Here is a 72,089-nt window from a genome sequence, read left to right on the forward strand (position 1 = left end):
TATTTATTTCCATTAACATTTTCCACGCTTATTCCTTAGGCAAATCCTTAATAAATTCAAATTTCTAAATGGTTTAAACTGAACATACTTCCTTTAATTGTCAATACACTTCCATCTTTTCTGACCTCAGGTAAAACTGCCTAAACACGACTAACAAGTCCTCGACAAAAATAGGAGAAAAGGGGCTGACGTAAAATGATACCATAATATTTTTTTTCAACTGTTATAAAACGGTTTTCATGTGGATATAAGGAATATATGTGTGTCTTTACTTTGATTAGCTGATGTCTCAAGCTTAATAACGTCTTCTTTAACAGCCATAGTAAAGATGTCTGTTAGTGAATATTGGATATACTTTGAATTACAGATTACATTCATTTATGATTTAGACTCATCTTGACATACAGAATAAAAACCAAAAAACGATTCACTTCCTATTTCTTTTTTCAGTTTTGCAGGAGGAAGATGCTTTCCCGCCCCAGTCCCATGACAAAGTATAGATATCTACTGTATTACAGCAAAAAGCACAGAATATCTAGCTGGCTTCCCACTTCCTAACATGGCGAGGTCAAAGGTACTGCTACCTCTTGCTCTGCTAGTCTGGTGTGAAATTAGCTCAAGTGTGTGCTATTTGTGCCCCTTCGCTCCCTGAGTTTTAAAATTTTTAATTAAAGTGCTGTCTGACAGCAAGATTAAGCAATGAAAATATTCTAAATATAGCGTACACTTAAACAGGTGATGATTTCTTTAGGTGGGCCTTTTTTTTTAGGTGGCTAGAAATATGTTATACAGCAGGACATGCTTTAATTCAGTGTCCGTACTCCTGCCTGCTTCTCCAAACTTCTCATACGACCCCACTTCAAAATATCTGAACTATCCCTTTAGGCAGACAGTCAGCGCAAGCAAATAAAACCTGACAACATATGATCGTGTTTTTCAGTACTGAAGAAAGATAAACCAGGGAAAGGGACACAATCTGACAGACACAGACAGAAAGTCAAGCATGCATGCAGTCACATGATACCAGGTCTGCGTTTAACCAAGATCTGCATTTAACCAAGATTTATGATTATATGCAAAGGAGCAATAGTAGTCATGATTGTACATTCAATATACAATAATTTCCAAAACTGGGAAGCTCTCACAAAAACATATTTTTTCCTTCTTGAGATAACAATGTCCCGTGTAATTCTTGATCTGGTTAATCTATCCCTTATATTTGTTTCTGTATTATGAATTTCGTAAATGTGCTAATCCATTTTAACCTTAATTATTTTATTACACGATTAAATCAAAAGTGCCGTGTTCTACACCGTACTCTATAATTGTGTTATAATTTGTTTACAGAATGTGAAAGGTCAACGGGTTCGTCATCACGTGGGGAAAATTAACTATCCTCTGCGCCCCAATGCCGTCCAATGACAGAGCTTCTTGCAGGAAGTTGCAGGAACACTTCATTTCAGGAAAAGAAGGTTTATCAAACCACTAACTTGTTCTGTTTCTTTACTTTTTTGACATATTGTCACAAAGCAGTCAAACAGACACCATCCTTATCTTTACCTCGCTGCTTTGGCCTGTGAGCTACGTTGTGCCAGTTTCTTGGATAACTTTAGCAACACATAGATACTGCCCATTTGCTCTGAATAGATAATGCTCCATTATGGGTGTATTGGGTGCATGTGGGTGTCCTGGTTTAGAATGCATGGGGGTACACAAGGGCATGAGCTGGTAGCAGTAATAAACATCAACAGCAAAAATAAAATTAGAAACAACAGTTTTTTGTTGCTGTTATTTTGGTTTTTCAGTCTGTTTATGTTTATATGAACGACTCGGTCACTGCATCTGCATCTATATTTCTGTTAGTTTTTGCTGATGATACTCGCTTACCACCAGTTTGCTTTTATTCCCCTGTCCACAAAGTTTTTTTTTGATGATGATAGAGCATCGCTCAACTGACAAAAAATCTCTCTTTTTCATCTCTTGCTTCCTTTCAAGAGGCCTTTGCTGGGTCATGGGTCAGCTCAAGTCACATGCAATCTACATTCTAACCACACAAGAAACAGCAACAGTTTTTTTGTTGTTGCTGTTTTTCAGTCTGTTTATGTTTGCATGAATGACTTGGTCACTGCATTTGCATCTATATTTCTGTTACTTTTTGCTGATGATACTCGCTTATTTATTTCCCATTAATATTTTCCATGCTAATTCCTCAGGCAAATCCTGAATAAATTCAAATTTCGCACTTTTCCCACAAAGCAAAAGTTATTGAAACGTTGATGAATCTAATTCTAATTTTCTTATTCAGATTTTTTGCAGTTTTATTTTACTACTGCATCATCTGTGATCATCACCTGCCAGTTATAGACCGTCCCCAGTCCCTTGATCTCAAGTGGGCCGGACCAGAGGGCTATTTCACAAAACCTAGATAGCGGATTAAGCCGGGATTTCCCACTTATCCAGGATGACTTAAGCCTTGACTTGGTTTCACAAAAGCAGAAGCACCTAAGTTTCCATGGAGATTTATTCTGTGCGGCTAGCCTGCTCCTGACCAGGCTAACAGCCAGGATTTAATAATCCTGGAGCCTTTTCTGTTCACTCAGCAGTGGTTTTACCTTATTTTTATTAACCTGCATTAAAATATTAATTAAAATTATTCATGCAACAGTCATTGGTGCTGTTATACTGCTGTATGAATACTGCTGTTTATATTTTTAGAAGTTTGATGAATATATTATGGCAGGTGTTGAGATGATTAGAAAAGGCAGATAAAGTTTCAAATGTGTTTTAAATGAAGTCAGTGATGAAGGGCAGTATATAAAGTGCTATACTACTTGTGTGTTTCGATAGTGGTTCTAACAAAGGCTGACTGCTCAGAGACAAATAGAGCTTTTTAGATGATTTATTTATTTTTCTATTCTTTAACAATAAAGGATCATGTATATTACTCTTCCATGTGCTTTTTATTTGCCACTCTTAGCACACAATTTGTGTTCTCTCCAGTAAACTGGGACTATAATTTGAGAGGATTGTACAATTATAAAAACATATCCTAACTTTACAATCCTTCCAAATTATATTCTTAGTTCACTGGACGAGTAACTATATAGTGCAGGCTACTGTACACACAGTACATTCATGAAACAACAGGGAGAGGACACCTCAATGGTTTTTGACCTTATATTTTGCTGGGGGGAAATAACAGATGAATAGTCTGTTACTGTCATGTTTACAGTGTGCATTGAGTTTATCACTTAATTATCTTCATAGTTTCTAGATTTTGGAGTCCAATTTTTCAGCGTCTTTCTTTTCTATGTCCATATAGCCTATACGAGGAAGCAATGCATATTTGGGAAGAAGCACACTCGCTATAATAAAACAGTGAGAAATTGGTTCATACTTGTATTTTGTGTTCGTACATGTTTATATGCTTTAATGTTCAAAAAACACTTTACTTTTCTCATACTGCCCATGGCTGCTGCACCTGTATTAATACTAATTTAATATCTAATATAATATAATACAAGTTTCCCTGGTGTTAGCACGTAGCTACTATAGTTAGCAGTGCACAGCAATAGAATATAGCAGCACTTTCTACCGTCACAAATCACAGATAAATTCTTCTAAACCAAATACTACCCAACCAGACATGTTTCAACAGTAATGTGACCCGAAATTAACAACGCTGGGAGCCAAGATTACATCTTTCACTGCCGTTAGCATAAAGCTCCATACGACAATGTTAACATTGCAGTAGCTTAAAAAACAACCACTCCAGTCCTGCCTACCTGGAGCAGATGACCAATCATAGAAGGCCGACTCGGTGTTACTAACACTGAGCCAAGAGTAGAAAGAACTGTTGAAACCGGAGCGTTCAGAACAGTGGGAAATCTGAACGTTTTAGCTCGCAGGGATTTCTCTGAAATACGTTCACCTCATTATTTGAAGCTCTGGCCACATTTAACATGAAAATCCGACATTATAACATTATAGATATGACAGAAAATACAGAAAAGCATAATAGTTCACCTTTAAATGTTTCAGTTTTCTGCGATGTAACTGCAATCTCCGGTCTCTCTTTGTTCATCTGTTCTTGAATGTACTGACAGAGAGCGAGCCGTACCCAGCATGCTGTTCGGCTGTGTAACAGTTAACATGGGTCCCCTCTAAATACACTACACAGTGTGTACATAACACAAAGCTAATGCTCTTCCTTGAGTCGTCGCCGCCAAGTGTGAAGTACATCAGATGAATAGTTGTCAAGAAAATCAAAGGACAGACAGTCGGCTGCCTTAATCTCATATCCTCATTTGTGCCTCCAAAACCACAACTCTCAGTCAGTCATTACCTAACGCCAATGCAAACACACTAGTAAGTGACTTTTACAACCATTCAAGGGTTCAAGATAAGACATGGCTACAAATATTTTTTTAGGGCAGAGGTTAACACTAGCTGTCAACACATTGCCCTTTAGCGATATACGTGGAATGAATTGATCAGGTGATAGGATTTGGCCAATGTTGATGAACCTTTCCATCATGGCAAAGTGAAATATAGTCTGGAATCTCTCAGTTAATTTTCGATTTCCAAGGTCTACGGACATTATCAACGGCTGTAGACCAGAATGCCCCTGGATGAAATTGGATAGACCTACAACCAATCCGAGCGACGGACAAATGTAAACAGACTACAGCATGTAGAGATGAGCTGTGTTTGTGAACGAGTGTTGCAGGTTTTGCCATCAGAATTAAAAAAAAATAGTACCAACAGAAAGCTCCACAGCTGCAGCCATCTTGGTTGTTTTCGAAAAAACATCAACGGCGCTCCCCTTTACTTAGCTAAGTTTATGCTCGTCATATGGTCCCCGCTGAGAGGGTGCACAAGCTAAAAAATCACATCGTCAAGTATTTAGCAAAAAGCACAAATTGTCAGTCATCGTACCAAACCCGCCCCATATAGGATACAAGGTTGTGACTGGACCGACCACGGTCCAGAGATGGGGACTCGAGTCTGAGACTCGGACTCGAGTCGCACTTAAGTCGCACAAACAGCTGACTTCAGACTTGACTCGGACTCGACCCAAAAGACTTCAGACTTGAACTTCGAGACTCGTCAACAACATGTTTTCATGCAATTATTGCTTTTTAAATGTATTTATGTATTTCTATTTTCTTTTATTGGTGCATATACGTTGAGGAAACGTATGACGAGCTGAATGTCCCCTGCCATAATGTGCAACGTAACGCATGCCTTATGCCTTATGTGCGCGCACTCGCGGGGCAAACTCATGTGATGCGTAATTGATGGATGATTTGTAGGCTATTAAGTGTACAAGGTGTACCCCGGTCCACCAAACACTGGGTCTTTATTCTGCACATATTTCTGTTACTGAAGACCTATTTACTATTTCATTATTTCATCCATGCGTGGCGCAGCGGATCCGTGCGCACTGTCACCTGCCGTGGAGACGCTGGCCTCGCTATCTCTCCTCCTCTGAGTCGGGTCTCCCTCGCACTGGACTCAGTTTCACTGAGCGTACTAACACAAAGAAAGAGACATTATATTTAGCATATATCATCACAGGTAACAAGCTAACCATCGCTAATGCTGGGAACAGGCACATTGTATCTTTATAGTTGTATCCATATCATGTGACAGACTTAGGTTAATATTTCACCAGGTCCGAGGGCTAGAGCACATGTGTCAAACTCAAGGCCGGTGGGCAAAATCCGGTCCCTCGCAGATTTTTATCCAGCCCGCAAATCAGTTTAGGTTCACAATAGACTTTTGCCCACATAGTTTTTGTAGCTTTTTTTTCAACTTTTTTTGCTGACTTTTTTGGGTCTTTATGTTGACTGAGCTGTAAGTGAGAAGAATATATGAGACATGCAATAATACAATAAAAGATGCTTGACTTTTACGATGAAATAATAGCATATGAATAACCTAAACATGTCTGGCCCTGGATGTGATTCTTGTTTTGCAGTGTGGCCCTTCGTGGAATTGAGTTTGACACCCCTGGGCTAGAGGGATGTGTTAAGTAGACCCCATAAAGTTATCCCACAACTGATTTTAATACTGTACTGTCTGGACATGCTTTGAATTCATAAGATTTATGGGATAGATCAGATGGCCAGAGACTTGACTTGGACTCGAGGCAAAAGACTTGAGACTTGACTTGAATTTGCCCCTCAAAGACTTGAGACTTGACTTGGACTCGAGCAAAAAGACTTGAGACTCGACTTGGACTTGAACATCTCTGCCACGGTCTGATCGGCTGGAAGTCTGTCTGAACGGGAGGGGGACCAGACGTATCTGCCAGAGCAAGTAAAACATGAGCTTGCAGATTAGTCTGGTTCCCAGGCTACCTGTAAGTAAATAAGCAAAGAAATGTAATAAAAGCCAAGAGGCAGAAAGATGGAGCTAAATTATCATCATTATTTGTTTTTTTTTTTAAAGATTATTTTTTGGACATTTGTAGGCCTTTATTTGGATAGGACAGCTTAGACTTGAAAGGGGACAGAGAGGGGGAACGACCTGCAGCAAAGGGCCGCAGGTCGGAGTCGAACCTGCGGCCGCTTTGTCGAAGAGCAAACCTCTATATATGGGAACCCGCTGTTCCAGGTGAGCTAACCAGGGGCCCAAACGATCATCATTGTGTCGAATTAGAGCAAAAATCAAACCTCTGGTACACAAATCTGTGTAAGAAATGTAAAAAACAAAAATGCTATTTTTTCACTTTTTTTTTTTTAATTGATTTAAAGGTGAACAAACACAAAATGTCCATAAACATGACAAAGGTAGGTCAGTTGAGCCAGGGTCTACCTCTGCAGCACAATGGACGACAGTTTGGGTAATCATTTTTTATTTGAATATCATTCCTTTTCCTCATCAGACATGTAGCCAGTGTCAACATTAGCATGTCTGTCGAAGTATTCAAATCATTCAGCAACCTCTTCTTAATGATACAAAATGCTCGGGCCGCAAATGCAGCAGGGGAACAACCTCCTTTACTCTGAATGTTCGGCCGAGTGCGCTTTGATGAAACATTTACGAAGCTGACTTGTTGTAAAAAGTTTTTGAATACCTGCATGAATTTCCACTGGCCTAAAATGTTTAAGACAACTTCACATAACACAACAATATCTCGAATAATTATAGTGAAAACGTTGAATAAATGATACCACAAGGTGTGATACATTTAGAATAAATGCACTATTAAGTGCAATAGAGACACAAGATACCATCGGGATATTCTAGAAATACCACGGACTCCATTACAGACCATTAAACTCATTAAGCAACGTGGACAGAGTCTGTATAGGAACATTAGTGATATCAAGACACTGAAAGATCAACTGTACAGGAATACAGTATTAAGCCTCTATGCACAAGGGGTGGTACAAAACAACAGGAACACCTGGCCTCCAATACAATAACACTGCAATCTACACTGCTGAGTTTTACAGTTGGTGACAGGCAGGCACTGCCAAATGGATTGCATTAAATGGTAATATGTCCCTGTTGTTGTTGTTTGAATTTTGTAGGCCCAACAGACTGCTATATTTGTTAAGGTGGTATTACATTTGCTAAACACTCAGTAGGCTGTTTGTACTGTAGCCTGTCAAAACACTGTAGCCATTCAAAGGATGATTCTTCAACTTCAAATTTTCACTGAGAACCAGAGCTGCTGCTGTTACCCTCCACGAACTCCTTACACTGTGTTCCTTTATATTTCCACCGCCGCATGCACTCCAGCAATCGCTCGCGGGCACGCGCGTGAAGAGAGAGAGCGAGAGAGCGAGCGAGGGGTGTGTGTGTGTGTGTGTGTGTGTGTGTGTGTGTGTTAAGTCTGTGTGCCCATGAGAGCCGGTTTAGATACCAACCAACCAACTCGTGAAATGGGTAGTGGGGGGGGGGGGAGACAGCCCCTTAATGATGCATTCACGTGTTGCTCGTAAATCTTCCCTTCCTACTTCGAGAAACTGAAAACACTTGCGTATGACTTGGCGGAGCCTTTAAGTGCTTATATGGTAGGCAGTTGATGATAAAAATAAAAAAACGGACCCTGGTAGCTCTGCTACTGTGCTTTGTGGCACAACGATGAGGAGAAATAGTGCCCCGATGCGTGTTAAGAGTTGACTTCATGTAGTCTATAGGCTACCAGCGGATTTTGGAAAGATGCACCGATGTCACAGTCCGCATCACTTCCAATTCCACTTGGTGCCGTTTCGCTCGCGTAGCGCGCACTTGACAGAGTGACTTGACAGTCAGAGGCGGGCCCTAATGCAGGAGGAGGCAGGCCGGTGTTTTTCCACTGCCGCGGATGTCTCATGTCCCCCCTGTTCCGAGAGACAAAGGTCAGAAAGAGAGGCTTATAAACACTCTAAAATATAGTCCACCGACGCGTCCAGCCCTCAGTCGCTCTCACGGACACAGGAGGACACGGACAAGACGAACCGTGCAAGGGACCACGCTCAAAGGACATTAAAAGGACAAAATAATATACAAAATTACATCTACAGAGCAGGTAATGAAAAAAAAAAAACCCTGCTACATCCTCGTTGCACACCTCTGAAGCAGGGTTCGGAGGGGATTACTGTGCTGCTTGTAGTCATTTTATTATGTTTTTTTTTTTCTTGTTATTAGAAATGATGATTTTAATGCGTTTATTTGTATCTGTATTGTGTCTGGATGAGATTTTCTTTTGTGCAAACCAAGAAGATGAGCAGTTAGGTGGAGTGTATGTGCAGGTATGGATGGATAAAATCAATTAGCAGTGTTTTTATTGTGTGAATTGGTGGTTTTACTGGTGACAGTGTGTGTATGCAGGTGGGGAAGCTGAGATGTAGATTTGGATACAGGCGGCTGTCTCTCTCTCTGTCTGGCTGTCCGTGCGTTGATTCCTGTGCTGGTGGTGGATTTGTAATTTTTATTATTTTTTTTTTAAAGCTATAAATGCAACAAAGGTTGTTTTTTTTGTTGTTTTTTCTTCGCACGTTTTCCTCATGTGTTTGGTGCAGACTATTTCCCACACGCGTGATTCAAATGCTTTTGAGGGATATGTTTTATTAATGCATTTTTGGGGATGTAGAGCAGTCCATGTTTTAGACTTTCAGGTCTTTAGTGGGTATTTTATTTTATAGGCTACAGTCATACAGCCTGTCTACTTTTTTCCACATCTTTATATATGTGTAGGCTATTTTAACGGAAGGAAATAGTGCTGTAATTTATTCTTTCTTTATTTGACTTCATGTCATTTAAATCTGTTATTGAACTGTACCAGAAAAGGGAAGTGGAGCGGTGAGAAGGCGGAGACGCTCGTTCAGTCGCACGTTGCACATCGTTCTCTCTCTCTCTCTCTCTCTCTCTCTCTCTCTCTCTCTCTCTCTCTCTCTCTCTCTCTCTCTCGATTATAATTTAATTCAAAGGGGCTTTATTGGGATGGAAAGCAGGCGTTTACATTGCAAGAAAGTGTGAAATATAAACAAAAGTACATCTCAACAATCTTTTTTTTTTTTTTTCTCAATTCATCCAGTTTTGCCTCTCCCTCTCTCTATCTATCTTTCTCTCTTTCTGTCGGATCTTTTTTTTAATATTTTTTTGGTTAACAGCCTTAGTGATTAACTCATGTTGACCATGTAGAAGTGCTTTGTTTTAATTTGCCTGAAAAATGCAATCTATTTAGATTTTTTTTTTTTTGCATATATGCGATGTTGACAGTGCATGGGAAGTATAGCCAGTTACTACATCAAGTACACCTCATATATCAAATGCATGTAAAAGTGCATCATTCTTGAAACCCAAGTCTGCATACAGGTTCGTTATGCCTTTAATAATTGTGGTTGCTGTATTGAGCCTTCATTCTTTGGTCAGTTAGTGGTGTCTCTTGAGTTTGTTTGTGTGGCTCTCATATGTCTTGTAATGGCCGAAAAAGATAAAGGCTTAATGAGGGCTGCAAAGTTTCTTTTGTGGGGCTGGGTTGTGATAACCGTTGGTTGGGTCCATTTTGGATCAGTTTCAACGTTGGAAAAGTACCCAGAGTTGTTAATGTTCAGAGTCCAACAAACCTATAATGGATGTTTTGTTGGCAAAGAGCGCCGTACAAAACATTCGGGCAGCCAGGTATTGATAGACGAATACAATCTAGATGGAAAAACTTGAGTTTTAGTTCTTTTGAACATCATTTTTTTTTTTATTTTAAGTTCTTGCATATAAAGATATTCATACCATTTCAAAATTAAAAAAAAGTTAGGCCTGGATAGTTTGGATAAGTTGTTTCGAAATTGGATTTAGAGTCGACACAATGTTATCAAACTCCAACCCTCTAGTTGCAGATTGACCATGTTGGGTGTCACAGTACATACTCTACAAGGTAAGACTCACATGGGCTTTTAAAGGGTTTATTTTTCATTTACAGCTGTCAAATGCTGGTATTTTTGTGCCCCAAATCGCAAGGAGTCAAATCTTTTTTGCTTAGGATTGTACTGTTTGCAGGAAGGAAAAGCCCATGATACGGCATTTTAGACCTTCATGGGTGAATAAAACTCTCCTCAGAAACCCGCAAAACAAATTCTTGTTGGTAAAAGCAGCTCTTTCAAAGATGGCCACCAGCCACATTTAGTCAGCTTTTGAGAGAAATGTAGACCGTGGCAGGCAGAAAATTCTGACACAAAGTGTAACATCACATTTTTTGGCAATCTTTTCGTTGTAGCCGTCGTTGGCGTTGACCCTCCATAGTTTTCCCTCTGGATAACACATGACTGGCTGATAAACTGGTACACAGGTCCTACCTTGGTTACGCAGACAAAAAAACTGTGTGTGTGTGAGCTCCTGGCTCCAGTTTAATTTCAATGTTGGCTGCTATAGAGTCCTCGTCGAGCTGCTGTGTGACATTCTTTTGAATCGGCCACTGTGAGCTCAGGATCGCATCAGAACTTTTGCATCTCAGGGTTGACTATAATGCTCTCTTTGTGTCCTGTGGTTGGTTCTGTAGGCGGCACACTTTCTCCTGCTGCTGAGCAAGTCATTCTCTTCTTCTTAATTCTTCATCGGATTATGAATAAGGCATCGCTTGAACACATGGAATGCATCACTTCCTGTGTTGCATGTTTACAGTTGCAAACTTAACGGTTTCATGGACTGGAAAGATTTGATTGTTATGCCAAATGGGCATTTAGTGGAGTGAGAAGTTACTGGAATTTTGCAGTTTTTATGTTCAAAATGTTTTTATTTGGTATTCCAGCAGACGATCATTTTGAAACTACACTTTTTTTACAAACATAAAACTGACAACTTAACAAAAATACATCTCTCTCTCAATCTCCCACCCCCACCCAAAAGTGCTATCCAGTGGTAAAGGCAGGTAATGACGGCGTGCAGATTAATCACTAGCTTGCAAAAAAGAAATAAAAGGGGACCACGTTTTTTCAAATAACAAAATCTTGTCTTTTAGAGCATACCTGGAATTTTGCAGTTTTTGAGTGTCTTCCTGTCAGTCTGTCGAAGCATTTTAGTAGTTTTAAAGTATTAAGTGCAGTCTTGTTTGCTGTGAAAGAATTAACTAAGTAACCTGAGGTAAGTGAAATCTCAGCCACGAGCATGCCACAGTACTTTCTACAAATGAGAACTGAGAGAGAGCCTACAGTGACATGGTGAATAAAGTCCTCAACCAGTTACACTGCAAGAGCTGCTGTCAGACTTGCAGTAAATGAGCGTGTCCTTAATATCTGCTCCTTGCTGAACCTCCACTGCTAATGTACATATGAACCAGCATGACCCACAAACGCACAACTGCCCCTTTTCAATCCTGAATCATTTTATATAATTGTGGTGTAGTTTTGAATAAATAATAATCCTGTTCGGCAGCTTTTGAAAGATTGAATTTACCTTCCCAGCTGCAGGTTAAAGCCTTAAAGCTGTGGATTTACAGCCACCTCTCATGGGAGGGTAGGGCTTGGTGCTATTAAAAGGAATGCCAAGCGCACATCTTCATGCAGGATGATGTGAAGTCAGTCATTGTTATGGAAGGTGACCGACTAAAACGGACCAGCGCCCCCTCGTGGCCGTCGGACCCGTTTATCGACGGATGATTGATATGTTGGAAAAACTGGATCTTCAGAACAACCAGAAATGTGAAGTAGCAAGCAAAAGCGACCCTTAAGTGAAAGATTTCGTAGAGAGTTTGAACATCCATTTACCGTTCCATGACAACTGAACAAAGTCAGCTGCTGCTGAAGACCGCGTAGCACGGCCGAAAAGCTCCAAAGCAAGCGAATGGGTGCATTTTTGGTGACGTCGCCAACAACATGAAGGTGGGAAAGCAACCTTTTTATGTGAAAGATTTAATGGAAGGTTTGAACATCTCCAGTTCCACGACAACTGAGCAAACGCAATCTGCTGATGAAGACCGTGTGATATGGTCAAAAAGCTCCACAACAAGCGAGTGGCTGAACCTTGGGTCGTAGTTTTGTCGGCTGCTGTTTCCAACGTCACTGAGTGTAGGGATGCACCGAATCCAGATTTTTGGGGTTCGGCCGAATACAGAATCCTCTGGTTAAGATTCTGCCGAAACCGAATACCGAATCCTACTCCCATCCTCAGTCCATTAAAACATGAAACACATTAATGAAGTCAATAACGTCAACAATGTATTTTTCATTTTTTCATTTTAACTGTAAAAAAAAAAAAATAGAATAGGCAATATTATGCCAGGAAGACAAGTGGGAAAAACTATTGTGACAGTTACCATAGGCCTATGTTTACCCTATCTCAAGATCCAATCAATATCCAAAATATTACCAGCAACGCTCGACTTCTTATAAATGAAAGTACTTTTTCTGCTCACGAGTTCCATTTTCACTTCCTCACAGCCTACTGCATTGAACGGTCCACCTACATAAGCACCTTCCCATAATCAACGGCGGCGTCATAATGTCGACCAGCGTAGCGCGCAAGCGTAGGGTTCGGTTCAGAAACCGAACTCCGTCAAAAAGCCCAATATTCGGCCAAATTCAAAGCCGAATCCTGGATTCGGTGCATCCCTGAAGAAGTGTGATATTTGTCTGGTATTTAGGGTCTAATTTTGCCAGTCCAATGCCTGTCTTTGGTCAGTCAGTAAAGAAACGCCAACAAGTCCTGCTGCTGAACACTTTTAAAATGGGTATGGAACTTTTGATTGTGTTCATTATAAGTCAATCTGCCAAATATTTTTTTTTGATAAATTACTTTGTTTATAACATGTCAAAATTGTTAAATTATATGTCCCATTACAATTTTGAAAAGCTACAGTTACAGCTACAAATTGCTTGTTTTGTCAAACAGTCTAACCCTAACCTAAACCGGTTCAGTTATCACATACTGTAAGGCAAAGACAGCTGAGGAACTGGAACAATTCATGTTTGGAATTTTTCGTAGAAAGAAAATCCCAAACAAATAGTTGCAGGTTATTGCAGGTTTCAAAACATTCAGATTCTGTTCAGATCTCTATTGATGGTATTTTATTTTGCATGAACTGCAGTTGAAATGCCATCTGCTGGTAAAATGAAGAGTAGTCCCCTCCCTCCCTTTTTTTTTTTTTTTTATCTCATGACTCAAACTCCAGAATATTTTGTGATCTGACTCAGTGACTGTGTTCATGTGAAATTTGAAAGTAAGCAGTTTGTACTTCCCACATTTCTGCTATGACACGAATGCAGGCCTAAAATGATTAATGCTGGCACATTCTTGCAGCCAGCAGGTAATTCATGATAAACCCAAGCTTAGTACTAAACTGACAAACTGACTCACTTAGTATAAGAGCAGAGATCTCGGTTAGGGCAAGCCTCTGAACAACCCTTTTTTGGAAAAGTTTGACCTGACTGATGTTACACATGTTGGTCTGTTTTCAGATAATTTCATGAATTCCAAGTCGCATTCTCACACGTATATACAAATCTTAGTTTAAGTCGCGGAGTGTGTGATAATGTTGACAGTGTGTGTGTAAACTGGACTGAAGCATATTGTCCTAAATGACATGACATTTAGCAGCCTACTAGACTGAACAAAAACAAAAAATACCAATAATCAACAGTGACTATTGACTCTAGTTAGATAAGCCTGAAAGGTATGCAACTCTCTCTGTTTATCTTTAACTTTTTATACTTCCTGTTATCTCTGTTTCTGCACACACATTCTGATACTCTTCTACACTTTACTGTCTGTCACCCTGTGCTGTCAATAATCTCGCTCAGTTTCTGTATCCGTCTCTTCTATTTTTGCCTATCTGCGTGACTCGCTTTTCTTTGTCACTCTTTTTAGTAACCCTTGTCTGTAACTGTATACCCCTCAGCCCTTTTTTCTTTTTAGTTCCCCTTTTCTCAGTTAACTTTTAACAGCTTCTTCTTTCGCCTACTTTGTCCCTCTGCCCCTCACCCATTTCTCCCTCTTGTTTTTCTCCCCTTCTCTCTCTGACTCCCTCCTTTTTTTTTCTCTCTTCATGTCCCATCCTTTCTCTCACACACTATACACACAGTAAAGTCTGTCTCTTTCTATTTCTCTAAAATGAAACAACTGATAGAAAGGGACGAGTAGAGATGTGGAGTAAAGCAGAGGATTAAAGTGTGAGGGAATGGGTAAGAGGAAAGGGAAAGAGAATGGGAACAGTGGAGGAGGACAGGAGGAGAAGACAGAGTTGGATGAAGAAGGAAGGTAAATGGGGGGGGAGAGAGAGGGAGTTATTTGAAAGAGGAAGAGAACATAAGGGGGAGGGTAAACGGTGTGTTAGAAACGAGTGATAGATGATGACATACATTTTTAGAAATGGAAAACTATAAGAGAAAGAAAATGGGAGATGGACAGGAGGAGAGGGATTTGGAGGAGTAAAATGTCAGTTCTGATTTTCAGTTACCTGCAAAATAATGACATTGAACATCCTTTAGGCTAGAATCGTGTTCATAAACTAACAAGAAGGAAGGCCTAAATAGCTTATTTGCAATGATGAAACTATTTCTGTTTTCTTTCTTTTTTACATGTGATCAAAACAAAAAGGAAAAGGAGGAGATTGGAAAAAGAGGAGGAGGATGAGGAGTGAAAGAAATGTGGAGCAGAGGAGTGGATTTAGTAGGTGGTCAGCCCAGTGGAAATGTACATGGTCTTAAAATAGGAGAGTGTGTTATGTAAGGTGTGTGCATGTGTGTGTGTTTTGTTGGCTGGGTTCTGAAGTCACTACATGAATCTTGGCCCAGAAATCACACACACGCAGACACCAAACAATGAGTCTCTATGTTTTACACCAAGCTTATGGCCTGCGCTTTAAATCGTCCCCCAGTTCATTTTGATTCTCATGGCCGGTATCACTTTCTGGACGGCGTTTTGTGGGCAACCGTTCAACACAAACATCCCCAGCTCGTGTATCACTGCTCTGACTTTTACCACCTTCATAACTTCAAACAACTCTCTTGACTTGAATCTGCACATTCATTGACCGACAACCAAACTTTAAAACAACATGGTGACATCTTCTACTTTGGGTCTTCTGATGGAGCTTCTTTGGCTGGCACCGGCAACTACTTTTGCTCATGCTCACCACTCCGTTCCATCCATCCTCTGCTGCCTATCCAGGCCAGGGTGGCAGGCAGTGGCAGCAAAGTAATCAATCAAGGTAGCCCATGTATCCTTCTACCCATACACGTCCTCCAGCTCTTCCACACCTAGGGTTAGGGTCTCCACCCAGTTGGTTTTCCTGGAACACCTCCACAGTGAAGCGTCCAGGAAGCATCCAAATCATATGTCGGAATAACCTTAGCTGACTCCTTTCAATCCAAAGGTTCTTTTTCAGATGTCTGAGCTCCTCAACCTATCTTTAAGGGTGAGCCCAGCCACGCTGCCAAGTAAACTTATTCAGCCGCTTGTATCCATGCATCCAGCTTTTCATGACCATAGATGATCACCCAGATGTTTGTGTGTATGGCCTTGTCAATACACAAGGTCCACTTGTTAGCACAACACTTCTCCCTTTATTTGCTAGTGACAGGAAAGGTGGGAGAGAGATGGGGGATGACACGCAGCAAAGGGCCGCAGGTCTGACTCGAACCCTGGCTGCTGCAAAGGACTCAGCCTACATGGGGCGAACGTTCTTACTAGGTGAGCTAGAGGTCACCCCTGTGTGTAAAAGCTTTTTAATGAACCCGACAAGGTTGAAGGAGGATTCAGAAACATAAAGTAGCAAAACATCTATTTATATTAAAACGCATAGGATACATCTTTAATAATTGATATTAATGCATCTATATTGATTGTGGATCTCATTAACTCTTCAAAAGTATTCTCCCTCTTGTTTAGCAACATATATATTATATGTTGTGGATGGCTGAATATGCCAAAGAACAGCACAATGTGAAAAAAGACTGACGTCTTGGAAATCAACCTTTTTAAAATATATAATGTTCTGGCATGTTTTACTTTATTTGACTACTTTTCCTTGGAGAAAAAGGGATTAGAGATGGGGGGGCAAAAAAACAATGGGGGCAAGGTGGAGGGTGGGGGTGTGGCCTTGACCAACTGCCACTTTGCTCGTTTGAAAGCCATGATGTCTCTCTCATGGGTGGGCCAAATTCTCTGGGTGGGCAAAGCAGAGAAAGGGGAGGTAACCTTGCTCCTTATGACTTCATAAGGGGCAAGATTCCAGATCGGCCCATCCGAGCTTTCATTTTCTCAAAGGCAGAGCATGATACCCAGGGCTTGGTTTACACCTATCGCCATTTCTAGCCACTGGGGAACCATAGGCAGTCTGTGGGAACTCATATTAATGTTAAAAAACCTCAAAGTGAAATTTTCATGCCATGGGACGTTTAATATCGTATTGTGCCCTATGTTACCAAGCCTGTGGAAGTCTCCTTTGATATGTTTCACCCATAGTTTCAGTAGTAGCTGTTCTGCAGGTGAGTTAAAGGCTTACGTGGAGTGCCACAAGGCTCAATTATGGGTCCACTACTTTTTAATCTTTACGTGTTACTACTGGGGGGGTCATCATCAGTATGAGCAAGGAGCCCACCTGAAGTTCGATTACTGTGAATAAATGAACGAAACACATTTTCTGCACGTGGGCGGGCCGTCGGTGTCTTTTTAACACGTGATGCTATGTATACAACTCCTATTTTTAAGTAGTTACTCATGCCACACATCGTTGGAAAGCTACAACTCTTGTGATTTCACTGATACAAACTATTCCAAGACACGATAACAACAGCAGGTACAATCGTCGCCTATGAGTAACAAACGACTACAAAATTGACGTAACTCACCTTTGAAGCCTCATTATAATCCACAGATCAATAATATTCTGACAAAAACCAGACTATCAAATCCAGTAAACTATTTAGTCCAAACATATTATATTAAAATATATCCACGGACAGCTGTTTTTAAATTTCAAATTTCGCGGCAGTTATTTAATATTTTACTGTATAAGTAAATCTTGTTTGCATATATTTTTTTGCCAGTATCTGCTATCAAAATGGCCCCTGCACTCTGACCTTTCGATTGACACCTCACTTGAACCAATAGGACCTTCCTGGTCTCATCTACAGCCTAGAATAGCCAACGAGTGCCTGCGGTGAAAGAAGGTGCACGCCCTTTTACTTTGTGCCAATTGCAACCAGTTGTGCTGATGACTGACGTTTTGTATAGCAAACTTATGAACTTTTTAATATGGGGAACTGATGCTTTCGCGGGTAGTTCAATCCTAAACAAAGGAATTATCTGTGGTGCAAACACCGGCAAAAACACGCCCCACTACTTTCTGCATCCTAAACCAAAACAAACAAGAAGTTGAGAATGGCGAAAATTAGCAAGTCAAGAAGATATACCCTCCAAGAAGCAGTGGAGGAATGTACTCGGCCACGTGAAAGCGACAAGTCAGAGGAGGAAATGTCTGAGAAAGACAGTGAAATGTCTTGCATCGACTCCGTGGAAGAGGACATGTTCCTAGAAGGAGGAGACATTACTCTCGACAAGTGAGTATTTTACGTATATAACGTTACTGTATATTTAGAAAGGCTGTGACCTGGAGCTCACCGTCTGCTTCAGTTTGACTGTTGAAGAGTGTTTAGATGATTTCAGTGTTTACTTTAGAGAATGGATAGTTCGCTAAGCTAACCTTAGCTTGCTAATTTCACTAAGCTATCATGCTAACTTTACACTAAATGAGCCAGACAAAGTTGTCTCTCATCTAAAGGCAACCCTGCTCTCTACTCTGCTTGCTGAGAGCTCCGCAGCTAATGTTACACATTTATGTTGCACCACATTTACTGCAAGAAGTGTTGCAAAAGAAAACGTTTGAGTAAATACTGCATTACAAGTTTGCAGCTGTTATTGTATTTATGCAAATATCTATGGTAATATCTACACATTTGTTAATATTTTTCAGTGGCTTCGCATTCAGAACATTTGTTGTAATTACTGTTATTTCTTTATTTTGACATTATAGGAAATGTGATGTAGATATGGACTGCACCACTGAGCAAGTGGCCACATGGAGTGGAGCAGCAGGACAGCAGAGGCACAGGAGCCTACGACCATCTGGGCAAGATAAAGCCGCTCTACGAGGAGATGAGGGACTCCTGCAGAAGAAACTATCACCCTGGCCAGGAAATCGCCATTGATGAGCGAATGGTTGCCTCAAAAGCCCGCACTGGTCTGAAACAGTATATGAAAAACAAGCCTGTTCAGTGGGGTTATAAACTCTTTGTACTGGCAGAGGTTATACATGGGACTTTTTTGTTTTATGAGCGCAGAGAGATAGGGAGAGATGGTGTTGTCTCATGTCATATGATCGTTAACAAATTTAACACGTCAGCAGAGGTGCTCATTTTCCATACAGGTTTATTTAGTGGCTTGACTGTTAACAGTGAAGTATGGATTTGATTTGCTGGGTTCCTGCAATTTATAGATCATATACGTGTATGTAGGTTATGTAAAAAGTTATATAGTAGTACCCGGAATACTTTTTCAGCATAGCACTTGTTTTACTTTGTTGACCATTTTTACCAACGGTTCCTTTATGGGTCTTCAAATGTCCTTTGTGCTTTGTCACTTGCGATTTTTACAATGTCTGGCATGTTGCCAATAACCTGTAAATATATGTGGATTTAGATGTGTAAATAGTTATATAGTAATGCTTTTTTTGCACTACTTTTTCACCATAGCACTTATTTGACATTTTTTACCAAAAGGTCCTTTTTGTGTCTTCAAGCGTTCTGTCGCATGTAGCAGATAACCTGTACATACATATTTGTAAATATGTGTATTTAGATATGTTAATAGCTGTAAATATTTTGTTACCTTTTATACACTACTTTTCCACCTTACCACTTGTTCTGACTTTTTTTACACACAAAGTTACAAAACTGCAATTTATTGTGTTTATGCTTCTGTTACTCTGTGTCAGAAATACTGATAGTGATTCTGGATATGAGATAGTATAGCTCTTAATGTAACCTTTCAATAGAGCCCTGAATGATGACTGTAATGTCAAATGTTCATGGGTAGCAGTCTTTTTAGTCTAGGTATGTGACCATCATTACCAAGGGTCCTTTTAGGGTCAGCAAAATGTCCTTTTTCGAATATGCCTAGACATATACCCATACAAAAACGGGTGTACAATATTCATTTTATGAGATATTGATATGAAATTTCAACTGGGACTGTGTAAGACTTCTTGCTATAGCCCCATTGTGTTTTCAGACTAATAGTTCCCAGCAATAGTCATCTACAGGCATTTTTCTATAAAAAATAATGCAGACAGACATATTTTCCAGTATATTCAAACTTCTATTACTCAAAGCCAATAGCACTTACAGTAATTCTAACTGTTGGGAAAGAAGCCTCAGAGTGTTATTTATTTACTACGGGTATGCCTTGGATAGGCGTTTTTGGCTAATTTTACAGGAGTGTTAAGGGGTTAAATAAACGTCATGGGGAAAAATACTTCGATAACAGCTTCAGAATTTTGATGTCGATAAATTTTCGATTAATCGTCCAGCCCTAGATTGTAGCTGTTTCTTTTATTTGACTTATTGTAGTTGTTCATTACTATCCACTGCTGTCAACAATTTGTCACCGACATAATGGAGTCCACTGTCTCTCCAAGCAGGAAATGATACTCAACACACACAGTGAGTGATTTCAGTTTCCTCAGTTTTATTAATTAACTGTCAAGGAAGTTAGTCATGAAGAGAAATGCGTTTGTGAAATCATTAACTAGTTTAAGGGATCATTAGATCCTCTATGAGATAGATGGCATACACACTGTAGATACTCACTGTAGATATAGACATCCACATATAAAGAGGTCAGTTGAACTCTGGCCGAAAAAGCAAATGTTGCTGGGCAGATTTGTAGGAGAATCCACAAACGGTGCAAAAAAGAAATGGTTTGTGCTGTAAAAAACAGAAAAGGGAGATTTTTTCTCTTCCTTTCTTGGATTCAATGGCTCCCTCCTTTTATCTTTGTGCAGATCTATACAAGCAGATTTTACTGGAAATATCTTTGTTTGAAGAAGCATGTTATCCTAATGATGCATTTCATCCATTTGTCTTTTTATCGTGTTTCGTCATGTTTTCAAAAAAAGTGTAGCTTCTGTGTCTAGAAAAATGTAGTCATGTCCTCGGTCCTGCCTTGTTTAAACATCATGCAGAAAGTCAGACAGTGAATGAATGAAAGGGACAAAGTGAGAGAAGCTGAGGGTACAGCAGTCTGGCAGATGGAAAGAGATAAAGACATGACATTTTCCACAATGACAGACATCTGCTGACTACTAAGTATGTCAGGCTCTTCCTCTGAATCTCTCTCTCTCTCTCTGATCACACTGCTTAAACATTCGGACCAATCGCAGAGTCACATTTAATAGGTGCGATAGGTATGGGAGGGAATAGGAAGAGGAAGGTGTAGTTTTTCAATTTCATTTCTCTATTATAATTTCTTGCACATACACAAGACTAAATAACCATAACTTAAACCATTAAATGAACATTTTAAAGTGCGTTAGTTTTGGCTTTATTTAGCTCTCATTCAGGGCAGGTACATTCAAAATAATGATAATGTTATTGGTAAACTCTGAATCTCATCCAAAATGTAATTGGCTATTGGAACTGGTGCAATCATTTCTATTTTCATATTGTCTAATCGTTGTTACTCAAGATCACTGAGTGATCCCATCGCCAGTGGACGGAGGCTTGGCTTAATCTTTGACGGGGCTTTGAAATAATCAAACCTTTTAAGTTTTCTGCAAGCAATACAGTCAGTTATGTGAATACATATTTACAAGCAAGTGTGAAAATTTAATTTAAAATATTTAAACATTAAAAAATCTATTTAATAGCATGCTGCCAGCACCTGAAGCTTCCCGCTCACCTCTGCTGGCAAAAGTCTGCTGTGGTGTCTGCATTTACTGCAGACATCTTCAGTGACATAGTAACAGAGCCCATTGAAAATGTTTTACTTTACAGTATGAAGCTCAAAGAGCAAAGTTTGGGTGAGCAGGAAGTTGGAGAACAGAGATGCAGGGTTTCAGATCCATGGAAAAGAGATGGCAAACCCACTCATCACAGCATGCTGCTCCACCAGAAGCCATATTCTCCGAGAAAGTTCGCCTTAATATCAGCGCAGGGAAAACCAATCGTTGTCGCCAATCAGCACAAGTCTAATCAGAACCCAACCCTAATCGAATACAATATTTCAACTGGTGTTGAGCATTACTGTTCTATGTCCCTTCTTCAGTTTAGTTTATTTGGCCAGATCACAATGATGCCATTAGATCTGAGTTGGCATAAAAATAACCACACTGAGCAGTACGAACATAAAGCGGCCAACCGCAAAAATTCAACTAAGTAAGCTTTGTGCGATAGGAAGCAACACCACAGTAGGTGTGATTGCATCCTTGGAGTGGAGTCAATTTGAAGATAAACTGCTAAATCTGGTCAGATTTGTAATAACTGGAATAAAACTGACAATGATTATCATTATAGGCTTTACTTGCTTTGGTAACAAGTATCCCATCAGTGAAGCCAAGAGTTTGGCTTTGTGGTTAGGTAATGATATTGTGTGTACATATGTAATGGCTTGCACTCACAGTTTACATGATTGTGGGAAGCCTAATTTATTTGGGTATTTGTTGCCACTTGCACACTAAAACCTTGCGAGTATATGCAAACCTGAGATGAACAAAGAAGCCAAGCCACAAGAATAAACTTGAACCCAGAGAGCTCTCTCAGCTACTTTTATAATGGGTGGCTCACAGTAAAGAACAGGTTAAAATGTGTGACAAAACATCAAACATGAAATTGTTAATGCAAGCTGTCTTTAATCCATTAAGGATCAATGCTGTAATGCAGGAAATGGTTTGCCAGGGACCCTCATACTTTTGAAACGGGCTTCTGGCAGTTTGGAATTGATAGAAAGGTATTCATGGTAAACATCATCAATGCTTCAAATGTAGTGGAAACACTTAAAGGGGTGATAGAATGCAAAACCGATTTTACCTTATCATAGTTGAAAAACGACAGTTTGGAGGGTAAATAGGACATACATAGAACCTCAAAATCCCATTGACACCCCTTTCCTCTGCAGATCTCACAATTTGAAACTGCTGCTGAAAACGGGCAAATCTCAACAAAGCTAAAAGTTGACGTCACCTTCTCAACTCCTAGTCTTTGTCATGCCCCAACATTTGCATAGGCTACTTTATCTATAGATCTACCTGTCAAGCCGCTCGTGATTGACTAGTTATGCTTTCAGAGACGGTGAGGGGGTTCAGGAGCGCTCCCTGTCTGGAATTTTTTAAATGTCGCAAATGTGAGAACATTTCTTCACAAGCCATCCCAGGCGCATTTCCCCGGCTTCAGGGTATGCTTTGAGTATTACAGACCCGTCCGTCGCTTTGTGTCCACTCTCTCTGTAAAAATAGAGGTGAGCAGCGTGGCTGGTAAGTGTAGCAACTTCAGTTCATTTTAGTGGACTCGCTCTGCTGTGGGCAGTGACGCGTGCTCTACCTCCGATGAAGAGCAGCGTACAGCCACCTGTAAACTTTGTCAGAGACCAGAGACCCAAATGGGCCTCTGTGTCTGTCAGACGATCTGAATGAGATACTACCATATCAGCAGAGCAATAATATGCACAGCAGACTATATTACAACTCTCCAAATTTCGGAGGACACAGATGGGTTATATTTTGAATTTGCACAAAGTTGTAAAATAAAATGAGCCATGCTGTGTCTTTTGTCTTGCTCTTGGTGACTGGATATGTTTCAGTCTATTTTCTGCTGGACCTTGTGGTGGGGAGAGGCCTTGTTTGAAGAATGAATTTCCCTCACTGCCTAATCTAATGAAGTTTGGTCTTTGGCCACCAGTCCCCCTGGTGCCAAAAAATTGTTATTTCTATTTATTTAGTTTTAAAGGATTAGAATGTATGCAAATCAGTGGTTCTCATTCTTTAGAATTTCAGTGGTCCTAGTAGATCCCTTTGGTAGACCAATGCTAATTTAACCCTGGTCCCTACACTGAAAACCACTAGAGTGTGTGTCTTGTAGTAAAGGGAGAGAATGGGAGAAGGAAGTTTGGGTGAGCTGGAACTTGTCACCATAGACCCATATCTTCTCAGCTGTTGCTACTGTCATATGCTGCACTGTGTCTTCATGTGACACATTATGTTTGGCACATTGTATGGGTCACTTCTTATATCATAACAAGGTAATACAATGTGTAATCAAGTGATGACTGATTAACAGTAATGTAAATGCTAAATGCCCTAATACCTGTTGAGACTACAACAATGCAAATTTTGCAGTTTTGCACATATCATGTAAGACTTAATTTCTCTATTTCTTTGCACAAAACTCTCCAGAAAGTGCCATTTAATGGTTTATTTTCAAAATAATTCCAACGGGGCATACCCCCGGATCCCCCTAAGGAGAACCCCACCACTTAACAAATCACAATTTAAACCCTGACCGTAATGATGCTGAATGAGTCAAAGAAATCAGCTTTGTACATAGAAAAAATTTGGGTTTGCCCCACCAAATCTCACTCAAAGGTTTTGGGAAAAGTTGGCAGCTCTGCTCTTATTAACAAAAATGCATTACATTGAAATTGGACAGAAGCGTTATATGAGCTGTTATATAAGGGACATGACGAAATTCAAACTGTAAATATATTATAGTTATGCCGAAAGTGTAGCTAGCTAGCTAGCTAGCCTCGATCTTTTGCTACCCATAGGATTGAATGGACACTAGCAGCTAACAAAACCCCTCCTATTCACAAAAATGCATTAAATTTAAATCTGACACAAGCGTTAGCTTATATGACCTTAGTGTAGCTGTTATATAAGTGGCATGACGAAATTCAAACTGTAAATATATTATAGTTATGCCGGCAGCCAGACGGCTCCGTGGAGCCCCGAGTCCCGGTTGTCCAGTAGCTAACCCAGAAACGGGGACTTTCTCCTGGGTATGGAGCGCAGCGGGGCTGCCGCTGTCTCGTCAGACTGTGCGGACCTCCTGAAATCCGACACCTCTTACCAAATTTGCAATTAGCCATACATTTTTGTAAAACGGCCCATATTTGAGCTTTATATAGTTGATTTCTCGCATTAAAAAAGTCTCGGAAGTGAATTTAGTAACGAAACATTGCAGTGTCTGAAATATGAGACCTGCTTTCTCGTCTCCAATGTGTTTCTATGTGGTTTGCTCAAACCAATCGGTGCACAGCTCATCTAAATATTCATGTTCATACCATATTTGGAAGAAAAGCTCTTGTTACGAATAGGGCCATATTCACAGGGTAGTTATGGGCCCATAAAATAGCATTCGGGCAATTTTCAGCCCAACCAATGTTACATACCCTACATACCCTTTATACCCTTAAGGAACAGTGTGAAATATCCTATATAATCATTCTATCACCCCTTTTAAACTTATGTTCCTGGAAATCATGATTGTCAGCATTACACTCCTTGGGCTGATTTTACATTTACTGTACATGCCACATCGGGTGAATGGTCAAGAGATATTGTTTGTGCAACTGAATTATATTTGGGACTGATATTGCTTATGTAACTATAAGATCACAAGTTTGATTCCCATTACAACTAACAGTCTTGTTATATCTACTGGAGTACAGTTGAATATATCCTGATGTCCCTGACTTCTAAATTGGGAGTCTGTGAAGGGTGTCAGCGAAGTAGGAGTAGAAGTTACTTTGTAATACACACATACACTGTTAACAAATTTTGAAAAGCTCTAAAACTCCATACAGTACAGGCATATAGGCTTTTTTTTTCTTTTCTTTTTTCAAAAAAGCATTTTCAACAGCTTGGAATACCATCTGGCTTTTCCTCTCTTCTTTCAGCACATGTTTTAAAGCTTGTTTTCAGTTGGTTAACCCAGACTGGGAAACTACCACCAGTCACCAGTCAAATGCTGGAAAATCTTGGGAGTGTGGCTCCTGTGTTGGTCTACCAGCCACTTTTGCAGGTAGCCAGCCACCGTCCAGTGGTTCTGTTAAAATCTGAAAATCTTTCTCTGTCTCCTGTTTCTGCAGAATGGCTCAAAAAGAGAAACTTCAGTGCCTGAAGGATTTCCATAAGGACACTCTGAAGCCGTCTCCTGGTAAAAGCCCTGGCACCCGGCCTGAAGACGAGGCAGAGGGCAAACATCCCCAGCGGGAGAAGTGGGCCAGCAAGTTGGACTTTGTTCTGTCTGTAGCTGGCGGCTTTGTTGGTTTAGGGAACGTCTGGCGTTTCCCGTACCTCTGCTACAAGAATGGTGGAGGTAAGGCATTAACATACATCACATATTTACATACAGGGAAGATTTTCTTATAAAACTTGCTCTGAGGGCTATTTCACAAAACCAAGATAAGGGATTAAACCAGGATTTCCCAGTTATCCTGGCTCAATTTAGCCTTGACTCGGTTTCCCAAAGCAGAGTCACCGAAGGTTCCATGGAGATTCATTCTGTACAGCTAGCCTGGTCCCGACCAGGCTAACAGCCAGGATTTATTAATCCTGCTGCCTTTTCTGTTCACTCAGCAGTGCTTTTACCTTTTTATATTTAAAAAAACAACAGGTGCATATTGCTGTTCAGTTAAGTACTGTTACTATTTAAAGTTGTGACCATTATTTTTTTTATAATTCATGTGACATGGTTACTGTTATATTGCTGTATGACGACTGCTGTTCATATTGTTAGAAGTTTGATGAATATATTACGGCAGTTGTTGAGATAATTAGAAAAGGCAGATAAAGTCTGTTACTAAGGGCAACGTATAAAGTGCTGTACATGTGTGTTTCTATAGTGGGCCAATGCACCTTGAATTATTTTAGTTGATTAATTTTTTTTGTATTCTTTAAAAATAAAGGATTCAATAAATTGACATTCTTAAAACACAATTTGTGTTCAGTAAACTGGGACAATAATTTGGGAGGATTGTACAATTGTAAGAACATATCCTAATTGTACAATCCTCCCAAATTATAGTGTTAGTTCACTGAACCAATAACTATATAGTATAGGCTACTGTACATTCATGTAACAGGGAGAGGAAACCTCAATGGTTTTTTACCTTATATTTTGCTGGGGGGAGATAACTGAATATCACTCTGGTACATTCATGTTTACAGTGTGCATTATATTTATCACTTAATTCTCTTTATAGCTTCTAGATTTTAGAGTCCACTTTTCAGTGTGTTTCTTTTCTTTTTTTTATACGAGAGAGCAAAGCCTATAATATGTAAAGAAGGAAACTGAGAAAAAGCGTGGCAGATAATAGCGGACCGACTGAAAGATAGGTTATATCTAAAAATATACATTTACCAACTACTGCTCTTAACTGAAACCATCCAATGAGTCACTTGTCATTTGCAAAAACTAACAGTTGTACACTTTGCATTAAAAGCGAGCAGTGGAAGTTAATATGACTTAGGTCATTTATATTTTAGCCCATGAGAGAGCGGGAGTAACAGAGTGAAAGAGATATTTACGCATCATATTCTAGCATTCTTCCACAAGAAGCTGCTGCTCACTCTGTGTAAAGTATGAACAACGCGTATTCTCCATTTTGGCATCAGTAAATCTGTGATCGACCTCGCGGCCTGTTATGGAAAGCCGTGAACGCGCATCTATCTGAATTACTTCATCCTGGCTCGACCTAGTTGCTCCTCCTCAGCCTGGCTTGGCCGTCGTGAAACGCACCATGCCAGGATGCACAGATTAGACTAGGTCAAGTCTCGCTTTATCGGTTATCCTGGATTTATACAGTGCCTTGCGAAAGTATTCGGCCCCCTTGAACGTTTCGACCTTTTGCCACATTTCAGGCCTCAAACATAAAGATATAAAACTGTAATTTTTTGTGAAGAATCAACAACAAGTGGGACACAATCATGAAGTGGAACGAAATTTATTGGATATTTCAAACCTTTTAAACAAATAAAAAACTGAAATATTGGGGCGCAAAATTATTCAGCCCCTTAAGTTAATACTTGTGGCAGCTACCTTTTGCTGCGATTACAGCTGTGTAAAGTCGCTTGGGGGTATGTCTCTATCAGTTTTGCACATCGAGACTGACATTTTTGCCCATTCCTCCTTGCAAAACAGCTCGAGCTCAGTGAGGTTGGATGGAGAGCATTTGTGAACAGCAGTTTTCAGTTCTTTCCACAGATTCTCGATTGGATTCAGGTCTGGACTTTGACTTGGCCATTCTAACACCTGGATATGTTTATTTGTGAACCATTCCATTGTAGATTTTGCTTTATGTTTTGGATCATTGTCTTGTTGGAAGACAAATCTCCGTCCCAGTCTCAGGTCTTTTGCAGACTCCATCAGGTTTTCTTCCAGAATGGTCCTGTATTTGGCTCCATCCATCTTCCCATCAATTTTAACCATCTTCCCTGTCCCTGCTGAAGAAAAGCAGGCCCAAACCATGATGCTGCCACCACCATGTTTGACAGTGGGGATGGTGTGTTCAGGGTGATGAGCTGTGTTGCTTTTACGCCAAACATAACGTTTTGCATTGTTGCCAAAAAGTTCGATTTTGGTTTCATCTGACCACAGCACCTTCTTCCACATGTTTGGTGTGTCTCCCAGGTGGCTTTTGGCAAACTTTAAACGACACTTTTTATGGATATCTTTAAGAAATGGCTTTCTTCTTGCCACTCTTCCATAAAGGCCAGATTTGTGCAGTATACAACGGATTGTTGTCCTATGGACAGAGTCTCCCACCTCAGCTGTAGATCTCTGCAGTTCATCCAGAGTGATCATGGGCCTCTTGGCTGCATCTCTGATCAGTCTTCTCATTGTATGAGCTGAAAGTTTAGAGGGACCGGGTCGCCATTTGGTAGATTGGGGGTCTGATACTCTTTCCATTTCAATATTATCGCTTGCACAGTGCTCCTTGGGATGTTTAAAGCTTGGGAAATCTTTTTGTATCCAAATCCGGCTTTAAACTTCTCCACAACAGTATCTCGGACCTGCCTGGTGTGTTCCTTGTTCTTCATGATGCTCTCTGCGCTTTACACGGACCTCTGAGACTATCACAGAGCAGGTGCATTTATACGGAGACTTGATTACACACAGCTGGATTCTATTTATCATCATTAGTCATTTAGGTCAACATTGGATCATTCAGAGATCCTCACTGAACTTCTGGAGAGAGTTTGCTGCACTGAAAGTAAAGGGGCTGAATAATTTTGCACGCCCACTTTTTCAGTTTTTTATTTGTTAAAAAAGTTTGAAATAGCCAATGAATTTCGTTCCACTTCATAATTGGGACCCACTTGTTGTTGATTCTTCACAAAAAATTACAGTTTTATATCTTTATGTTTGAGGCCTGAAATGTGGCAAAAGGTCGAAAAGTTCAAGGGGGCCAAATACTTTCGCAAGGCACTGTATATTCTGCTTTTGTGAAACAGGCCCCTAGTCTTCTTTGAATTCATGCTGATTATGTTTTCACACCACCCAGGTGCATTTCTCATCCCCTACTTCATTTTCCTGTTTGGCGGAGGTCTGCCGGTCTTCTTCCTGGAGGTTGCCCTGGGTCAGTTCACCTCTGAGGGTGGCATCACCTGCTGGGAGAAGCTCTGCCCCATCTTTACTGGTATGTAGCCCCTCACCAGTTAATTTAATTGATTATTGTGTAGCGTTACATTTTGGGCAAACCTGTCATAATGTGAATGGTTTTAAAGGGGCTGTACATAAAAAAAAAAAAAAGAAAAAAAAAAAAAAGAAAAACAGCGGGATGGGATTGCTTCAACAAGGCTCTCGCAATACGTGAAATACCCACGGCCACGTGCACTGACATGCAGATTACAACACACAGAGGAAGTGTGACTTCATTCTGTGCTCCAGACGCCATTACTTCACTATATCTTAACCTAGCAAATATATGTTTGATGCTATATTTATTATTTATTATGTTCTGAATGTCGAGCACAGCCCCCATGAAGAGCAGCAAAAAGAACGGGAGGTTGGGGGTGGTGGGGTGGATGATAACTTCCCCCTCATCAACAGTGTCCCAGGTGTGTTTCTGTCTCATGGGGGCTCTTAGACCCTGCTCCTGGAAACCCCCCTCACTTACCACCATGGAGACACAGTCTAATTTGTAAAAAAAAAACGTGGTTTACATTCACAAGCGAACAGAACCACTAAACACATTAAGACTTCGCTGGAACGGGCATGGTATAAGTACATTTAAGGGGTTAAACACCTGACTTTGATCCTCAAAAGACCAAACTTAAGCCATGGATGTTGAATATGGTCCGCAGACCGCTTTTTAAAGTTGTGATAACTTAATTGAGACTGCATTATTTAAAGATATTTAAAATTGTGCAAATGTAGGGCACTTTGAGGAATTGAATAGCATAGTTTTCAGCCACAGTGGCTAAAAAAAAAAGCTGTAAGAACCCACTGTACCCACTACCTGCTGGTGGTAGAGACCAGAAACGGAGCTAAAAATGGAGAACATCGGCGTAACATTGGACAGAAACACGACTTGGTGGTATACTGGTCACTTATTGAATCCCCACTTTCTATATCCCAGCTTTATAACCATCAAACCAGCCGTCAACTCCAGCCGCGTTCTTATACAGCAGCAGTCATTCGGGTGCATACAGCCAAAAAAATCACAAACGTGGAATGCTTACGAATTAGGGTGCTAGACTTTTCGTTGCTATATGAACATATGGTTCATGAGAACAAGCTGGGTGAGCACACAGCCCAGTGTCACAGCCGTTTTCCTGCCCCAACTACTGGGTTTGAATTTTCCAGACCTCCGTTGCTTTTCACAGATGAATATCTGTGCAACATAAGGCTGAGTCACACCAGACTCTCCTCCAATCAGACGGCTGAGACCTTACCCTGCAACCGTTACCAGGCAACATGGCTTGCACTGGTACACCAACACACTGAGGCCTCTATTCAGCGTTTACCTTCTCTATGTCGCATCTCCTCTCCTGTGAAAACCTTCGCACTAAAACAAAAGCACATTTAGAGTTCCCATGTATTTCCTGACTTTACTACAGGTATCAAAGCGTTTTTTTTTTTTGTTTTTTGTTTTTTCAGCCTCTTCTTTTTAGTCTAACCTCTACTCTCTCTTCCTTTCTTCCATCATATTTCCTTCCCTCTCTTCCATCCTAAGCTTCTCCACCTCTGCATTTACCTCATCAGTTCTTCTCACCTCCCTCCCTCCTACTGTTTGCTACCAGCTGATTAAGGTTAATGTATTCATAACTGTCTATTTTGCTCTCGAGGGGGGTGGGGGGGGGGGCTGATATTTTGTTTTCTAGTTTTCTCTTTTTAATATTCATACTGACGATTCGTCTTGAACCAACATACATAAAGCTCCTCTCTAATTCTACCCGATGTTTGTAAATTTAGTTCAGTCATTTTGTTGTTTCATTAGCTTTTATTTATTTACTCGCGCTGCTGTTCTCACTTTCACATATACACAAGTCCTTTCTTTCAGACCCCCCCCCCGTACACACACACATACATGCAAACACACACACACACACAGCCGAGACGGTGTACAGCGTGTCCCAAATCACACGTTGCTACGGCAACAGTGCTGCAACACATCACAAAGATGAAGAGAGCGATAGAAAAGAAGCAGAGCAGGGAGATCTGAGGAGCTGTGAGATGGATTGATAAAGATGAGAGAGAGAGAGAGAGAATAAAAAAATTTAAATAGAAGGAAGGGAAGAAGGGGAAATGACAGGGAGTGAGACAGAAGTAGAGCCAGTAGTACCAAAGGAAAAGGGAGAGAGAGAATGGAGGAAATGGGGAGAAAATGAAAAAAAGATTTAAAGCAAAAAAAGAGCGAGGGAGGAGGAAGAAAAAGTGCCCCCCTGTAATACCTTTCTTATGTGTTTGAAGCAAGGTTTGGAAATATAAATGTGTAGTGTTGGTGTGCTAATATATCATTCCGGATCTGAAGTGAAATAAGAAAGAGAGAAGACAAAGGGAAAGGAGCCATGTGGTTCCAGACATCTGAATTGCTGCCCGTGTCTCTGATTATTCAAGGATTGGAAAGTGCTTATAGAAAAAAAGAAAGCTGAGTCAATCAGAGCTGTGCTGGTCCATTCCAATCCCTTACAAAGAGAAGAATGACGCCACGCGCTGATGGGATCAACGCAGGTTGTTGTCGACCTACAGAAATAATAACTCTTAAATCAGCATTTTTCTCTGATTGGCATAAAAAAACACTACGATGAAGAATATACAGAGGGCCGATATACAGCCACTGCTGATTGGTTAGGGCAAAACAACCCCTGTCCCAAACTGAGAGTGGCTAACACAACATGAACACAATGTCCAACTGAATACGGAATTTAGTCTAAATATCAGGCAACCTATGATTAACCTCATCACCTAAAGCTGGCAACAGACTTAAACATGCCCCACATATAGCAACTGTTTCCAACAACATACAGGTATGTGCAGGGAAGGAGCCCATAATGAATGGCAGAGTAAATGCGTAGAAAACACACTGGGCGATAGGTAGACGGTTATTAGTTGTCGCTTGGCAACTGCCAAAGTCAGGCTCTCAACATGTTCTTTCCAAAACAGTTCGTTTGTCACACTGCAATCCATGCGGAGAGGTGAAAAAAAAAGAAGCTAAATTTGGATGGAAAGATGGTGAATGGAAAGCTGAATGAAGCGGACTGCAAAATAAGTGCTGCTCTCTCACTCAAAGCACATTACACTTTATTTGCTTGCCTTATTTTTTTATAATTATTTCATATTTTTTTATTATTGCTTTGCTTTTTTTCATCTTTATGTCATGCCGGCGGTCCCGGGTCCAGTTTGAAACCTCAAACATGTTTCGCTCAATTCAAAGAGAACCGCTGCTGTGTGGGAAAACGTAAAAGTCGAATCCTGGAATATAATCTGACCCACAAATTGATCGATGAAAAACTATTCTGGCAAATAAAGTAATTCCATTTGAGGGTCTGAATCAGAGAGCGAACTGGTAAATACCACACACTGTGTGACTGCATGATTTGATGATTTGATGATCTAAACTGGAACAGACTCTTGCATCTAACGTGCACAAATAGGTAATGGCGGAGACATTGTGATTGTTGAGCTGCAACTTATACAGAATTTTGCTGCTTAGACTAACAATACGAAAGAACAGCGAAGACATCAATTCAATTTTATTTATAGTATCAAATCATAACACAGGTTATCTCGAGACACTTTACAGATAGAGTAGGTCTAGACCACACTCTATAATTTACAAAGCCCCAACAATTACAATAAGTCCCTCAAGAGCAAGCAGTGTGACCAGTGGCGAGGAAAAACTCCCTCTTGGGAAGAAACCTGGGACAGACCCAGGCTCTTGGTAGGCGGTGTCTGACGGTGCCGGTTGGGGATGTGATGAACAGTGGCGATAATAGTCACATTAATAATGGAACAGTGACTTCAAATGGTAGTCGTAGTAGTTCATGTCATATCAGGGCGCTGCAGGGCGTTACATTACTCAGTCTTAGCTACACTGCTTTGGCTCCCTGTGTCCTCTAGAACTGATTTTAAAGTCATACTTGCATACAAGGCTATCGACGGCTTAAAACCGGACTACATCACAGATTCCCTGCCTTCCTATGTTCCTTAACAAGCCCTTAAGGCCGGGACACACAGGGCCGAAAATCTGACTCGAATCTGTTCGGTGTGTCCCGTGCCATCGTCAGTCTGGGGGGCTGTCGGCGTTCATTTTGGCCGACCTGACATGTTCAGTCGGCGGCAGGGCAGTCGGGACTCACCCGGAAATGACGAGCGGATATGAGCGTGACTACAGTCTCTCAAAATCTGACGAAAATCTTTTAAACTGACCTTTGTCGAGCTGAAATGAAGAGATTCAGCAACTGCACGGCCTATTTCTCACTTAAAATGTTTTCAGAAACACGTTTCGGTGAACTATTTTAGTACAATATGAGATCGTATTCTGAACGGCCGCCATGACAGTCTGGCTTTGAATTTCTGGAGAAAACAAACCCATGTGACGTGTTCGTCCAATCAGCTGCCGGTTTTCATTTTTTGGGCAACAATACAGAGTAAAGCGCCCCTCGCTGTTAGGAGCGTACGCGTCTGCGTCTGTTGGTGTGTTCTGTGGCACTTTTTGGACCAACACGGGGAGACTGATCATTTCGACTGGCTTTTCTGTTGACAGTCGGCCGTTTGGCTGGTGTGTCCTGGCTATTAGATCCTCTTCTGCTGATTTTTTTTTTTTTTTTTTTTTTAGGTACTTACCACTACAAACAACAAGAAAGAGAGAAAATTGCAGTTTTTCGGAGATATACTCCTAAACTGTAGCCTGGGTAAACACTGACAAACTTCCGCTAAATTTGAGATTTGCTCTGCAAGTCAGTCTGGAGAAGAGCCCATTCAAACCCATTTCCAATGTCCCCAAAATCGAAGCACCAATCACAACCGCTGAGGCCGGCTTCACGCGACGATGACAGCGCAGCAACAGCGAGCAGCTTTTTGTTTACATTAAACGTGACGGCTACGAAGCGCAGCGTCACCCGGATCGTTGGTCTGATTGGTTGAATGAACTGTCAATGAACCTTTCCCAGACCCACTCTCTTACAACTGAGAAAGGGTCTGGTGTCAACCAGGCTACCTAAACTGTGGAACAGCCTCCCCAAAGATATTAGAGAGGCGGGCTATGTTGAAAATATTAAACTGCCCTTTAAAACATACATGTATCCCTTTTTTTTTTTTTTTTTTTTACAATGTGCGTCATATGGACTCCCCCATACAACTTTTGAACGTACACGTGTTCCACCAAAAGAAGTTCCTTCCCGAGGCTATTTTGCAGAGGCGCCTTCATTGCGTCCGGGGCTTAGCACCACCCAAGACGATTGTGATTGGTTTAAAGAAATGCCAATAAACCAGAGCACGTTTCTCTCCCATCCCAGAATGCTGTGTGAACTACCCTCCTCCGCGGCGCTGTGGAGGAAGGTCTGGCAATGCGAGACTACCCTGACACTAAACAATATTACAGACAACTATTTCTTCTCAATCCTCCAAAGATACTTTATTCTTCCAGATCCCTCTGGGAATCCTCATCGTGTGTGAAGTGTAATGCTACATTTTTTTGCCGTTGAAAGGATCAGTTGTAAATGTAAACAGACGGAGCGAGGTCAGCCGAGGTCAGCGGTGAGCAGGAGAGATGACATCATGGAGGCGGACGCAACTGTTTGTTTGATCAGCAGTGTGTGTGTGTGTGTGTGTGTGTGTGTGTGTGTGTGTGTGTGTCACATTATCGGAGTGAATAAAAGGACATGATCCTATGGTGAAATAGTTCATACACACAGAGACACTCTAAAATTCATGCGGACAGTTCATAAAGACCAACGTGCGCGCGCGCACACACACACACACACACACACACAGATGGCCAATGACATTGAAGGACATTAACTTGGATGAGTGGGCACGGTCGGCAATGTGTGCCGACAACACACACACACACACACACACACACACACACACACACACACAAGTCTGTACTAATATACTTATAAGGACCACAATCATTACTTAACCTTTAACCTAAAACCTAATCCTTGTCCAAATCTTGACCCAAATACCAACTCCTACACCTGTTCCTCCTCATTTTCTTATCTTTATATCCTTGTGTAGTAGAAACCCAGAAACACATGTACACACAAACACACACAGCCCGGATCCTGTGTTTACCACCAGCGCTTTCTCAAGGCTAGATAACGCCATTGAAGGTTAAAACCACTAAAACCTGATTGCTGTAGACCTAGATCTTGAACCTAGTACTGTCACGTTACTGTTGTCACTGTTTTATGGCCAGTCAAAATCCAGCACTAAAAACCTTACGGTTACTCAAAATGTGACACTACAGGGACTAATATGATGAAAATTGTTGTTTATTTGAAGGAATTGACAATGTCAGTCATCAATCATTCACATGTGGACATAGGGAAAGTTCCAGATGTTGTATTTTTACATAGAAATGGTATATGTTATTTAAATGAGGGTTCAGTTTAGGTTTTTTATGTTCTTTTTATATAAACAAATGTCTTTTGCCATCTTTTCAGCTGCCAGGCAGATACCTGCCACAAAGTTTAGTAACCTTCAGTCGCTGTTGACGTCTTCTTGTATCATCACTTTGAACTCTCTCCCATTCTCCAGGTATTGGTTATGCCTCAGTCGTGATCGTGTCCCTGCTGAATATCTACTACATTGTCATCCTGGCCTGGGGCCTCTACTACCTGTTCCAGGTAGGTTTGGAAGAAAGAAACTCTGATGGCAACACAAAAAAAACAACTTTCATTTACTTTCTCTCATTTCCCTCATAAATGACTTACATTGTAGAAATCCTGAAGGATTTTTGTCATGGCAGTGTGACTTCTGATTCTCGACCCTCTACGCACTCACTCGCTGGAATTGTAGAAACCCTTCTGGTAGAATTTATTTTGAGTGTCTGGAGTAAAATGAATAGTTCATCGAAGTAAATCATAATTTCCTAGCCCATGAACATAAGTTGGTTCATATAAAAACTACTTTTGAATTTGCAAATAAATGAAAAGTGTGTAAGAGTGTCTGTATAAATAATAAATGTGTAAGTGTGTTTTTGTGTATAAGGTCATAGCATCAAGTTTCAAATCAATAACTTCACAGCTTATCATACCTCCCTCAAAAAATGCATTGTGTATGTGCGTATTTAGTTTAAAAAAAGTGTGTGTGTGTGTGTGTGTGTGTGTGTGTGTGTGTGTGTGTGTGTGTGTGTGTGTGTGTGTGTGTGTGTGTGTGTGTGTGTGTGTGTGTGTGATTAGGTGAGGAAGTGTACTGATGCACACGGACATGTTCAGCTATATCTATACTTGTCCGTGTGCATCGGTACACTTCCTCACCTAATCATTCAGTCATACATGCCATCATCTATGGTTTCTTGTTTTCTTCCTTTTGTGCAGAAAGCATAGCAGTACACGCCCCTCCACAGACGCCATGTTTGATTGTGGTCACATAAACTGTGGATGTATAATAAGAACTGGATACAGCGTTCGCGGCAGAGCCACGTTCATTCCACTGGTGCTGCGTCCGTATTGTGAGCAGATGTTCTAGAGTCCTCCTCTGGCTGAGTACTTTTGGGCCAGAGGGGCGTCACGTGACGGGTTGGAAGTTGTAATTCCACTGTTTAGGCACTATGTTTAATTTGCTTCAAAGCCCGGTGCACTTCCTTAGGGCCTGATGGAAATGCTCTGATTAGCCCCCTTAAAGATGTTGGTTAACTGCACAGGCGAACGTTCAGTATGTTCACTAGGGACGCGCGTCAGTGCCAGCTGGGCTAGGCGTTCACTTAATTGCGTGGATCATGTTTCGGGCCTTAGAGTGTATTACACTTAGGCCAGGTTCACCTACCTTCGACAAAAAGAGAAGCTGTACTTAGTCAATGATCTCAAACGACTTAAACTTGAGTTGTGCAAGCATGGCACAAAGCTAAATCGTCCTCTAATGTAACGTTTTTTTTGTATGCGTTTCAGTGTTTTCAGCCGGAGCTGCCCTGGGCCAAGTGCAATCAGTCCTGGAACACCGATCGCTGCATTGAGGACACCTACCGCAAGAACAAATCCCTATGGCTGGCCGCCAACGCCACCAACTTCACCTCCCCTGTCACCGAGTTCTGGGAGTGAGTTACATAAGAGCACACATGCATGAATGCTCACTTGCATAACTACACGTTTTCATGTTATGTCATGTAATGTGTCATGGTTAGTTACATTCTATATGTCTTCTATAGGGTAACCTACAACTATGTGTAGGCCAAGACAGACATTAAGGAACCTTAATACAGAGGCTTTGTTTTTGCTTTGATTTGATTGGCTGGCACTCTAATAGACTAACAGACTAATAAAGGAAAACAGACGAATACCAAAGACTGCAGGGTTGTTAGATTTTATTATCTCAAACATTTAGCAGGCAGTGTGGTTGAAGAACCCTGCCAAAGACAACCTTTTAAGTTGTCGAAAGGACACGGGAAGTAGCTCAAACATCAGTAGTTTGGTCCAAAACGCCCACTGGATTAACTTGAAATTGGTGTAATTGTCTTTTTGTCAACATGTCATGAAGTGCTGTGACTGAGTTGCACAGATGGACCCACACACTTACAGAGCTTTCCTTTTATGTTTCAGACATAATGTGCTGGGTATCACCAGTGGTATAGAGGATATTGGTCCTGTTAAATGGGACCTGGCTCTGTGTTTACTGCTCGTCTGGGTCATCTGCTTCTTCTGCATCTGGAAGGGAGTCAAGTCCACTGGCAAGGTAAATATATGTTTCTGTTATCCCATACTATCCTGTATTTTTTGTTTTTATGACTCTGTGCCAGCGACAGCCGTAGGATTGGTTACCAAAACCCAGTGCCAATATGGCCCCAGTTCCTAAACAACCAGTATCTACCAGACCGAATGACAACACAGATTTCACTGCCTCATTGCGGTGCTGCCCTTTGGTACTCCGAAACGGACGTTACAGGCAACAGAAGCCTCATTGCATCTGACACTAGTTGACACTGCATTTGGCAGCAGGTAACATTAGCCTACTGTTAGCTCCTCCATCCATCTTCGTCCGCTTATCCGGTGTCGGGTCGCGGGGGGAGCAGCTCAAGCAGTTAGCTCCTAGCTGACTAAAACACAATTAAAATGCTGACCGCTAAACGAATGGCTGTATTTGACTGGAAAGGATTCCAACACCAGGAGATACAACAGTCTGCAGCTAAAGACAAAGTAACGTTAAAATAGCTGCACCATGGGCATTCCCGTAGTCAGAGTTGTCGGAGAATCAACACCGGACTTAATAGTGCATTCAATTGCACATTATAAGCTCATGGTAAATTCAATGTTTAAATTTGACCGTATGGCCTTAAAACAAGCCATTCTTTAATGTCACAGTCATTTTGTGCTCTTTGTATTATCGGTTCAGGCAACGTTTAGGCACCGGAACCATTTTAAAAGTATAATTTTAGCACTGGTATCAGCAAAAGAAAATGCTACCCAACCCTAGACAGCCTGGGCCGGAGGCATTATGTTTTTGGGTTGTCCATCCGTCAGTCCCATTCTCATGAACACAATATCTTAGGGAATGCCTTGGAGGGAATTTCTTCAAATGTGGCACTAACAACCACTTTGGGTAAGGTCACTGTGACCTCACAAATTGCATTTTTGGCCATAACTCAAGAATTCCTATACTAATTATGACAACATTTCACACAAATGTCTGATATGATAAAATGATGTGATGACATTTTATATCCAAAAGGTCAACTTGACTGTGACATCATAGAGTTCTGCAAAAATGCAAAAACACTTCATTATTCAACGCCGTAACTCAGGAACAGAAGGGAGGACATTTAGTCGGATACTGTACGGGTGACCCTAATCTTAGGTGCCCCACCTTGAAAGTGTGGTGATTGCCTTCGGTACTGCCAGGTTGAAGATGTGTGTTAAGCGTCCATGTTACACAAAAACATAGGCTTAATGTCTTTTATTAAATTGCTTTAAAGTCTTCACTAAATATAGTATACGAGTGTGGACAGACATCGATGTAAACTGCAACTTGACTGGTTTGGGGGAGGCAAACGACCTCAAGGCGATAGTTCTAGTTTATTACTGATTGTGTTTTGCACTGTTAATTTAGAGGAACAAGATAAAGTTCCTCTTGGGCTCGCTGAACTTAAAATAAATGCAAGAACTGACTTGTCTACTTGTGTCATTGCTGAATCATAATGACTGCCATAAATCATGACAGGGTGATTCTCATATGACTCTTTCACACTTTTTTTTTAGGTCTTACCAAGAGAACAATAGGGGCTATGTTCAAACTTAGTGCAGAGAAATGAAAGATTTTCTGAAGGCCTGGGTGGGCTGTTTAATAAATGGAATAATCTTGTTTTAGCCCTTACATCAAAATAATTTAAAGAGCGACAACAATAGCAAAGCAAATAGTCATAGCTGATGTGTTTTAAAGGGTTCTGTACAACAAGCAGTCCTCTTCTTCTTCTAGGAGGAAGAATAGAATACTGTCAGGGCAACATTTGGCTACACTCTGGTGTTGTATTTTCTCACAAAGATACTGTTCTTCATGACAGCACTTCCCTAAATAAATATATCACCTGATTTTTAAGACGTCAAGACCTCTGTCTTGACGTCTGTTGATATTTTACAGTTGAAAACACACTTGTCAGTGCTCTCAGCTGGATAAACTACTGTATGTAATGGACACAATTGTTAAAATCTCAAACATATCTGTACTGCAACTTTTTGTCACTTATTGCCTAATATACTGTGTACTGTATACAGTATATAATTCAGTTTAATGGCTTAAAAAGAAAACATTATATGGGTGGGAATTCTGGCTGCCTTGTTTCTATAGTCTTGCAGGATGGATGTACCCTTGGATAAATGCATAAAGGGAACATTTCAGACCTTGTTCAATTGCTGCTACAACAACATCAACAACTCACCCGAGACCAGAGGCAGCTCCATCAATCCTAGACTGCTCTTTATATAACCTCAACACTTTTTATTGATTGGTCTGGCCTGACGTATGCTCTCTGGTTGCTCCAAGTTGTAACTCTTGTAATAAAGTCACTCTGGCAAGGCCAAATGTGGTCACTGCTTTCCAAATAACAGATACTGATACACTGCTATTGATCTAAGGGACAGCCTGTGGTCATAATCCAAGAAGAGTTCACACATTTATCAAACAAAATTCCCTGTAATGACATTATAGATAGCTAGTAGACCAAATAACAAACATGACATTTATGTCATGGCCAAAGCAAAACATATTTGAAACTCAAGTTGCAACTAATAGCCTTCCTCTGTAAAATAATACAAACTGGAGGAGTGTTACCATAATGGGTGACTTTGCTTTTCTGCATTGTGATCTCCCTAAGGTGGTCTACATCACAGCCACGTTCCCATTTGTCATGCTCATCGTGCTGTTGATTCGTGGCGTAACACTGCCCGGTGCTGCTGCGGGCATCAAGTTCTACCTGTACCCTGACCTCGCTCGTCTGAAGGACCCAGAGGTAGGTGCCCCTGTGCTGTCTGAGTGAGAAAACTCTTCTTCAGGTATAGTTCAGTCACAACAGAATTACTGCACTAGATTTTCTACCAGACTTCCCTAGTCCATATTAGTGTTACCCACAACTTAGGGCATTTTCACACCTATAGTTTGTATGCTCTGGTCCAAATCAGTTAATGAGTCTTGGAACGTTTTCCCATTGTTTTGGTTTCGTTACCCACGGAGAAAAAGCTAAGCGTACCAAAATGCGTCATTACAAATCACGCAAGAACGTTCACTCCACTTTTCAGTCAGATGTGTCTGGGGGCGGGAGCAAGAAAGTAAATACAGGAAGAAGGTCCTGTGTTCTGGACTAGTGCGTATTTCTTCCATCTCCATGGTCAAACCAGCTAATTTCATTTAAATAATTTTTCAGACATTGTTTCGCGAGCTACGCCACTATGACTACTCAACGACACATTGCTCTGTCTCCAACTTTAGTGGCGGCTAATTTGACCAGGGAAATGCAAGCGCAATCTACTGTATTTCTGTGAGAGAAACATTACAAGCTGCTTCAGTTTGCTGCTCTGCCGTATCACAGATTGTAAAGCACACCTGACTACAGGAGATATTTAGCTCAGACTTGCGGGGTACACATAGTTGGTGCGGTTCGAGGTCAAATCGTTATCACCACAAATGAACCGCTCCAGAGTTTGTTTGAAAGCGTATTGAGACCACCTCATCAAGGTGGTCTTGGTATGCTTGTTTAGTCTGCTTTTGGTTCGTATTCGAGTGCGATTGCTGCATTCTCACCTGACCAAATGAACTGCACCAAGGGGGAAAACTCTAGTGTGCTACAACCGTACTAAATGAGGCAGGTTCCCAAACCCTAACCCTAACCCTAACCCGCCCTTCTAGCTTCTCTATGCATGCCCTGTGCTTCCCGTCATCAGCAGACCTCAGCCTTTCTGTCCCCACTCTCGCCCCCCTACTTGACAGGTATGGATTGATGCCGGCACCCAGATCTTCTTCTCCTATGCCATCTGTTTGGGCGCCATGACATCCTTGGGGAGCTACAACAAGTACAAATACAATTGCTACAGGTGAGGAATCAGTTTTCAGTGAGGGGGTTAGCGGTAGTGGAGAGCGGGAAGTGAAGGGATCCTTGTGTGTTCATTAACAAATCCTCCTCATGACATATGTGTGACATAGGGACTGTTTGCTGCTGGGAGCCCTCAACAGTGGTACCAGTTTTGTGTCTGGCTTCGCAATATTTTCCGTCCTGGGCTTCATGGCACAAGAGCAAGGGGTGGACATTGCTGATGTGGCAGAGTCAGGTACGAGGGTTCTGTAAAGGTGGCAGTGATGGTGGGCGCTGCTTCCTGGATAACAAATTAAACAACAGTAAATGCAAAGAAAAACCGCAACGAATCCCTAAAGAGAATTGGCCAATATGTTTGTTTTTAGACTTGAATGGTAACTTGGTATTAAATAGATTTAAATGGATTTCAAATGACGGCAATCGGAATATGGAAGTTTCCGCAATCAAACACTACTTGACAAAAGCAGAATGTGAGAAAATATTAACATATTTGATCGGTTTGTTAGCGCATCATTCAAGTAAAGCAAGTTGGATGGATTAGGGCTAAGATAGAGATGTTGCAAAAATTATTTAGTTTTTGAAGAGAGCGACATTAAAAAATAAGCTAGAATTGACCCTTAGAACTAGCTGTGTGCATCTTGTGCCAGAAGCTTTAACGTGCTATCACAATTCTGGTCCTGAAAGGTTCCTACATGTGACAAACTGATGTCACCATTGCTGTGGCTCCTGCCAAATCGGCATATGGGTTTATTAGTTGTTTCTACAAAAGTTTTTTTTTTTTTTCTCTATAACTGGCAACTTCATCTTTTTGTAATTTGTTAGGGCCCACAGCCATGAAATAACTAACCAAATCACAAAACTCCATGGTAAACATGAACTACTTAACATTTCAGCAAACTAAGAAAAGTACGAAATTAAATAACATGAGTATTCATGATCACATGAGCCTGAGGTGTTTTCGTAAAGGTTTCATGTAACCCTAAGTCCCAACATAATTTCCATGGATTTGAACTATATATATTACATTATATAGTGTTAGTGCCATTTGACAAAAACTCTGAGGCTGCAAATGCAACTTTTGTTTTTGTGAGGAGACAATGTTAGCCCAGTTTAAGCTGGACGTCATGCTTGCTTTTCCGAATCACAAAATGATTTCATTTAAGCTTGTTTTTCATGTCACAGAGCGGACAAAAAATGATGTTGGCTTGTTCTTTAAAAAATACACTCAGTGATTGACTGATGAAAAGTTTTTTTCTAGAACCACTATTGGGCCTTGTTTGGAAAGTTTGAATCTCCTCTTTTCTGGATTTTACATGCTTCCGTTACACCCTTAAGACATAAAACATCTTGTTTGACGTTAAATGAGACACAAACTTGAAACTTTTCATTTTTGCTGATTACAGAACAATGATGTTGTTGGCGTCAAATTCTTTTGTGAAACTTAGGCTTCATCTATTGCCCCGAGATTATCCAGTTTAACAAAATGAAATTTTGATTAGACTTTAAACACCGTCCATGCTGCCAGCCCAGTCGATACGAATATTGGACAATTCTATAGTCTCCAATTTGAGTCCAGTGCCAAATTCATTTTTAGCAGAATTATCCAGTATCAACGTTTTTTTTGGCGAGTGGGTTGGTGTTTCTCAGGTGACCAAAGATTAGAAGAGTATATCAGAGGAACTAGACAGAGCAATAGAAATAGAAGGTTAGTCTGGGGTTAGCACTATTGGAATATCATACTATGGACGGGCAAATCCCAGTTCAAACTGCAGAGGGCCCAAAGAAAAACTCAATATTTAGAACCAATTGCACCGTTGTGCAGTTGCTAATCAAGAGGTAATTTTCCAGCTTGAAAAAGAGTGGCCATGTTCTGTGAGCCTAAGAATAGATTTACCAAACATTTGGGAACATCACAAGTAAGCCTGCCTTAACTGCGACTGCTTGTTTCTGATGTAACTGACGGAGGAATGAAAGTTATCAGCATGAGAGTGCAATATAAGCACACATGCGACTGCTTCTGTAGACCCAGGACTATACTAAAAAAGTAAAAAATAAAGTAGTATTTTATGTTTTGACAGTCAAGTTATGATTTATCACACTGTTGGATGTGGATCTCATGAGTTAAAGGTTAACTTGTTCTTTTTTTCAACCTGGATTATTGTTATCCTTGGACAATCTCTGAAATTGGTCCAGTATTAAGCAAGACCGCTGCAGTCGGCAGCGGCGAAACTAGCTACAATGTAAGTTATTGGGCAATTGCGTACCTTCAATTTACGTCCATAAAATCACTTGTTTTGCGACTGACAGATTCAGATTATTATTCTAAGTGTCTGACAACATTATGGAAAGGTTCCATACAGAGATGGACCTTTCTGTTAAAGAGTAAGATCCTTTTTGTTTAACAAGAAATCCCCAAAATTGCTAACTGTCAAAAGCCATCTCGGTTCGTCTTTCCACTGTTCGAACAATCAGCACTCAGTAAAAGTATTGTTTATTTAAATGGAGTTTGGCGATAGCGATTTCAAGGAGGTTTCTAAGGATACTCTTACATACTCTTTAATAAAAAGGTCTATCTCTGCAGGGAACCTTTTAACTTTGAATAATAATCCGAGCCTGTAGTGGCAAAAACAACACTTTTAGTAAAGAAATTTGACGATGCACACCCCCTATGTAATTACAGTGCAGCCCGGTTCGCTGTCTGCCGGTTACAGCGTTCTCCCTCGATACTGGACCAATTTCAAAGATTTTTGTTCACATTAGTCACTTGGACACCAATGTATGAGAAAATAGAGGTTAAAAAAAAGAACAAAATTTCCTTTTATTTTTGTTTATTTTTATTTGATCACCTGCTAGAATTTCCCATCTCAGGAAATGGATGTTGGTACTATTTTTCGAGTCAACACGGTGTTTGGTTGGATGCCTTGTCATAATTTGCAAAAATTAAAAACCTGAACATACTTTAGTACCTTGCTATCAGCTGCAATACTGTATTGCTGTCACGGCTGTTTCCTTGTTTCTTAACTTCTGTTTTACAGTTCCCAATTTAGCATCAATGTCAAATTAGACTGCAGAAAAAAAGCCGCTGCCATCTGCTGCTATTTTGCTACGGCCGTTTTGCTTCCTCATAGAGAGGACCATGCTTAATTCAGTCAGGGATGCAAAATGGCTAGAGTGACGTAGGTGTTGATATACTTAAAAACAAAAATATTTTGAGGAACCAAGATGCACTTGATTTACCTTTTCTAGCAGTTGATTGTCTTTCAGTTGCCTGGAAAGGTGAATCAAGCAAAAGTAGGTTAATTATATCATTACATTTCTGCAATGTTTACTGCGATCTACAGTCTTTTTGTTAACTCCACACAACATATAAAACTAGTACATGCTGGACATGCTTCTCGACTTCTCTTATGACTTACTTCCACAGAGATGCAGTTACACGATACTAATAATTTAACTTACATGTTATATTCTACATGTTCTTTATTGTTCTGTTTTCCATTATTATTATAATCTAAGTTTTCCTTGTAATATGTCATTTTCAATGTTTTGATATGGTGTCATTTGTTAACTGCATAAGTAATGTTTCCAAAGGAAATAACAGGTAAGTAAAGATGTGTTAGACATACTTAATAATGACAACACCTAGCTGCATACAAATACATAGTACATAAAGCTCTATATTCCGTGTTGTAGCCCAGTTTTAATCATGCATTCGTAGCTGGTTTTGTATCTCCAATGTTTTGGGTTTTTTTCTCTTCCCACAGGGAGGCAGATCAGATGAGCTTACCGTGATACTAATGTTTCCTCCCCCCCCATCCCCCTCTGTCTGCTCTCACCCCCCCACCCCCCCCAACCCCCTTCTCCTCTTTAGGCCCAGGCCTGGCGTTCATTGCCTACCCTAAAGCTGTTTCCATGATGCCTTTTCCTACAGTCTGGGCAATTCTCTTCTTCATTATGCTGCTGCTGCTGGGCCTCGACAGTCAGGTGAGCAGAAACCCGAAACAACTTTCACACATTTACAGCTGTTGGAGCTGCAGGAGCCTGGGCGCTAAGGGATGTGGTGATAACACTCACGGCTGTTATTGAGGTTCACATGAGCAACACACTACAGTAGAAATCTGTGCACAAACTTAAAGGGTGTTTAAACAAGCCTCCTGCAGCTTATTTTATTTTCTGAAAATGTGTGTTTCTGTGCATTTTGAAGAAAACACACAGATTTTTCTTTTTTTTTCCTAATAAACCAAAGTCGGATTAACATACATGAAGAAACCAACATGCATCATACCAACATACTGGCCGATTTACAGATGCAAGAAAAAAGAATTTCTGACATTGTATCTTACATTACATTTACAAAATAGTCAGGGTCACCTCACCTCCACATAATCCGCATTCTTTGTGTGTGTGGGTGTGTGGGTGTGTGTGTGTGTGGGTGTGTATGTGTGTGTGGGTGTGTGGTTAGTTACTCAACTTTCCCACAATAAATAAATTAAAAGCTGCTTTAACCAAAATCCGTGGCTCCGAACAACATTATCCATGTCGCTAACACTGGCACATTTCCAGAAATGTTAATGTGCATTGTTCTGATAAAATAAATAAAGTTAATGTTATTAGCTGTATCCATCTTATTCAATATTTTTGATAACACCACTGTCTCTGTGTCCCCCTGCAGTTTGTGGAGGTGGAAGGGCAGATCACATCACTGGTGGATCTGTATCCGTCCTTCCTAAGGAAGGGTTACCGCAGAGAGATCTTCATCGCTATCATCTGCTGCATCAGCTACCTGCTTGGACTTACCATGGTTACCAAGGTAACAACACCAAGCCACAGAGACCGAGTGCGTTGTGTCATACTCTGAAAGCCCCGCCCACCGGAGGGGAAAACAATCGGCGCCACAATATGCAACCAAGTGCCTGTAGCTATCTAAAGGCATCCGATTTACAAATGTCAAAGGATTATTTTAGCACCCCCTTGTCTAACTGAGAAGACAAGTTAGCGGTTAGTAAGCTAATGTTAGCTTAGTGTTAGCAAGCTAAGGCACTTGCAGACATAATAGTAAGCTTGACTTACAGAATTATAGTTATCCTAACACTGACATTTGGATATTTAACTTGATAACAAAATGCTTGCTTGCAAACTAACATTGGGCATGTCGATAGGTTAGGGGTCTCCCCTTTCCTCACGCCTGTATCCACTTTTGTCTTCCTAAAAGCTCAGGTTTTCGATTCGACAGCTTATAAAAACTAAATGTATGGGTTCTTTACCATGTTGGTAATGCATCTTACCACACAGCAGCTTTTAGGCATTTTTCTGTTGTTTGCTAGCAGACGGAATTGACAAAGAGGCACCTTAACTTTACACAGTACAAGTCAATGGAGAACAAGGAGTTGTTTTCCCCATCCGGTGTGGACGGGACCTAAATGTGCTCTGTCTCTATTAAGGAGAGGGCAGCATTTTGGATATACTTGTATATCACATACATCATTTATAGAGTAGCCTATTATCATGCACACAGCACATGTTGATATTGTAACTATGGCTGCTGGCCTCATTTCAGCTCCATCCAACAGCTCAGTACTCCAGGGACAACAGTGTTCATGCAGCTATTAGAGTCGGTCCCTGGGGAGATGACAGGGGGCTATTTATACTGTCAAGTCATGAGAACTTCCCATCAAACCTCTGGTATTAATAGATACTGTAGACCTGACTTAGCTTTTTCCAAATCTTCATCTTCTTCAATCCTATTTCTGTCTCTTGTCTGTTTTCCCCTGTTTCTCATCATGTCTTATTCCTGTCCTTCATCTCCTCTCACTTCGCTTCTCTCCTCCTCCTCTAGAATTCTTCTGCCTTGTTCTCTCCACTTGTCAAACTCTTTTTGTTTCTCAAACCTTCTTCCTGTTTGCGTCCCCCATGTTCATTCTCTGGAGAATAAAATCAACATTTCCTCCACGTTGATTCATACAGACCCATCGTTGTGATGTATCCTCCTCCCAACAATTGCCCTGTACCAATAGACCCTTCTCACTGTGGACATGTTGACTTGTCGCATACAAGTGTTACTGTCATAAGTTTGCTGGTATTGTGCGTGCTGGCTCAGCGGGACACAAAATGAAACCAAATCCCAAGTCATTTGTTTTACCTGCGCTATTCGTGTTAAGTCCTAGCATAGCAAATTCGGCTGTGAAAAAGGTCTATTAATTGAGGCTACTCAAAGTTGGACATACTTGACAGACTTGGTTGTGTGTCCACACAGCAGTTTAAAAGGAGATTTAATGTAATTAGAGCCTAATATTCAATCAGAATTACAACATGGCTACCAATGTGCCAAACTGAAATTCAACATATTGAGTGTTTTGAGACCCTAGAATCCAGTGCCAAAATGGTTGAAACCCCAATTTCCTTTGTCAAAATTTGGACCATTGGCGTTACATATTGGATTTTGCCCGTCCATCTTCTGTAAGAGACCTCTCCAAGACCGAGACAATTTGTCACACTGTGTGATTGGGCACTTTGGAAAGAAACATGTGTAGACATGTTCCCTTGAATGACAGCCAAACTCCATTACATCAAACAAAGTGACTTAATGCATAATTTCTTCAAGTTACATCAAGCCCAAGACCCATTTTACTACACTTATTGCACCTTCATTCCCCAGAGCACAAACCAGCATCTCATATAGAGGCTGTCTACGTGTCAAAACTATGAGATTATAACGTGAGTAAGACCAGATAACTATCTTGACTGGAACTGCTGGGTTACACAATGCAGTTTGCATAAGTCCCTCTGTGAAAAAAAATAAAACTAATTTCCCCTGAGTGCTACAGGCTTTTTCCCCAGTGAAAAACATACTTTAAAACATGGAACGCTTAGATGAAATCTCTGTAGGTTGAATCAGTTATGGTACAAAAGAGCAAATTAGACATTTTTGTTGTTTGTTTATGGTGAAACGTGTTTCTGTCCATCCAGTGTCTCCAATTCCTGCACTTAATCTCACACTCTCCGCTCTCCTTCTCTCATCACTCTTTTCTTCATCCATAACTCATCCTCTCCTTCCTATGCAAACCTGGTCTCACACAACATTCAACCTTCTCACTCATTCAGTCATTCTATTTTCTGCCTGCTCTCGCTCTCTCATTCTCTCTCTCTCTCTCTCTCTCTCTCTCTCTCTCTCTCTCTCTGTCTCCTTCTGTCGTTCCCATGACAACATCTTTTTATGGCTGCGGTGGCCTGGTTCAAGTATAGGATTCACATGATTGTTATAACAGTTTTCACACTGGACAGACACACACACACACACACACACACACACACACACACGCACACATCGGCTGCTCACATTTGGTCATGTTAAAGTCTTGAAAATGTCCCCGTTTTACATATTTTAATGTTCATTATATGATCTTTCAAGAATCACGTTTTATTTACAAGCTCTTGCACTTTAGTGAGTGTTCCTGAAGCTCAGTGTATTGAGGAAGGCTAAACTGAAACTGTATGCACTGAAAGGCACAAGAATATAGACCTTGCACAGGTTTTAATATTTATAAAATATATTTTTAATATATTTTTAATATGAAAATATTGCCTGATATATGTACTTGGGGAAAAAAAACTGATTTTTAAAGCCTGTATGTCTGTGTGTCTGTCTGCAGGGTGGCATGTATGTTTTCCAGCTGTTTGATTACTATGCAGCTAGCGGTGTGTGCCTTCTGTGGGTGGCATTCTTTGAATGTATAGCTGTTGCCTGGGTTTATGGTGAGTACCATGCTTCCAAATATAACTAAATATTGTGAGCCTGTAGGATGTATACTTAATAACTTACTAGTGCACAGGAAGTGAATGCTTCTAATGTATTGCCTTGTAATGTCTCCATACACTGACGTTGACGTCCGGCTGCCTTTTTGCACTCTCTCAAAGAGCCTGCATAGATCCATAGATGGCTGTATCACAGCAACGTCCATTTAGAGACAGCAAAGCTGTCTTATCAGACCACAGGCCAATTGCTGCTAGTGCAACTGCAAATACGGTAAAAGAAGTAGGGATATAACGATGCATCATGAATCGGTTAAAAATCGATGCAAATGGGGCAAACTCATGACGGAGTTACGGAGAACTCATGACGTCACCCGTTGGTTTGTGGCGCTCTGCTAGGAGTCGTCGAGTTTGCCGTTACGGGCGCAGCCATCCTGGTTGCGGATGTGACGATTTTAGACGAGAGGGAGGAGTGAGGGAGGACCCACGTTGCGTTACACGCTTTCACTGGCAATCACATCGTAGCCACGCCCTAAAACCCCCCCTGCTTTATCGCAGATTTTAAAATCAACGAGACTATAATTCAAAATCATTCTTTGTTGCAGAAGACTTAAAACTAGCGATTGAGACCATAAACTCATTATGAAAATGTTTAGTGAGGTAATAAATCAAGTGAGAAGTGGGTCACTTTCTCATAGACTTCTACAGAAACCGACCTCCTTTTGGAATCGCATGTATCGCCCCCTGCTGGAATTCAGATAGAATGCCGGTTTAAGGCACTTCCGCATTTGCAGCACTTCACCGAACCGGATGCTTTGTCCATTAATATTAACAGTCTATGGGCGAACTCTAGCTTACCCAGTAGAGTTTGCGCCCCAATGTAGGCAGCAGCCCATGTTTGAGTCCGACCTGTGGCCATTTGCTGCATGCTGCTGTCATCCCCTCTTCCTCTAAAAAAAGTAAAAAGCCCCCCCAAAAAATCAGGAAAACAAAATTGATATAAATGTGTAAAGATTACAACACGCAGATAAAAAAATTGGATGAAAAATGAATCGCGATGCAATTTTTAAACGGCCTAGGGCGTGATCTACTTTTTCATTTGTCTAACTTCAGACCTCACTGTATCTTCTTAGTTTATTCATTTTAAGAGATTATTTTTCTATTTATTTAGTTATCTGGATGTGGGATTTGTTTTATATAATTATTTTTTATTTAATTTTTCTTAAGATAAAATACAATTTCAGTTGCACTTTTGATAAGAGGACACATCTGTTGCCTTGCACAGTTTAAATAAATGAAGGAATATTTTCAGTCATTAGTCCGCAGGTCATTCAGTTAAAGAAATCGTGAGAAATTCGTATCGCGAACTTAAAATCGTGAATCGTATCGAATCGTGACTTGTGTATTGTTACGTCCCTAACTAGAAGGTTTCGTATACCTTTTTGCAACACCGTAGTTTTCATGGAACATGGGATACAGCTTACTGTGGACTTGCAAAAGACAGGAACTTTTAGGACAACATTTTTCTGAACTGTGTCGAGGTAAAAACAGGCTAAGGCCATTGTTGGAACTTTATGAAGTATACACTAAATCTACTGAACCGAGTATTAAAACATTGTAGCTGAAAATCATCCATGCACAAGCCATCCAAGATTGGACACCTAGATTAATTGTTACTCTCTGTGATTTTTGGTTGATTCATTTTCTGCATTGCAAACTTATTTTCTAAGTTCTTCATTTTATTTCCCTCTTCATTATGTCATTTTTTTATTCCCTGTGTAAAGCACTTTGTACTGCATCTGTGTCTGTATGAAAACAAGAATCTTGCCTTGCCTATTTATTGTTGTGAAATCAAAAAAAGATCAGTCCTGGTGCATTGTGTTTACTTGCAGAAAATAATCCGTATTTATAATTCTCATCATTTCACTGTCTTCCCAGGCGTTGATAATTTCTATGATGCACTTGAGGACATGCTTGGCTACAGACCAAATCGTTGGATGAAATGGAGCTGGAGTTTCATCACTCCTTTACTGTGCATGGTAAGAGTCTGCTCTTATTGCAATGAACAGTAATCTGTAACCAAGGGTTTCTTCCTCTTTTTTATTACAATTCTTCTGCTTCCTGAAACTTGTACAAGTGTCATCATGATGGTCACATGTTTCTTAAAGAGACATGTCGCCATTTTAAATCGAGAGTGGAAATCAATCCCAGACCCTAATTGAACACCCATACGTCTTAGGGCTGTGCAATTAATCGAAATTGAATCGTGATTGTGATTCTGGCTCCCAATGATCACAAAAACAGAATAATTGAGGAACAACAATTATTTAGCTCATTACGTTTTGCAAGTAAACTCTTATTTTTCTCTTGTGTTCTGAATGAAAAAATAAAGTAAAAATATATATAAAATAGGAAAAGTATTAAGGCAAATTTCAGTTTGTTTTTGTTTTTTTTACTGTTGATTTATTTAACGTTTTCCACTGTTTTTTAAGTTCAATAATTGCAACATCTTTCCAAAAGTCAATGAGTAATCGTGTTAAATTATCGTGATTTCAATATTGACCGAAATAATCGTGATTATATTATTTTCCATAATCGAGCAGCCCTAATACGTCTTTTACTGAGCAGCTTGAAGATATGGATGGTCAATGCATATACTGTACATGTTGGCACTAACACTATTTATTATGTATATATTCTGTTAGTTTGCAATCTTAACATATATGTACTTTCTTTATTTTGTCCTCTTATATTCACTACTGCTTTTTATTGCTCTCAACAGCTGTGTCGTTTCTATTCTTTGTACTCTGCGCTCTGTCATTTTCACCTTTTTATTGTTGAGACTTCTGCTTGGTGCTTCTTTTTTTTTTTTTTTGCTGCTAATCTTTTTGGTTCGGTGCTGCGTTTTGTGTTTTTAAGTTGTGCTCTGCTTTTGTGTCTTTCTTTCTGGTTTATTTGTATGTTAAAAAGCCTTTTTAAGCCAGGGGGACTACAACAAAAGAAAGATAAATAGCCTTCTTGGCTAATTCTGTCATTTTTAACCCATGTGAAAACATGCATTTTTATTTTTGTTAATTTGCAATATCCCCTTCTTACATAAACTGAATTGAGTTGATTAACTTAAAATTCAATATACAGTATTTGCCTTGAACCTTCCATAAATGCTTTACCAAAATGTCTCCACAGCATGTAAAAACAAGAATGTCCTGTAACCCTTTACTTGAAGGTATCTACATGAACACATGACACTGTCATGAACACTTGTCATGACAAAAAGCGAATGACACAGCGTTGCGTCATAAACATTTATGACTTGTTTATAATGTTTATGACACGTTCATGCCAGTGTCATGTCACTGTTATGTAGATACCTTCAAGTAAAGTGTAACCGAATATCCTCAAAACATACTTGAATAAATGATATACTACATTGGTACCCTTGGGCCATTACCACCATGTTATATTGTGTACTTACTTTCAAAATGTGAAACTATCCCTTTTTTAAAGGCTGACATTTGTGTTGAAACATGTGTTCCTCTTCCTCTCAGGGCTGCTTTATCTTCTCCTTGGTCAAATACAAGCCGCTGACATACAACAAGGTCTACGAGTATCCGGACTGGGCCATCGGAATAGGTTGGACTCTGGCCCTGACCTCCATGATCTGCATCCCCATGGTGGTTGTCATCAAGATCATCCGATCTGATGGGCCGCTCATTGAGGTGGGTGGAGGAGGAGCCGTCTGGTAGCTCTGCAGCTTCAAACAGTTAGTTTTGAAGGCTGGTTCAGTTTAGGGCTGCAACGAACGATTGGTTTCATTGTCGATTAATCTGTCGATCATTTTCTCGATTTAATGGATTTGTTGTTTAGCCTGTAAAAATGTTAGAAAATGGTTAAAACAAAAGTTTCCCAAAGCCCAAGATGACGTCCTGAAATCTCTTGTTTTGTCCACAACTCCCAGATATTCAGTTTACTGTCACAGAGGAGAGAAGAAACTAGAAAATATTCACATTTATGAAGCTGGGATCAGGGAATTTTTGACAGAAATGACCGAAACCGGTTAGTCGATTATCAAAATAGTTGCCGTTTAATTTAATCGTCGACAACTAATCGATTCCTCCTGTCGGCTCTAGTACAGATCAGAGATGCTCGTTCCACTGAAGGGCAAAAAAAAAAAAAAAAATAATCAATCGCCTCTAATGCATTTTTGTGGGTTGGTTATATTCATTCATATATATTTATATTAGTTTTTATCAACAACAAAAATAAACTAACACCCTCATCTCTTTTTCTTTTTTTTTTTTGCATTTTTTCTATCCCATCTCCCCTCTCTTTTGCTCACTCCCCTCTCCGTTACCGCTCACTCCATTCCTCTCTTTCACTTACCTTTTTTATCATTGCTTCTGTGGACTTTCCTTCCCCCCTTTCTTTCTCTCCTCCCTCCTCTCTGTTCTCTCCCCTTTAACTTGTCCTTCTCTCACACTTCTCCAATCCATCCTTCCTTTCATCCTTCCTTCCTTTCTTTCATCCTTCCTTACTTTCATCCTTCTGTCCTTCTGTCCATCCTTTCTTTCATCCTTCCTTACTTTCATCCTTCTGTCCTTCTGTCCATCCTTGCTTCCTTCCTTCCTTCCTGCAGAGGATCAAGGCGGTGGCCGCCCCGGTTCGCGGCGGGGCCAGCTCTCGTCCTGCAGACCACCGTGGCCTCAAGGAGCTCTCCTACCCGCTGGACCCCAACGGGAACAAGGGCCTGCTGATGAAGGCCCCCACCCACACCATTGTAGAAACCATGATGTAAAGGAATGAGGCGGAGGCTCTCCATGAGATCGCTCTCCTCTCCTCTCCTGTCCTGTCCTCTCAAACGCTTCTAAAGCTAGCTAGTTCTCTGTCTATCTGTCTGTCTGTCTGTCTGGTGGACTGATAAGGGTTTTAAGGAAAAAAAAAAAAAATAGGTTCCCATTTCAAATGTTGTAGGAATACTTTGGAAGTAGTTTGCTCTCGGTGGGTTTTCTTAAGAGGGTGGCAATCACATTTCAAATCTTTTTCTGAATGACTGGTGCTGGTCCTTTTTTTTCCCTCCTATTTGTAACATCCATGTGACTACATGTCCCACTATTGTCTTGTTTACAGGCAGAGTGGCAAATGCGCACCAGCCTCTGGTCATCCGCTGGTACCTATCTATGTTTTGTTACACCAGCTACTTTTGCAGAAAACCAGCCATTGTTCTAAAAAAAAAAAAAAGAAAAGAAAAAAAAGAAGGAAGAAGTGGTTATTGAGTCTTGGAATCAAACAGCCTTTTGTAGCCACAAAATGGGAAAAAAGAGAGGTTTCTGACATTGATCACAGATCACCAGTTTTTGGCGCTGTTCTTGGAATACAACAGCTCTTTGTCTGCATTTCAGTGAACACGGTGCACTTATCTGAGCGCGTGTGCCGTAGGGTTCGACTTTGGCTTTTTCTGTTCCGCTGCGTTCAGCAGAGGCCCAGTTGAGATGAGGCCGAAGATCGAGGCACTGCAGGAACAGCGTTATTAATTAAGAAACGTGTTTTCTACCCATGTCACAATTAGACATAGACGGGTATAAAGTCCCCCTTCAGTAATCAGACCTCCGGATTGTGATATTTCAGCTGCACAAGGCAAGATGTTTTCGTGAGAAATGTGACCAAACTTTACCATCCTAAATTTCAAAATGTGGCTGTCGCAGGGGAAGTTTCCCAATCCTACGAATGGTACAACCTGTAGATTGATTGTTTTTTTGTTTTTTTTTTCTTTCTGTGTTCTCACTTGGAGCTCCTAATACACAACATTGCCTGGTGCAGCTAAAAAGAAAGATTAAACAAATAGTATAATTGACACAGCAGTGATAGCCGATGACTCTTATCAAACCAGGGTATCCTGTTTGTTTTTTTTAAATGCACCTTAGCACAAATATCCCCATCTTCCATAGCCATAAGCTATGGGACAAAGAGAGAACTTGCACTGAAACTCGCTCCTGCACAGAGAGAGAGGTATCTGAAAGGATTTGAAGTGTGGAGGTTGAACCCTTGAGTGTGTTGTCTGTGGCGTACTGTACAGTAGTAGCTAAACAGTCTGTATCTATCTCTTTATCTATCTTTCTCTGTCCTAGACCAGTTTACAGTACATTAGTGACTGCTATAGGCACTCTTGGCTTACAATTTTGGATTGGATTTGTTTTATTTTCCACAGAGGAAGTCACATTATTAGTTGGTTTTTTTTTCTTCCTCTGTAAATGTTTAGATTTTTTTATTTTTATTATTAAGACTATAATGTTATTGGTATTCACTATTGACGATAAGTGCTGTAGTTTTACATAGAAGAAGGAACACTTCTTTCATCGGGTGAAAATACTAAGCTATTATACAAATCATGCATTTACAGTGGCAGCCATTGTAGTAATAATCCTACATCATTCATTTCTCCAGCGGTGGTGCGGCCAACCGTTCCGTCTTTGGCATCAAACCAACCACAATTTTTCCCAAATATTTTCTCTTGTGTAGTTCAATGTACAGTAAAAACAGAAGGGAATTCTACAATGGCTCCATCTGTAAGTTCGTAGGTGTTGGGGGTTTATAGCTTTTCTGTAAATACCAGGGGACAGTATTTAATTTGGATACATTCAGCCAGACCAATGGTAAAAAAGCAACTATTGGTTGGGTCCCGCTCCCGACAAATCAGCCAGACCGTCGACTCGTCTGAGTGTCAAACTCCTTTCCAGACGCTGTGAAATGTGGCAGCTGGCTGCAGACAAATCCGAGCCAGGGAATGACAGTTTGGTCACGTCTTCCCCACAGTCATCACGTCTCTTCCCCCTCACTCAAAATGAGGGCTGAAAGCTTCATTTCAAAAGAAGGAACCCCAACGGGTGTAAAAAGCAATTAAACGGCATGCAGATGCAAGTTTTAGAATTTGAACCCAGTGCACCTTAAATTCCCTGCACTGGGCACTGGGTGTCGATCATCATTTGAGATAATTAGAATGAGTTTTTTTTTGCATAGCAACTATAAGTAAATACATTTCTACCACCAAAACTTGAAATTTTGTGTAAAGTCAGACTCAGACTTTGTAAGACCTTAAAATGCTGCCGCCTGGAATTCAAACCAAAAAACAAACCACAATGGAGAGAGTAGTAAACTAAACTTCAGATCGAATATAAGCTGTGAAATTGGGCACCATATAATATAAGATGTATACGAAAATGACACTGGGAAGTAATGTCTGACACCCCTAAAACCTGTACTTACATACAACATATGTCGATGCATTTAGAGCTCATTTAAAATGTCTTTAGACGGCCATAATGTTGTCGATGTGAGCCTTTAACAACTGAAAGCAGACTGTCTAAGAAGTATGACGTTACAACTGTTGCATTCACTTTAATATGTCTGTGTAACGTGTATATGTATCACCAGTGTCCCGTTTCCTATAGCTGCATTAACCCAGTGTCGGGAAATTTAGACTTTTAACTGTGGTAGCAAACAAAATTTATGTTTTTGTCCAGCTTGAAAGGCCATTAGATCAGTTCTTTGCCACACACAATGGAAAATCACAACTTAACTGCCTAGGTTTTCCACAATCGAAGGAAAACGTACGGAAAGGGTGAGTCAGAGTCAGTTTTTAATTGCACCTTATTTGTATAATAATATAACTTTATATCAAACTATGAGGCCAAAAAGAAAAGAAAACACTGCCATCTTTTAATTCAGGGCCCTCATTGGCCTCCAAACAAATCCGAATACTGTCAAAACCCTTAAGCTTTTAGCTTTAGGTGCTTCTGTTCGCCCCCAAAAGCAGACCTATTAAAATAGATCAAAATGTTCATAAACTATTCATTCATGTCAAGTACTCTATACACTTACACATGCATTGCAGGAATTTGACCAACGGGGCCTCATTTTACATCCTCTAAGATTCTGATTATTTCTTTTGTCAGTTTATTTGATTTCTTCAAATGGAATACAATAGTTCATATCATTAAAGGGGGATTTGTGAAACCAAATCCACAGCAGACATCTATTTTTCATACAGTGACAAACTTTTCCTATATGAGTCGTCTTTGTACAGCTAAGCTCCCATTGCAGACGTCCCGTTTTAATACACAAAGCTTCATTTTAATCTTAAAACTTTTGTACAGATCTGGTTCTCGATTCCCCTTAAGGATCTTTGCACTTGTGTAAAAAAAAAAAGAAAAAGGAAATAATGCTGAAAGGAAAGATCTGTCAGCATTTTCCAGTAAGAACAACCGCATCAGAAGCATTAAATAACATAAAAAAAAAAAAATGATTAATGGCATTTTGAAAATCTGAATTGCACAGAGCACCTATGGATAGTTAAATAAAATCCGGCTGATCTTGTTCGATACTCTCACAACTGAATAACATCTTTCCTGAGTGCTGAGATCTTTGGTGGGGGAAACATGGACCACAAATAATAACTAATGCAGTCATTTATTGGTTTATTCTGCCTTCGTGTGTGTATATTTACACTATGTACCAGTCCCTCTGCCTTCTTACACTCCCCTTCAGTTAGCCTACGTAAACCTTCCCTTGATCTAAGCTAACCTTTTTTTATTTTTTTCTCCGATAAAAATGAATTTGCAAGAGAATCGAAGCATTAGCGATGCACAAGTTTTTACCGCCGAATGTTTAAAAATGTGAAAGTCACCTGCGGGGTGAATGTAAACGTTTCTGAAGATTTATTTTTTAGGGTGAGGAAAAATTTGCTTTCTTGTATTTCTTTTAGTTATTGATCGTGTTTTCATTGACTTCAGCAGTTTCTTGTTTTGAGTTGATTTTTGATTGTGTGTCTGTCACGTTTGCCTTTTTGTATTCCAAATATAGTGTATTGTGAACCTCTGTCGTTGGAGTGACATGCACAACTATCAATCAAAAAGAAAAAAAAACTAGCAAAAAAAAAAAAAAAAAGCTACGATTTGTTACGTGCAATACTTTGTAGAATACTTTTTATTTTTCTTGCTGTTTTTCCAAGAGGTGGTACTGACCTTTTGTAACACTTCAAGACGATAGCCTATGAATTCTTGATAAATGAAATTTTAATCTTTAAGGGTCCATTTCAATTTAAAACCCTGCCACAAAATGCTCTGCAGTGTGGAACTAAAAAGCAAACTAAACTTCTACTCCAACAAAGATCTTGTGGTTTGAAATGCACTGAGAAGGATACTAATCCGTTGTCACATCAAACTGAAGCAAAATGCAAAATATATTTTTTTTTATTTTGTTGTGACACACTGCTGAAGTTGTGCGTTTGTGAGGGGTATGAAACACAGTAACACTGCCACTAAGCCCACCTTCCTCCTACCTGCCTATGTTTATCTCAGTACTGCCATGTTGTCAAAAAAAAAAATAATAATCAGGGCAGCTTTCCAAAAGCACGCCGCCACCAAAGTTCACCATTTCTAATCTACTAACACATCAGCGATATTTGGTAAATCTAACCAGTCCCCTATAAGGCTTGTACATCTTATTTGCTCGCGATGGAGCAAATACCTTTTTCATTTCGGCTGCTTTTGGGAAGCCTGCCCCGCAGCAGCAAAAGCGGTACATATAAAAACCTTGATTACACCATATCAAATGTGGGCTTTTCTTTCAAAACCTTGTATGCAATTTCTACATTCTGCTTCTTCAGACATTTCTATCTAAATCCAACTCCACTTCGCCAAACCCTGCAACCTTTAGTGCTTTATCAAAGAAACGGAAGAACCAAACTACATCTACACAGGAACAGATAACCTGATTGGAAATCCCATGTCGCCTACATCGTGTTTGGGTGTGTGTGTGCATTCCTGGTACGAAAACACCACCATATCTGCAGGATTCGGGATCAGATTTTCTGTTTCTGCGATACAGATGCAACATTAGACAATACAAATGTGATCTTCGGTCTATAGAGGTGACCCAAAACTGCGACTGCGTGGCTGCGAAGGAAGATAAATGGGGCTCCGTTTCCTTAATGCGAGGATCGTCTTGGTCCTTTGGTTGAAAGTTTGAAAAAGATGTCTCACTCAGAGAACCATATCTATGATGTAACCCAATTTACAGTTTTTGGCATTCATAGCTTTGATTAAAGATTTGACTTTTGGGGACGAGAGAATGAAACACAAAGCTGTAAAATCATCTTTCCTCCTATTTTTAACTGAAACAATGGAGATCTCAGCGCTAAGTCCTCTGGGAAATGGAGTCCCACTCATCCTTCCCATCCTCTCTGTCGCAAGATTCATTCTGACAGGCTTCCCTGCATTATACTGTATGCCAGCCCTTCCTTTTTGAGAATGTACATGAGAAAATGTTTTTTTAATTCTTGATGAAGAAAAAAACATTTTTTAAAGAATTTGAAAGGTTTTATTTTTATTTCTATGGCCAACCTGTAAGCTAGGTAGAAAAAATAAATAAATATGTGTTTGAACAGGTTTTACGAACGTGTAAAACATTTTTTTTATTTCTTAATAAAAAATGTGTCTTCAGAAAATGAACTCTGGATTTTATGTGTCCGTCTGATTGTTCAACATTTTCAGGTGGGGTAAAGGTGCACACACACACGCACACACACACACACACACACACACACACACATACCCGTTTTTGTTATCCGGTGGGGACTCATGACATAGCGAATGTACATGGGGACCCTTTCTAAACTACTACTTCTAAATGAGCTAGAGCCATGGTTTCAACTCCAAAAATTCTTTTTTGATTCTGGGATCCTGAAAATCACTTAAAATGTTAGGATTTCACAAATAAAGGTCAAACCTGACTTTCACCAACTCTATGGGGACACATGGCAAATTCTTTTAATATTTACAATATTTATACCCCCATTCCATTGAAATACTCCTCCTTCTATTATATACATTTTTTTTTCAGCTATAAAGACCTCATATTTACTTTTATCACTCGTTGTTGTATAGTACAGGTGAAATAATTAAAGTAGCCACCAGGTGGCGCTTCCATGGTTTTGGTTTTTTATGTTTTGATGCTCCTCTTGCCTGTCTTAAGTTTGTTTTGGCCATTTAATGTTTTTTTTAATTAACTGTTTACTGATTCTGCAAGGGTGGACAAGCTGGTTTAAAGAGAGTAGCTCTGCTCCGCAAACAGACCTGTTATGCCCTATCCTCCACTCAAACACCAGACTACTGACATCACAATAAAACCGCTGATCATATTTATACCCTATATACCCTCATTGATAAACATATAAAAGAATATACATGCTTTTTTATTTACTTTCAAAAAGCTTTAGCGTATATTTGACACAAGATTGTTCTACAAAGCTACTGAAAGTAATGTAAAGGGCATTTTAATGACTTTTTAATGAACGCAGGACTTTGTATGCTGTACAAAATGAAAAACAAAATGCCAATTAGAATTTGGCTAAAACTCATTTGAGTTGTGTGTTTGAACCAAGTGCACTCCATACCAGCGAGGTGGGGGTCCGGTCCACTTACAAAACAAGAATTGAATCAATAAGATAACACACTATTGACACCTTGCATGCAGAGTTCTGTAAGCTTCTCCTACATGTCAAGAGGAAAACTAAATATAATGCAAAGAGGCAGAATTAGGCCAGTTTATCAGAACTTAAAACCAAAAATAAGCAATTAAATGTTGGACACATCTAAACATAGTGACCCCCTCTCATATTATCAAGTGCCAAGAGATGAAAAAAATGGACACCCGCTTACCCAGCTGAGTTCACAAACCTGTTCCACCAAAGCATCAGGAACATAACCAACAACTCAACTAGATTACACCACATCTTAAACAAAACTACATCATCTATTTTCCAATAGATGATGTAGTTTTGTTTAAAAACTACATGTTTTGTTGCTCTAAATCAACAGGACACCATAGCAGATTATTTGAGCATGGTTATGGATCGGCACAGTACAGACTGAGTGCGCACAGCCTTGCCATTGAAAACAGGTGACAAAGGAAAACCTGGCTCCCTGTAGAGCAAAGGCTGTCCACTGATTGCACCCTTAGTGAGCCTAAAACAGAGCCAAACTTCCTCACTTAACATGTCAAATATATAAACATTTGAAAACTATATTTCCAAAGAATATATATAAGAACCAAAATGTTTTCTATAGCTCTCAGATTAAATTAAATTACCAGTCCTACTAGGACAGGACACTAAGAGCTGTGAGCAGGCAGCAGTCTGTGTTGCTTCCATAAACTGAGGGACAGTGAGTGACAGCAGTTGCCTGCACCTTGTACTTGTTTTGTTAATTTTTCTTCGTTTCCTGTCGGTATTGTTCCAACCAACCTTTGACTTGTAGTACTTTATATATTAATGTTCATTCAGGAAATGCCACAGAAGCAATGGTGTTTACATTGCAGATTAACTTTATTATCACAACTCATCCATATACAAATTAATTTGTCCTGGCTCTTTGCTATGATCATTCCTTCTCCTCCTTCACCTCTCCATCACCTAAATTACTCTCCTCACCAAACCTGTGTGTCTCTCACCACCGCCTTCCCTCTGTAACAAACCAGTCTCTCTCCCTGTTCGTGTTTAACTCTATTTACTTCTTTATTTTAAAAATGGAGGAAAAATTCCCACCCCCCACCCCCCTCTCCCTCCCCCCACACAAATCTCCATACAATATCCAACCCTCTCACCACCCTCCCACCCCCATCCCCCCCACCCCTCTCTCCCTCCCCCTCCCCCCTCTCTCCCTTCCCCCAACCCACCCCTGTTCAAAAACACTTCTCTTTCTACTCACCCATCTATCTCCCCCAAAAATTCTCTCAAAAAAAAACACACCCCTCTCTCTCTATAAAATACACACCCCTCTCTCTCCTTTCTACAAACCCTCCCCCCTCTAAACACCCCTCTCCCTCCCCACACCCCCCCCCCCCCCAAACTTTCCTCCAACCCCCCCCCTCCCCCCCCCCCCCCCCCCCCCCCCACCCACCTCCCCCCCCCCCCCCCCCCCCCCCCCCCCCCTCTTCTTTTTTTTCTCTCTTCCCTTCTCTCTCCTGCAAACCTGTCTCCCTCTACAAACCTTTAACTCTACCTGGCTACTGAACCTCCTACTCCATTTCTCCAACCACCCATGACCACTACCACAATGTTCTTTAGGATAAAATGTAAATGACATCACTCAATGAAATAATAGTCAGAGCATGTTGACATATTAAATTTGAAAAACAAAAGAGCTTTAACAATCTTAATAAAATGTCTTTGCATGCTCAGATATGAGCTGAATTCAAGTAAGCTGTGTACCTAGTTGTGGGATTGTAGAAGTACTTTAGATGGCAAAAAGAATTATGTTCAGTGATTACAATTTAGATTTCCATTAGTTATTTCTAGACGCTTTAAAGTGTCAATGCGGTTCTTCACATAGAACTTAACTGCCTGCCAGCTCCTTCCCCTAAGCACCTCTGAGGATCCCTTGATAGATGCTTCACACTGGGCTTTACCAGGAACCCTGCCAGAGTTGATGTTGTCCATGAGATTGCTCTCCACAGCCTGGACCTCCTCGGTGCTCCACTTCTTTCTCGCCATTTTTGATGAACCTTAGACAAAGAAGTAAGGCCAATCAATATAAAATTGCTTGCAAAGTTTAAAGATTAAAAATCTAAAATGATGGGTGTCTGGACAGTAGTAACTAGGTGGTTTTCTATTGTCGCTAATAATAATAATAATAATAATAATAAGTCATTTAGACTGAAAAAACTGTAAAAGTGTGGTTGTTACAAGGGGACTAGATGGCAACTAGATGGTTGCTAGATGTTACCTCATAACCACCTAGGGCTGCACAATAGAGACACACAGCACATCGGGTCATACTCCCACCAGAGAGGAAAACATCTTTCTGCTCTCCATCGACTTGTATTGGATGAAGGTGCCTCATCTTCAATTTTGTTTGCGGGCAAACCGAAACATTCCTAAAAGCTGCCGCGGTGGTGATATTTACTACCAACAATATATAGAACCCAGAACCTAAGTTTTCATAAGTTGTGGAACCGAAAAACTGAGCTTTTATGATGACTAAAGTGGATATAGACGTGAGGAATCAGCAGAGAGAATGGTTAGACTGTGGGATTCTGACACTAAGCTAACAATATGCCCAATGTTACGTTTGCAGCAAGCATTTTATTAACAAGTCAAATATCCAAATGTCAGTTTTAGACTATCTACAGTCTGTAAGGTAAGCTAACACAGGTAATGTTGGACATAACTTTAGTTTAGTGTCAGGATTCCAGTCTTCCCATTCTTCCTGCTGATTACTCATGTTTCTGTTGTTTGCTAGCAGAAGGAATAAAGAGGAGAAAACCTTGACACAATACAAGTAAACGAGGGCAGAGTGTTGTTACCGGGAAGGGACTTAAATACCCCGTCTCTATATGGAGAGAAAAAATAAAAGCTTTTCTTTTTGTCACAATATACATTTTTACTTAAAAAAGTTAAAATTCATGATGATGTAATATTTTGTTGGGGTCTTTTTTCCTATATCTGAAAAACATGATTTGTAGGCCAGGGCATCTCTGTTTCTTCAATCTACATATTGCACTTGGCCATATTGTGATTTTGATAATATTTTTGATTAATTTTTTTCAGCCCCATAAGTCCCTAACAACTACTTAGCAAAAACCAAGCAATGCTCTACCTGGTTGGTATTGCACTTCCTTTTTTAGCCTTGATCTGGCTGCAAGTAAGTACCGGTTTCATTTACTTACTGACAAAATCAGCTTTATATCACATAGGACTACTTAAATAACATGAGACATTTGTACATAGCTGACCAGATCCCTTTTAGTTAAGCTCACATGCAAATTCACAATTACCTTTATGTCTTTGTAAATCATTGTCCAAAACCAATTTTACGTTAATCTTGGATTGCTATACCTATGTGAGTACTGACCCAAAATAAAAAATGAGTCAAATCGGTGTTAGCTACACGGAGCTGCTGCAGCTAATGCCCAGAGCTCCCACTCAGCTAAAACATCAGTTTTGGTGGCATAAGATAAAGAGTGCCTTTGTGCCTCTTAACAGACACAAAATGCAATTAAAATGTTTGTACAACATGAACAGGGCCCTTACATGACAACTAGATGCATTTGTGTTCAGCCCGGCTTTGTAATAATCATCACAGAGTAGTTCCTCTGTGTATTTAGTACATTTATATCCATTTTGTGTGTGATCCATCTAGCGTTTGTGAGTAGGAGTCTTGTCTGTGTTGATTGTTGTGGGTTTCTTAGCCGGGCTGTAGCCGCCCGCCGGCGCCCCAGTTTCCCTTCCTGCCTGCCTCCTGGCTTACCGTTGGGCCGAATCCAGTGAGCGCCGCTGGTCTGGTGGAGGCTTCCAGAAGACCATTCAAGCCTTTGCTGATAAAATTTATATTTTATTTCCCCTCAAAAATAGGTAATTGAGCACTGTAGTGGTTATGACCATATTAGTGACTATGTTACTACTACTGGAAACGGGCCAAATAATGCCTGTTTCTTGTACAGTAAATAGCGTTACTGAAGGCTAGCTCTGGCTCCATAGTTACATTACTCCAAGCTTCTTCCTTTGTGAACACCTCCGGCTCTCACTCTTCACACACGACGCTCTCCAACCTGCACCACTGTTTACCTTTTTCCTGCTACAACTGAATTCAAACGGGACTTCAGCGCCGCCTGTAACACTATTTTACTCGTACAAGGCAAACATAATTTGGTCTGTTTCCATGTAGTTACATAGTCACTAATATGGTCATAATCACTACAGTACATTTACAGTACTACTACTACATTTTTGAGGTGGGAAATAAAAAATTTTGCAGCGAAGGCTTGAATGGTCTTCTGAGGACATCCACCAGACCAGCGGTTGCTCGCTGGATTGTTGTCGGCCCGTAAGCCAGGAGGGCGTGGGCAGGAAGCAGAAGCGGGACGCCGCCGGCCTGCTAGCCCGGCTAAGGAAAACCACAACAATCAACACTGGCAAGACTCCAACTCACCAACGCGACCACAAAAATGGATATATAGCTACAAATACACACAGAACTGCTATGCGTGATGATTATTACCGAGCTCGGCTGAACACACTCACTATCCCAGACGGCAGCTAGCAGCTAACAGGGTAGGTGAATTTAAACAATGGCTAAGTTGCTAAAATGCATCTTGTTGTCATGTAAGGGCCCTGTTCATGTTGTACAGATGTTTTAATTGCATTTTGTGTCTGTTAAGAGGCACAAAGGCACTCTTTATCTTATGCCCCCAAAACTGCCGCTTAGCTGAGTGAGAGCTCTGGGCTAGCTGTATTAGTTCGTTGCAAGTAACTCGAATCGGCTTATTTTTTGCTATCGACGGTACTCACATACAGTAGGTATAGCAAGAATATTGTAAAATTGCCAGGAGTTCTCCTTTAATACTATTGATTACAGAAAAATGCCATATCATTAAATACCAAATTTAAGTACCGGAGGAGTAGGCCAAATCCCATCAGTGGTAGTGAGCCAAATTTGTATATCTTTCTGAAAATGGCTCAGAAAAAGTATTGGTCTAGAGTTTAAGATGTTTTGGCTGTGATTAAGCTAGAGTTTTAAACAAGCACAAATTTTACAATAGCATGCACCACTTAGTGCTGTGGAACTGCACCAGGTCCGGCGGGACTTAACAGGTTAAAACCATACAATTCCCCCACTACTGTTATTGTCAGACCAAGTTGTGCATTGGATTGTATGTGAACTTACAAATACACTTTCTGCTGTCTTGAGTTCAGGAACACTTATGTCCTCCTTTTCAGGGATGAAACTTAGTTCAAGGATCACTGTAGAGTCAGAAGAGCTCTGGTCCATTTCCTGGGATTAAATACAAAGCAAACAATTATTGTTGTTAGTTAAAATAAATGTATGCCATTTACTTATTGATAATTGTTCTGTTAAAACTAATTTATTTTAGAATTCCTCTCCCACTACATTCCATATTAGTATTACTATGCACCACATCTAACGTACCTAGTATAACCTGCTAAACTGACTGACTCTACTCTACCTTTGGTGACCTTTTAAAGGTGTAATCTTTGACACTGATGATGATGATGATGGATAAAGCCTAACAAGCATTTTTTTTCCAGATTAACCTAATGATGAAAAATGTGACATATTATAGTGGGATTCATGTAGGCTTATTATTACTTGAGATTATGTACAACACTGTGATTTTATAAAACAAAAATCTATAATACAATGACTTCACACAAAGCAAAACCTTACTTGGAAAAAAATATGAAACCTACAACTCAGGCTAAATACTGATTATCCTGCAATGGCCCACTTAAGTAAATCATGATGCCATGTTGTTCAATAAAAACATGATGCAGAGAGAGGAAGAGATTGCAAGTGTGTTTGCTTGAAAAGTAGGAAGTTTACATTGGCATGACAGAAAGGTAGGCTGTTTGATTTGTGTTGCAGGCTAGTTGACTTCACGCGGAGTTTACAGCAGCGCATAATGAACCGATAACATGTATGAGGGCCTATGGCAAGAATGCTGTGACTGAATAAATACAGTTGCTAAGCATAATAAAACATAATGCTAATGTTACTAGCTACAGCTCTTCTTATGGTGCTGTCCCAGGTTTCTTCCTAAGAGGGGAGTTTTCCTCCCCCCCACCGTCGTAACTGCTTGCTCTTGGGGAATTGTTGGGCTTTGTAAATTATAGAGTGTGGTCTAGATCTACTCTATCTGTAAAGTGTCTCGAGATAACTCTTGTTATGATTTGATACTATAAATAAAATTGAATTGAATTATGATGCTGCTGAACTTTTCTCATAAACTTGTAGCTGATGATCACATATATTACGGAGGGTGCAGTTATAGGCAGTCATTACAGGTAGCTGTTGGTCTGTTTACATTTTCCACTTTAAAAAAACATACACAGGGAAAACAACATTGTAAACAAATAGCTAATGTTTCTGCCTTGCCGCACTAATTTATGACTATGAAGGTAAATGCAAAACGGTGCAAAGCGTGAGAGAAAAATGTTCCACTCTATTGAAAAATATTCACACAAAGAATTTCACAAATGTGTAGATTGATTTACAGGATATAATGATATAGCTGCAAACTTGTAATGCAACATTTACCCATCATTGTTTAATATAAATAATAATAATATATAAAATCAGTAAACGTTGCATTACAAATTTTGCTACTGTCATTGTATCTATGGTAAAATAAATCTACACATTTGTGAATTAGTGTTATTACATTCAGATCAATGCGTTGAGAATGTTTTCTATGAGTGAAAATCTCACTTTCCAAGTTCAGATTTTGTTATGTCCTCTGGAAGCTGGTCCAAAGATCGACACCATAGTGGTTAAAAGCTGCTTCCCCTGTTTTTGTTCTCTGACAGTAGGTTTCCAGTAGTAGCGCTAATGTTTTAATCTAAGGTGTCTTGGTTGAGAATGTTGTTGGAATATGTCATGCAGGTAGTTTGGTCCCATCCCCTTTAGTTACTTAAAAACTAACAGAAGTGCCTTAGAATCCATTCTGTATTAAATTGGGAGCCAGTGTAAGAACTTTAAGACTGGCATAATATGATCTGTCTTTTTTTTTTAGTAAGGATCCTGGCTGCACTATTCTGTACCATTTGGAGTGGTTTTAAAGTCTTTTAGGGAGTCCAGCACATTGCAATAATCAATCCCACTAGAAATGAAAGCATGTATGATTTTTTTCAAGACTCCTCCTTTGAAATATATTCTTTTATAGTTGTATTGATATTTTTAAGATGAAGGTATAATGATTTTATGACTGTTTTAATGTGACTGCTAAAATTTAGATCATTATCTATAAGGACACCGAGGTTGTTTTTTTACCACTTTCTTGCTTTTAAGCCCTTCCTTTCACAAGAGTAGAAAGTTTGTGCATCTTTCCTCCTCCTTTCCAAAAATCCACTAAACCTCAGTTTTATTTTTGTTGTTGAGGAAGTTCTGTGGATATCCAAGTATCTATTTCTTCAAGGCACTGTCAGAGAGTGTTAATGGGGTTATAGTCATTAGTAAAGATATGACAGGAGATAAATATGTTTACAACAGAACTTAAATAGATCAAATTGAAACGTTTTAGAGCATCAGAGTAATCTCATTTGGTAAACTATAAGATGGCAGCCATAGAATGTTGGAGGATGTTTCATACATTGCATTGTTTGATGTGTGACAGTGCATGACAGGGTTTTCCCCTGAATTCAGAGCGCTTTAGGTGCAATGACGCACACATTCATTTGCATATTGGTGATGTCATTAAACAGTTATTTTTGCAAAAGCTTTGCAGCCGAAGTTGGTTGGTTGCAGCTAGGGAAGGATCATTAGAAGCAAAACTTGGAGGAGCTTGTCACTAAAATGAGAATAGCTTGTCCACCTTAAAGGTCAGCCCACGGTTGGTGAGTGTTCCTTAGCTAAAGTTGTCGCTAGCCTGTGCGGGCTGGCTAACCGCTTCACTTTAAACCAGCAGGTAGCAAGCAGGAGACGGAACTTGGCTTTGGTCTTGAGGGAGTTGTAGCAATTACCAACAGATATACTATACACAGACTAAAAATTCTACATTCACATCTATTACGCAAATGATTATTAACTTTATACTCACAGTCCCTCTTTTCCCCTCTTTTTCCACCACACACTATCTAATGTGTCGGCTGTACCTGGCAAGCGTGGTGCAACATGCATGGTGTGTGTGTGTGGTTGTAACACTGTTTGTGTCCATCATACAGCACGTGTCCAGAAGACAACAAGCAGGAGCCCCTCCTGTTCATCGGGCTTCTATACAGCTCTATGTTTGCAGTCCAGATGATGTCCAAATAGTTTTTATAATTAGCACGCTGGCGCTGCCCCCAAGCTCTATAATGGCAAGATAACCCTCAGAATGAGACCTGAAGTGCTTGATTTATCAACAAAACTGCAGGTGGAATACTCGCAGTAAAATCGAGCCTTTGCCATGCAACACATCAACTTTCTGAGTCTCATGCACTAAACCAACACTGATTTCCATGACAATATTTCCAAAACAAACATTCTATAGCAGATATTTAATGTGTACCAGCAAAATAAACAAAAAGAGATCATTAAGGCAATTCATATTACGTAGTTGTCCTAATCATCACTTTTACTGACCTGAAGAATTTAAAGGGTTGTCACATGTGACCATGAATGGTTGTCAAATCTTCTTCCTGCAAGTCATATCATATATCATATTAGTCACACATTTTAGCTGCACTTCTCCAGTTTATTAACAGTAGATTAGCAGTACCGGGTCAAGCAATGCACTTCAGAGAGGTAGTATAACACTGTATGTCCATATTTCCATAAATTAATAGCTACAAAATTTATATTTCCACTAAGGTTTGACCTAAATAATGAAAACTGTGAGTCTAAAGGGCTTTCAACATTATACATCTTTTCTTAAGCCATACTAATGCTCAATGTTATAAATAAATAAATATGCAGATTCACAATACAAGCTTATAAACCAATTAACACTACAAAACTGTCAAATATTAGTCCAGAAACATGATAGGATGGGTTTTATGGGAAAATCTTAAGTACAACATATTTACTCTCTGAGAAAAAATAGTTCCCCAGCCCCCTCCTTCTGTAGTCACCACCCTCTCACTCAACACCCCCCACCCACCCCCACCCAGCACTATCTCGATTCCTCTGACTGCAAGACACATGTTGCAGACACACTTCATGTAGCTCAGTATCAGTGCATTTAACATTACTGCAGCCATCTCTTGATTTATACTTTGTTTAAACCCCACACACACACAAAACAGTATGGTAAAAGTTGCAAATGGTTACAGGTCACTGCATGTGCACGCACTAAATGGTGACTGGTCCTGAGAACCACAACCTGCTACTGTCCTAAACTATGGTTTCCATTTGACACTACGAGGCACAACTCTACTGTAAACTAAGATGGTGTTGGTTTATAAACTGTAATGTTAGCTGCCAGTAAACTCAGCTTAGCATTAACTTATTTGGTTGACAAGATATAAGTTAGCTCTTCTAACATTTTACTCTTCAAATTAATCTATAAGAGTTGCTTTTTACATGTGAAAACAGTACAAATCTATTTTAAAACAGAATTGTAAACGGTTTAAATGGAAGTAAAATCAATTTTAGACTCACCATCTTCCTGATCCATGACTCCAGCCTGCTCACCCAGCAGTGAAGATCTGACGGAGAGTTCACAGCTTACGTGAGGGGGGGGGTGGACACCATGGGGACTCAGAGTACACACTCCGACATGGCCAGAGGGGGGATGGGGTGTCGGATGGGACTTGAACATACATATACGGTGTAACAGTGTTTTCTTTTAAACGGCCAGTAGCTCAATTTGAGAAATGATCGTAAATCAAACGAACCCGAAACCTTCAGCATATAAGCAGACGAATGCTTTGGCTTAACTTGAAATAAAAATAATTATTTTTAATTTATTATTAGTTAGTTTCCTCAAAATTAACAATGACAAGGTACATACTAATGGATAAATTTTTCTCATTAAAAAAATTAATAATAATTATAATAAATATTTTACTTACAGTTCATAACATTAAAAATACTGTATAGATCAGGGTGTGAACCCAGGTTGGAACACGCTCTGTGCCTCTCCTTGAGGCTCTTACTGTGTGGGTGTTAGGGTTTTTTTTTTAACTTTTGAAACATTTCAGATTGGTTAAAAAAGCACTTGAATGGATTCATTTTGTAAATAAAAAATAACAAAGAGCAGAGTTTTTTTGTGGACAGATTCTGCAGCCTGAGGAAAAAAAACAGCCCCAGATCACCTTTCCTCATTATTAAACCTTTCACTGCTGAGTCAGATTGTTTGAAAGCCCTCTAGTGACAAATGAGTGAAAGAATGGCCACAACCCAGATACAATCAGACCTAAAAAGGATTGTGGGTAACAAAGACTGTCAGGGTTTCTTGCTAGATGTTACTCATAACCCACCTAGGGCTACCTAATAGAGACCTACAGCACATCGTGTCATACTCCACAGAGGAAAACATCTTTTCTCCATGACTGTATTGGATGAAGGTGCCTCATCTTCAATTTTGTGCTGGCAAAACTGAGCATTCCCTAAAGCTGCGATAATGGTGATATTTACAACAATACCATACTAGAGACTAGAACCCTAAGTTTTCAAGTTGTGGAGCCGAAAAGCTAGACTTGCTGGTAGTGACTAAAGTCGGGATATAGGCGTGAGAATCCCAACTACAGAGAATATTAAGTTGTTTGGTAACTGGGATTCTGACACTAAGCTAACAATATGCCCAATGTGCGTTTGCAGCAAACATTTTTATTAACAAGTCAAATATCAAATGTCAGTTTTAAGACTATCTACAGTCCTGTAAGGTGAGCTAACACGGAGTAATGTTGGACCTGCTTTAGTTTAATTAATCAGGATTCCAGTCTTTATTCTTCCTGCTGATTACTCAGCTGAACCTGTTGTTTTGCTAGCAGAAGGGAATAAAGAGGAAAACCTTGACACAATACAAAAGTAAAAGCCAGAGGAGCAAGTGCTATTCAATTGGCCGGGACAAATAAACTCCAAATCTCCTATATGGAGAAAGAAAAAAAATAAAGCTTTCTTTTTATGCAATATGAGTTAAAAGAATTCATGGTAGTCATTTAGGGTCTTTTTTTCCTA

At 40.2% G+C, this 72,089-nt stretch overlaps 1 protein-coding gene across 1 annotated transcript; it reads left to right on the top strand.

Annotated features, from left to right (window-relative positions):
* Positions 1-8,094: 8,094 nt before the first annotated feature.
* On the top strand, positions 8,095-59,920 carry LOC120558103 (sodium- and chloride-dependent taurine transporter-like). The gene is made up of 15 exons (XM_039798972.1): positions 8,095-8,527; positions 25,570-25,799; positions 28,987-29,121; positions 35,694-35,782; positions 37,046-37,191; positions 37,694-37,826; positions 40,459-40,593; positions 41,568-41,671; positions 41,781-41,905; positions 45,542-45,654; positions 46,343-46,480; positions 49,320-49,422; positions 51,358-51,458; positions 52,968-53,138; positions 54,056-59,920. Exons 2-15 carry the CDS (start codon positions 25,571-25,573, stop codon positions 54,212-54,214), a joined length of 1,881 nt encoding a protein of 626 aa, XP_039654906.1. The 5' UTR covers positions 8,095-8,527; position 25,570; the 3' UTR covers positions 54,215-59,920.
* Positions 59,921-72,089: the final 12,169 nt, after the last annotated feature.

Source organism: Perca fluviatilis, chromosome 4 (genome assembly GCF_010015445.1).
Source record: "Perca fluviatilis chromosome 4, GENO_Pfluv_1.0, whole genome shotgun sequence".
Classification (NCBI taxonomy): domain Eukaryota; kingdom Metazoa; phylum Chordata; class Actinopteri; order Perciformes; family Percidae; genus Perca; species Perca fluviatilis.

Bases quoted from the DNA above. Each gene is read 5' to 3' on its own strand.
- LOC120558103 (XM_039798972.1), top strand. From the start codon at position 25,571: ATGGCTCAAAAAGAGAAACTTCAGTGCCTGAAGGATTTCCATAAGGAC. The intron at 35,783-37,045 runs GTAGGTTTGGAA...TATGCGTTTCAG, and splicing joins GCCTCTACTACCTGTTCCAG to TGTTTTCAGCCGGAGCTGCC. The intron at 45,655-46,342 runs GTGAGCAGAAAC...GTCCCCCTGCAG, and splicing joins TGCTGGGCCTCGACAGTCAG to TTTGTGGAGGTGGAAGGGCA.